This window comes from Pipra filicauda, unplaced genomic scaffold, assembly GCF_003945595.2.
Source record: "Pipra filicauda isolate LSUMZ 115617 unplaced genomic scaffold, ASM394559v2 scaffold197_size1571708_pilon, whole genome shotgun sequence".
Taxonomy (NCBI): Eukaryota; Metazoa; Chordata; class Aves; order Passeriformes; family Pipridae; genus Pipra; species Pipra filicauda.
The window spans coordinates 266,882-324,227 of NW_024104306.1; the positions used below are offsets into that span (position 1 = coordinate 266,882).

The window sequence follows — 57,346 nt, forward strand, 5'->3', positions numbered from 1 at the left end:
ACCTTATCGCTGGCTAGAATTGTTTAGCAAATGAGTTCATTTGCAGGAGTCACAGCTAGTCACAACTCCAGCCTGAGAGTATCCATGTCCTCAACCAGACTGTAATCAATGTGTGTGAACTGTAAATGGCCACAGATTTACTTCTCCACTTAATCATTTCACCATTAGGGCATAAATTCAGAATTTAAAATGCAGTGTCATCTTTGGGTAATAGTTTTTATGTTTTACTGGTGATATACCATGCCAATGATACAAACAGTTAAATTATGCAAAATATGGCAGAGGAGTCCAAAGTCCATCTGGCAAAACTCTTCAGATTTATGATAAAAAAGGTCTGATTAGGAATAAAACAGGAATAAACTGGTATTATTTCATGCAGCACAGACAACTGCAGTGAGTTAATGTTGACTGGCTGCCATATGCCCACCCAGCCACTTTCGCAACAGTGCAGGAGAGGAGAGAAAATATCCTGGATCAAGATGAAGATGGGGAGGTCGCTCACTGATTACCATCACAGGTAAAACACACTTAGCTTGGGGAAAAGTAATTTAATTTATTGCCACCCCCAAGTGTTGCAGGGGGATGGGGACTGGGGGTTGTGGTCAGTCCACAACAGCTTATCTGTCACTCCCTCCTTTTCACATTCTTCCCCTGCTCCAGCTTGGGTACTGTTATTGCATAACTCTGACATGTACAACTGAGCTATTTAGAGGCATCCTGAACCTGTGTGATAGGTTCAATATCCAGAAAAGTATAGAAACTTAAACCCCTTGTAATGAAGATTATTAAAATTATTGCTGAAAACTCAGTTAGAGACACTACTGTGCCACAGTTCAGCAGCCTTCAGCACACAAATTTAATCCACTCATAAGTATACATATATATCTACACACACACATTTATATTATATATATGTGTGTGTGTCATACACAATATATACAAAAGCAATTCTTACCCTATGTCACCTGATGACTCAAAGATCTCATCCATTTGCAGGATACAGACTGGGGATACAGAGCTCTTGCTCTGAAAGGGCAATATGATTTAGCTGCCCTGAATTTGGTTTTAAAAACTTTGAGTTTAAGTCAGTCATCTTTTATTTTTAGTAATGGGAAATATTACCATATTTCTTTCATTGTGTTACGATAATAAACTAAATTAAGATCCTACTGTCAGGTCAAGATCTTGATTGTGGTTTAGAATGCTTTAAATCCAATCAGTTGTGTTGCAGATCCTTTCAAATACCCCAGTTCTCTAAGACTAGGAAGAGAACTGCTATGTCATCTCAGATGACATAATTTCAAGACTTTCTAATTTCTTCCTAATTTATATTATCTCCATTTCTGTCAATTTACAGATAGATAGAGCTTCTTTCTTCCAAAGATTGACTTAGACAAATTTCCCTCTTCATTGGCAGGCAGGAATATGGCTGGTTTGCTCAAATTCTCAAGTACGAAAAGGAGAGCTGAAGAAATTTGCATCGTAAGTCTGGACTTAAGACCTCTGATCTGGAGCCAACATCAGTAGCTCACAGAGCACAAAACATAAAATCAGTATGACTTTATTTTTCTGGAGCTCAAAAGTTTTGATAGATTAAAGTTATAACCAAATGTTTTGGACTGGTTGGTACACTACCTATTTAATTTAATATTGCTTTATTAAAGATGCAACACTGGCCATCCACAATGCTCTAACTTTATTGAGGACTTGCATCCCATGGCACATTTATGCCTGGCAAGAAAAACACAAAGCAAGCATGCATTTCATAATGTCTTCTCTGGTTAGCTCTCCAGTTAAATGATCAAAGAACCATGCCTTACACAGATTAAATTTGTGCTGCTGAATTACTATTCAGTGCTGAACATGTTGCTGAACTATGGCACATTACTAAACAACTCATTTCCCAGCATTTCCTATATAAATAAAATTACTTTTAAAGGAACTTTTTAACCAGAATAAGGAAAGATACGGCTTTCACTGTTGTCCTCATAATTGCACTTGTGAAGAATTAAGAAAAACAACCTGTATAAGCAGTAAATCTGACAGCAATATTTTATATTGTGTCTTAAAAATATCAAATGACAAGAAATAGTGCAAATCCAGTGACTGACCTTACACTTCTATGGTTTTGCCTGTTCTTTATCTGAGACATAATCTTCAATGCTTTCTTTCTGAAGGGATTTTTTTTTTTCCTTCCTATGTACTTATCTTGTGCACGAATATAACTGCTTGGGAAAGCTGTAATAACGTATGTCAACAAAGTTTTATGGTGTAATTAATTTATGACCGTGTCCTATAAATATCTGTTTATATTGTGGACCTGTTCAGTGTGGATCACTACCCTCCTTTTCAGGCTGTGTCTTTTGTCAGTCCTTAATTCACGCAAGTTTCAAGACAGAAATGAAGCAGAAAAAATCATCTGATAAGAAATATGTTCCTGTTAATAACTATGAGATTTTGTTTGCTTCTCTGATTGCAGTTTTTTTGTGTGTTTCTGTTGGACTGCTTGTACTTTCTTGGTTATCAGTCCAGGAGTTGGAACAGGGTGAGTAGCCAACCTTTAGCTAATTACCTTCAGGAGTTCTTCAGTAGATGTTCAAACTGTGAAGCCAGTGGTGTTTCCATTGTAGTTGTATTTCTTATTTTGTGTTATGCTTTTAATGCTGGTGAGGGAGAAGTGGTGTTTTATGGGGTTTATGTGTGTTTTCCTCCTCTCCTCCCCTGAAAACTGATGTCAACAAAATAGGGGGAAAAAAACAACCACTTGAATCATGTTCTGAAGTCATAGAAAATAATTTTCATGGTTCAGGCTTTGGGAGAAGTCCCTGAAATGCAACCCAAGCTATAAAACTTTGATAATTCAACCATCTTTATGAACTAGAGAAGATAATATAGAAAACTGTAAATATTTAGGTTTTTTCTCCATGTATGAAGTTTGAATCAGGAGACACTGATAATCCACTGAAGTCCTTAATGTTCCCTATCTCTTGGAATTGTTTCATTTTTATTTTTAAAAAATATATATTTTAAAGTAATGTATTGGTGTGAGAGAGATCCTGCAGTAGTCAGTCAGCTGTCAGCCTTATGTATAATTAACATAAAGTCGTTTTTAATCTTCAACTAATTCTCAAAATGTGATGGAATAAAGTTACAGATACTCAAAGTAAACTAAATTAAAATGTTGATGTAGGAGGATTTTCAAATGGAACTGAAATTTTGTTTAAGAGATATTGTGGATATATATTAACTGTGCCCTGGTAAGGCCACACTTGTAGTAGCGTGTCCAGTTCAGGGCTCCACAGTACAGAAGAGATAGGGAGCTCCTGGAGAGAGTATCACAGTGACCTTTGTAGATGAAAAAATATACTAAAGCCCATGAGGACTAAATTTTTAAGTGTGTTAAAAAAACCCCAAAACATCTCTTTTGTAGAATATCATGTTCATTTCTCTAGTTGCTATTGTTCTTCTTTACAGATTTTAAAAGTTGTTCCCTCTACTGACTTTCTTACCCTCTCACCAGAATGCTATCAAATTCCAGTAGTACAAAATGGTGTATTATTACATCCAGAGACAGGTTTTAAATTACTGGCTTTGGTTTTAGAAGATGAATAGGCCAGAATTTGTTCACGTACAAATAATAATTATAAAACACTTTTTTAAAAAATATATTTGACATATATAATAAAAAGGGCCTTTACTATTTAGAAACATTTGCTAAACAGATTTGCAATTGTTGTAAGGATAAATGGCTTTCAAAGAAGCTCAAAGTAGTCTGCTGTTGTTAGTTGATATTAAATTGGTGTCACTGAGCTGTGTTTCCAACAAAAGCTGTTAATTGTAGTATTTATTGCTTATCTGCTTGTGTCTTAAAATTTGTTTGGGGTGTTAATGCCTTCAAGCAACCTAAAAATACCATTGGAATTGTAACTGGTGAGCAAAACGCATTTCCTATCAGTCAACCACATTAATACAAGTCTTTTCTGAAAATTTCCAGTGTTTCACACAGGGAGGAAATATTTTTAATGTATAATAAATTGTTTTATGGATACCTCATATGCTGTAACATATTAAAATCTAGATCAAATTTGCAGTAAGGACCAGTTATCTAGTTTCCTTATAAATCCTCCCAGAATTTCCTGTATGTGCTGGTAAGAAAGTTTGGATCAAAAATGGTTTAGCTGGTCTGACACTGGTGTTACTGGTGTTTCCAGTACTGTCATCAAAAACACATATAAAAAGTGTACAGTGCTAATACTGAAAATGTGAGGTAGTAATTCATAATATTTTTTAATTCAGAACACATCAAAACCTCATAATTCACTATTATTCTCCCCACATATCTTTGTTGCTTTTGTTAGACATAACTGGGCATACCAGTCCCTTTCATCCATTCACAGTGTTGCTGGAGAACAGCATTTAAAACAGAATTTAAAGTAATGAGAACCAAAGACAAATAGTATTTCCAAAAATAAGTTTACAGTTTTAACTATTGTAAACATTGAAAAATGTTCTTACTTTTTTGAAACCAGCACTAGGAAAAACATCTCTGATTGCAAAGTAAAATGAAAATCTGGAAGTCATTGTACTGGCTATCTGTGTGGAATAAAATCTAATGCAATTTTTTCAATTTATTTCCATATAATTCAAAATACTGAATTTTATTTTTCATTATCTAGCTGAGGCAGATCTGAATACTCATGGCTACATAGGAATATTTAAAATAATCTCTGGAACATCATTCATTCCTGCTTTGCAAAACAGTTCATCAGCTGATTTCAAAGTCCTTGCCTTTGATGTTGAACAATTGGTAAGAACCTATCAGTCTCAATTTAATTCAAGAGTATCTGTAGGTACATTAATTCCCTAACATGAGCTGCTGTTGATGGCTTTTTCTTCTCTCCTAGAAGAGTTATTTCAGGTCCTAAGCCTGGTCAGAACTCAATATATTCCTTATCTGTGAAAATCAGTGAATCATCAGAAAAAAACTTTGCTTCTCTAGTATAGAAAAAAATGATTTAGTACTAAAACCATAAATATAGTATTTGACTGGGTGTATTTTTAAATGATGTATTGGTTCAAGATTTCTTCTTTTCCTATAGGTAGAAAAGGTCTTTCAAGAAAGTGATCTGAAGAACACATTTGAGAGATGTGAAATTTCCCAGTTCAAGTAGGTACAGCTTAACTAAACTTTGAAAATAAATTACTAAAGTCCTCACTTTAGCTGTTTCTCTCAGGAGAAACTTACCAACACCTTGCTTTTCAAGACATCCTTGGAAACATTCTATATTATTCTTTCCCTATCTTCCATCTTCCAAGTGCTACTCTGGTAAGTTTGACAGCAATGTGCTTAGTTAGGCAAACTTCCCTCTCAGACTCCTGTGTGTCTGTGCCTTGACCAAACCAGTAAGGCTGAGCCCTAAGATCAACTCAAAAAATTCTATATCTTAAAGAACTGCTAAATTATTTTTTCCCAAGCTGCTGTGTTTGCAGGGTTCCTGGTCCTTGCCATCCAGAAGAAATTTCAGGTTAGAGATCTTCTGGTATAAGCTGAAATGTATGGAAGTAGACTCATGTGTCCCTATGGACATGGATCCACGTGTCTCATATCCCTTAGGTTGTTAGCAAGTGAGACTGTCATTTGGCACCAGGCAAAGCTGCACCCTGTGTGTCCTAAAGATTCCATAAAATATGTACAGGAAGACCTGTTTCATTTAGTAAAGCTTGTTTGATCTCATTTTCAATCTCCTATTATGTTGATTGTCCTACTGAAGGCCAACTGACAAAAAAGTCCCTCATTACAGTGAGTTCTGCAATGTTAATTCCATCTGCACTATTCTTAATAAGGTCCTGATTCAGCAAAACACATGTAATACTGTCTTCCATTATTAAACAATTTCAGAACATGCTTTCATCCTATCCACACTATAAAATCAAGGGGAAACATGCTGTATTTTGGGGTTTTTTTATTGTTGCTTTTTTTTTCTACAGGAAGTCTGAAGATGGCCTGAAAAGATTTGAGAAGTCAGAGACTGGGTAATTGCATATGACAAAGTTTACTTAAAATATGGGTAGGAGACAATGACACTATTGATTTAGACAGTTCTTCTGTGGACAGCGAATAGATGAAAAAAACCCCATCTTTACAGATTGTGTGAGGATCTCTAAAAAGAATGAAGCTTCAAGACACATATTTCCTTCAAAACATCCTCTAGGATTAGAAGTGGAAAAAAAAAAAAGTAATAGTCCCTGGAACTGTTGATTTAGAAAGAGAAATGGAAAAGTCACAGTCAAGTAGATAAGAAACTATCTGGAAGGGAAAGGATATCATTTTGTGCTGAGCTTGCTTGTGGAATGCTTCTTTAACTGGGGGGCAGATCTCATGTTACTGCTACTAACTCAAGTTTTAAATAGAGAAATGTCCGATGACACACTGATTAAGGACAAAAGATTAAGACACAATAGAACTGAAAGATCTTGAAAAATGAATGATATCATTAGGTGTCTCATAGGTAAGACCACAAAGTCAAAGTGCAGATTACATGACAACAGGTGATGCAGTTCTGTGATAACAGGCGTGCTTGTGGTATCAGTGTTTGCTGTTAATATATAAAGTTGATAAATATGTAGAGAAGATAGTTTATTTGAATGACCACGCTTAAATAAGAAAAAAGTGGTTTAGGATATTAACCAACCGTGAATACCTGTAAGTAATAGGAATTCCATTTTAATTAGAACAATCTTTTGATTGGAATAGTGAGGATATAATCCTAATTAGGTGGAGTATGATCACTTCATGGAGAATTTTATAGCTTTAAGGGAATGGAGTACGCAGTAGGAGGCCACTTCCAGGTTTTTGTCCTTGTGAAGGTAGATCCAGTCAGCACAAATTAGTTTCTGCACATAGAAAGGGGCTATTCTCATCAAAATTTGGGCATCAGAGATGAAGACATCTCTGAGCTGGTTGCTCAAGATTGTCTTTGTAAGTGATGGGTTTTTAGTTTTCTCACCTGGTCAATTTAGATGCCTTTTTTAGGAGACCAGTTATGCTAAAGAACAGCTTATTTCTTTCCATCTATGGAAATCTAGGTGTCTGTGTGGTAAATAGTTGTATTTGGCAATAACAATTCCACTCCTGTATCTTGACACAAAAATTACAGAAGTCACAGAAAATTTGATGTTAGTGAAAGTTGGATCTGGCTTTTAATACATCAGTAAGGATCTGCCTTCTTTTCTGCTTTGAATAGTACTTTGTCTCAGAAATTATTTTCTTCTCATTTAAAAAGTGTTTACCCCTTTAGGCAATCTACTTGTTATGTCACCCTTGAAACTCTGCTGAGTCACAAGGATAGCAATAAAAGCTTTTGTTTGCTCAGCATGGCCTAGAGGTTATCAGAAATATGCAAGAAGGGGAGTTTTTCCACATGTTACAAACTACAAACTACGCTCAGCAAAATGGCAGGATTAATCACTCCTTACAAAGAGCACTACTGAGTCACTTGCAAATGGGTAGTATAAGTGCTTAAGAATAAAAAAGTTTGCACCTAAGTTTAAGTGAAAGGAGAAAAACTTTGGCAAGTATCATACTTTGGCATTACCTTATTCTAGCTACAGATATAAAACTTCATAATAGTGTCCAGAATGGATGGGAGGCAGCAAACAGAAAACACTCTGGATAAAACTCAGGCCCTCTAGAAGTTAAATGCAGTATAACCATGATTTCAAAATATCTCTCTTTTCAACCATTACTGTTTCCTCATGAGAATCCAGGCAATTGCACAGGAGATCCTCAGAAATGCGGAGCCCACAGATGGTCTGTGCTTTATAGAAGGGATCACTTTTGTGACATGAATATATTATACTATTTTCATAACACTTCAAGGTCACCATCAATATTTTAGGGCTGAAACTAGGAAACTTGTTGAATGACAATAAACCTACTTCTTTAGTTTTCTTCAAATTCAGTTCTGGTGCAGCAATTGATATAAACTTTTTTTTTAGGTTTTTTCCCCAGTGAAAATATGTGCAGATAAAGAAAGAACAAAGTTTCTCCAAAATTCAAGCCTACCAGATAATTAAGAGGTGTTTCTTTGTGTGTCATCTTTGCAAGTCAACACTTAAAGACAATCTGACTTTACAAATGGAACCAATGTTAGAATTAAATATTGTCTAGATGATATCATGTAGCAGATTTATTTCATTAGCTAGAATAACTAATGAACCTCTTTATTTTGTATTGCTAGTGTTGTTGTGATCTTCAAACTTTATTTTACCCAGATGGTAACAGCTGAGAAAGTAAAAAATGAGCTGGTTTTGGGTGTCAACACAAGTAACCCTAATCCTACCCAGACTTTGAAAATTGATGTGAACAGCATTCAAGTCACAGGTAACATCAGTAAGTTTTTTTTTTTTTTAACTCCATAAATCCTTGAGGACTACAAGTAACATGAATGAATACTTTGGCTCCCAAACAGCAGAAGGATTCTTACTTTTGCTCTTGGGTGCCCTCCTTCCCTGTTACAGATCTTTCAGGAACAGCTCAGAGAATCATTTACAGCCTTGTCTACTAGAAGTATGTGCCAGCATTGTGTACCTTTACTAAGGCAGGAGTAGAGGGCAAAGCAGTGATTTCCCAGTGAAAACCACTCCATTTCATTTCTTTTATGCAGCAGAACATTTGCAATTTTTTTAGCTCTCAAATTAAAGCAATTGAGCCCCGACTATGTTGTTTCATAAATAAATGCAGTTATAGTTTTGCTTTGTGAAAGAATAAGGAAAGGGCTCAGACTCAGAGAGGGTGAAGACCCATTTATTGAAAAGATGTCAGTAAGAACAACAAACTAATACTGAACATGGCTTCTGGAAAAGTGCACCCAGGGAACTTGCTTCATATTCCTGTAAAGCTTAGGTAAAGTGCAGGTGAGAAAAAAAAGGAATAGGACTTAAAAGACTAGGTAGTTTTAAATTCTGCACATATACAAGTATAGTTATTTTATGTAAGTACTAGAAAATTTATCAAAGCCTAAGTGGAAGCCCATTAAGATCAATGGAAACCTTCATTTTTACCTCAATAAAGTTTCAAAACAGACTTTTACTGAGGATGAGGATAAAAAACAATTTGAATTCTTTGAAGTGGAAGTTGATTAGCTGACATTTTAAGACCTGCTGGAGTTACTATTAAGTAGCAACTGAGTGTTTTAAGAGTTTGAATCTGGTGTACCATGTCTCTATTCTAAAAGATGTATTTTTTGCTAAGTACTTCAGCTATTCAAAGGCTAAATTCAGAGTCTTGGAATCTTTAATTCTCTTTACTATTGCACCACATATAAGAAGTTATTCTAAATAACTGCACAAAACTGTGGAAAGTGATTGCTCATTATACTTCAAAAATGTCAGCAAAGAAAATAATGAAGAGCTTTTTAAAAGATTCTATATCCATTGATGAACTTTGAAGTAGTCAAACTTTTACTGCTGTGGATCATTAAAATGCCTCTTTTCACATGTGATGTCGTCTGCCCATTCCATCAGGAGTGCTTCAATAAAATAATTGTAACTAATTAATAATAATAATCATATATGGCAGTTTTGCATCATGTATCTCAATATGTTCTGCAAGAGAAATATTATTCCTATTTCAGAGAGGGAGAGAACTACAACACAGGTGTGGCTTGCTTTAAATAAGTTTTCACAGTGATTAAAAGCAACTTTCTCTCTTATAAATTATCCCAGGTTAATTTTAACTCATTTATCTATTCTAAATGCTGTTCTGTAAGATACAGGTGCTTTGAAAATCTCTATACAATATGAAGTCTCAAGACAAAGATTTCCCAGATGAAGACATTCTATATGCAATACAATGAATAGGGATTGAGGATTCAAAGGAATTGCAGTGCCCATGAAACCTCGTAACCTCAACTCACTTTCAGGACATTTCCTCCTTAGGAAGGTTGTGGAGTTTGAGCAAAGACTGGGAACAGGTTGAGACAGGCAAAAGGAGGAAAGCTGGACACTGCTAGTGATCCAGTGAGAAATAGTCATGATGATTTTTTTTTTTACCTTTATTTCTGTCATATAAAACTAGAAACCCTACTATAATAGAAGTTTAAAATGAACTTGTTTTCTTCCAATAGCTGATGAAAATCTTACCACAGCGACGCCTTTACCTTCATCAGGTCAGTATCTTTCATAAAACAGGAACTATTTTTTGTTGCCAATACAACATGAAGGAACATAAGACTTGCTGTTCAGCCAGTATTACTTAATAAAGCTTCCTTGGATGTTGGGGCTTGACTGCCAGGGTCCATCCAGTGCTAATTAGCTGCCTTCACTGTTTCTGACAATTTGAGAAAGCAGTGACTGATCTGAAGTCTGTACAGAAGCTCTAAGAGCTTAATTAGTGGATCAATTCAAAAGCTGAATCTCCTTCAACCAGCTGAGTTACAAGTTGAAGTTTTCTCAGATTTCGACAGGTAGGCGACACTGTCATGCTGTGGTTACTGATTTACTGAGCAATGTTGACTGACAGACTTTCACTATCACTGGACATCTTATGATGATAAGGTGTGAAGCAGACGAAACTCCTTAGTCTCACAAATTCAGTGAGCACAAACCTGCCAAAAGTCAACCAGACGGCCGAATAATACAGGAAGTGCTTTGTAGCACTGGGGGCAGGTAGAGGTGTCACATACAAACTGCATACAAATTATCACATAGAAATTCTCCATGGCAGGGTACCAGACCAGGAGCTTCCTGCAGTGTATATGAGCTAAAGAAATGCATCTATGAATATAGGAGACAAGTATTTATTGATAGTCTAATTACATAGCAATGAAACAATTATTAGTCTAGTTACAGGCCTACTAACGTGTATAGTCCAAAGTGTACAATTACTACAGCTTATTCCCAAAGATACAGTTAAAACTGCTAACATATGATTTTTTCCTATCTGTCCCTTCCTCTGGTACATTATCTCAATGCTTCCCTCTGTCCTAAGTTCAACATCCTCATGAAGAAATTAGGAGATGAGGGAAGGTGCCAGAGGAAGGGGGAAGGGAGCTGGGAGTTGTCAGCACACCAGGCTGGAATGGCAGTAATACTCCTGGTGTGAATTTCTTCCCTCTTTTTCTTGTGTCTGCTTGAGGTTGTTTTGTCAATATTGTCTGCTCCCTTGTTCTTTCTGTTTTAGTCCAAATGCCATAATATACTCAGGTTTTATCATATGTGGTACATTTACATCTGATGGATGTTTGGATTATGTCTCCGTTGACCCTAAAACCATCCTTGTCCATCTCACATGCTACTTTAGTGACATTTTGTAGCAACAGATCATTTGTAATTTGTGCTTATACCACTGAAGCTTCTGTCACTGTCCAGTGTTTTCTTTTATGGTGTCTGCTGTCAACCTGTGAATGCATTTTTGGAAATGTTTGTACAACTCCAATTTTTTTTCAACACTCTTCAAGTCATAGATTCCTGATAATTGTTTTATTAGAACTTCTTGCTCAGGCATGCATCCATGTTTTAGGTCCTTGAATATTTAATTCCTTTCAAAACAGTTATCCTATAGTAAATGTATAGGCAGATATATATGTGCATAACACTTTGGAAACTACTGTGTAGGTATGAATTAAGCTTCCTTCTCTGAACATACCTGTGTGAGAACAGTCCATCCAGCTGCACCCTCCCTGTTCTCCTCTCTCTGCCATTTGTGTCCTCAAATTTGCTGACACAGAATACTCCATAATCCACTTAACACAGAATGGCCCAGCTTAGCTCAATAGAGTTTGCTAAATTAGCATGTTTTGATAGAAAATTGGTGGGGAATCCTCACACAAATTTGTATACTAATAGGTCTGGGAGAGCAGGAATATCTGACAAAATTGAATCTGTGATGGCCAACACTCAACAACTTCTCCCCACAAAACTGATGGATGATGATCTATAGAGAAGGCCTTAGTACATCTCTCACTTTATTCCTTCTGGCCTTTCATTTTATAAACTGAGGTACAGGGTCAATTAACTGTGGTGACATGGGGATTGTTTTCAGCTGAAGGCATTGACATCCTACTCGCATATTTGAGTCTTAATTTAGAAAGTAAAAATAGTAAACAGGATAGCTCATGCAAATTCAAAGAGAAGAAAATAAGACCATTTGGGAGATGGACATACCAAGTGTATCCCAATGATTATTATTTACAGCACTGTTTGAAGTTCTGTTGGAGCAATCACAAACATGCATTCCATTTTTCCAGACTATTTTGCAGTTTCCTATCACTAATACAAATCTACTTAGTACCTAGGCTTTTGTTTGTGTGTGAATATGTGCACACAGAAGCACGTATGTATGCCTATATGTAAGTAGACAGATAGATTTCAGGCTCGCAATTGATTTGTTGATCAGTGCTATTTGTAAGAAAATGCACATACACATTTTAACTAATGTTAAAGTTGCCATAACTTGTTTTGTTTCAACAGATCCCACGAGTCCAATTACAAGTTCCTTGACACCAACTTCAGGTAAGAACTTTTACATACCAGGGAAAGGCAAGAAAGCATTGCTCTTATTTTAATGGGGGAGAAAAAAAAGTCTTTTGAAGTTATTGAAAAACACGTGACTAGAGATAAAAGAATGAGATTTAAAATACACTTTTAAATCTCATAAACATATTTTTTTTCTTATGTTTATTGTGACACTTGACCTTCAGGACCAAGCCACTCAATCAGGTGTTACTGTATCATCACCTCAGATGGGGTTTGGGGATATAGCAAATAATGCAGATATAAATTCAGATTAACTGCTGCTTAGTTCTGCCCAAGAAACTGCAGAGGTGTTTCCAGAGAGCAAGTAGAGTTCTAACCTGAGGCTGTGTTTGTCCAGGTTCAGCACAACTCACCACAAGCAAGACCTCAACAACTGTTGGTAAGTAACTGTGTACAGCCTCTTGTCACACCGTTCAGTCTTCACATCCCATTCCTCCAAATGCAGGATGTGCAGGTTTACCTTTGATTAAGGAGGGCTCTTCAAAGGGAGGGGACTTCTAAGGTTCTGCATTCTATTAAAAAATACCACATATTTTGTGTATGTTGATGTATATGTTGACACTCATACTGGCTGCACTTTTTTCTCTTTCCTATTATTTCTTTACCTTTTTGATGAGGGAAAAAAAAAAAACAAAACCTTAGCAAACTCTCACATGACTACCAATGGACAGAAAGCCAAAGACATTTGAATCTTTGGAAAGGTCCTCTAGCCTTACTATATGGTGAAATGTATATGACATCTATAAGCAGTCTTATGTTTTTACTGCCCTTATTTAGTTAAGTATGGTAACCACATTGCAATAAATTGTAATTCCATTAAAAAAGAAGTCAAAATGTTTTAGTAGGAAACGCTGATTTCTTTCAATCCAGGAGGTGGCACTGCTGTTTAGTTTTCTGAGTTGAATAAACCCAGAATTGATCATGACATATGTAAACAATGTTTTCTTGAGTGTTAGGCTTGTGCAAAACATATTCCTACGTTATTGGTTGGATTTTTTTTTGTTCTGGGTCTAGAATGCACAGTTTTGTCTCTGCTCATCTGTGAAAATTCATTCGTTGGCACTGTGTCACTTCCAACACCTGACTGAAGTTTGTTTGGTTTGTTTTAATTATCAAATGGATGCAAAATGGCAATATTTTTGGCTTTATAGCATTTGCATTGCTAACACTGAGAGTGTCTTTGTAAAACATTTAGTGTTTTGTAGTGCTACAATACATCCAAACCAATTTCATTCTCTGTCATTTACACTGACATACGAGACAATATCATACAGGCATTTACTTAATCTGATTACAGAACTAACAGTTCTGATTACAGAACTAACAGTTTTATGAGAAAAATAAATCCAGCAATAATGGTTAGAGGCTGCAAAAGCAATTTTACAAATTACTATTTTTCCTTCTGGCGTCGGAAATTTTTACTTTTTCCTGTAAGCATTTACTGAACTAAAGAAAGAGACAGTGTGAGTAGCTCTAGATAAATAGTTTACATATAATTTATTAAAATTTTAATAATTCTGAAATTAGTAGTTATCCAAAGGTTATTTTAGCTGCATTTCTGTTCATGTTAGGACCCACTTGAATTCGACAGATGTTTAAGACCAAACTATTCAAAGACTAAAAAAGCATGTTTGAGGCAGATGAACATTTATGTTCTAGGAAAACACTATTAGTGAAATCCACAATTTTAAGGATCTGCCTATATTTTGTTGTTGGGTGGGTTTTTTTTTTTTTTCAGAAACTTGCTCTTATAAATTCAATTTGCAAATCTGAAAAGAATAGGATTTCTGATAATTCTGGTATTTCAAAATCTAGTCTTAAAGGCTCTTGTTTTTAAGACATGATGGTTAAAAAGCAAGAGCCTTTAGCATGATGAAGTGAAACATTGTGATATGTTGAAGAAATTAAATTGTATTTAACTAAATCCAGAGATTTTTCACTGTTATTTAAACCAAAATACAGTTTTCTCACATTATTCAAACATAAGAAATTGGAAAATTTAATTTATTGTATTGCATAAAATAGTTTGTGTAGAAGAAGGAGATGGGAATTAATGGAAATTTTCTTCCAGCCTTACTTCAAGCTTAGTTTCAAAAAATATTTCACTTTCAAGAACTTCCTCCATTCTCTGCCAAATTTATCTCTTTAGTATGTGACATTTTATTTCAGTCTTCTAAAAATGCAGTTTTGTGAAACACAATAGAGTGGTTGATTAGATTTGTGGTAAAGCAACCAGAGGTAAGTCAATTTTCCTTTGTAGCAAAACTGCATTACTGCTGTGCTGTTATTGCTCTCATCTTTGTTATTCCAGCTGTGTGTTTGCCATATGCTGAACCCTGTGATGACAATGTAACCTGCATTAACCAAGATTTCTTTTGTGATGGAGTCTTGAACTGCCCGGATGGATCAGATGAATCTGAAAAAAGATGTGGTAAGAATGTAAACCCCTGCAAATCAGTCTCTTTAAACATACTTAAAACTGTCATTAGTTTGCAAATAGTTCATGGGCAATAAACTGCACGGTGAAGTCCAAATCAATTCTACTAAAAATAGTAACGAGTGATTGTTATAATCTTTATCTTGTGAATGGAGACAATTTTCTTTAAAATCCTCATTAATAAACAATATGTGTAATAAATAATGAAATATTACAATCTGGTTATATAGACATAAAATTATAGAATTTGTTGTTTACTACATAAATATTAATAGCATAAATAAACACTATGTAAATTATAAAATAATATAGAAATTTTATATGAAGTTGTGCACCAGTAAAATCAAATAATGTTCTTTCCAAGTAAATTAAAGTTATGACCCTGCACAGATATAAATTCACATTACCTCATGTCAGAAACCACCTGATGGCATCTCGGAGTCAGAAGAAAAGTTTATCCTTTGATTCCAGGATTGAGAACATCATTATAGAAAATGCTATGAACAGCTTTTCCAGGGTTACTGTGTACCCTCAGATGCATTGATCTGTGCATGCAGACTCCAGATGGGGCAGGGGGTGTGAAGTGGGCAGTGGCAGTGTTTTGCAGCCAGACCAGGTGAGTGTGGATGGAGTCCTGGCAGGAGCCCAAACTTGTTTGTTGGCCTCCCACCTGCATCTCACTACCCTGAGTGCTAGGGAATGGGAGTGTCTGCATGGGAGTGTCTGTATGACTCTGATGCAAATGTTTGAGTTGTTGGCACCATAGTGAAAAATGTGAAAACCTGAGTCACTGGTTTTAAGTGTCCCTAGTTGAGCGAGGGGTTGGACCAGGTGGTACCATTAAACCTCTAACCTTCTGTGATTCTATGAAACTCGTACAAACCTGAAACCCCATGGTTTTTAATGTCAAGAGATTATATCCTTCAGCGTCAGTCATTTTGTTTGCCTTTATCTTATCTTCGAGTGCTGTGTCCAGTTCTGGGCCCCTCACTACAAGAAGGAATTTAAAGTGCTGGAGTGTTTCCAGAGAAGAGCAAGTGAGCTGGGGAAGGGTCTTGAGCACAAGTCATGTGAAGAGAGACTGAGAGAACTGAGGGTATTTAACCTGGAGGAAAGGAGGCTCAACGGGGACCTTATTGCTCCCTACAACTGCCCGAAAGGAGGTTGTAACCAGGTGGGGATCGGTCTCTTCTCCAAGGCAACCAGTGACAGGATGTGAGGAAATGGCCTCAGGTTGCACCAGGAGAGGTTTAGGTTGAATATTAGGAGGAATTTCTTCGCATAAAGGGTTAAACATTGGAATGGACTGCCCAGGGAGGTGGTGGAGTCACTATCTCTGGAGGTGTTTAGGGAACGACTGGAAGTGGCACTCAGTGTTCTGGTCTAGTTGACAAGGTGGGGATCAGTCAAAGATTGGACTTGATGACCTTGGAAGTCTCTTCTAAACTAAATGATTCTATGTTTCTATTCTACAATCCATCTGACTGCCTACTTTCCCCGAGCACCCTTTTGTGCAGAGCAGGCACTGATCTGTGTAGATTGTAGGAAGGAGTCTGACTGTGTTTCTGTTTGCCAAAGGGCTGTGCAGCATTTTGGTGGGAACGCGTGTGTTAATGCTGTCTGCATTGCCCTTCACAGCCCCAGCTCTCAGTTAAAAGTCTGTCAAGTTTTCTTGCAAGGAGAACATTGCAAATGTTCTAGGAGAGTCTGGAGCCATTAACTCCCTGAGAGTTTTGTTTGCTTGTTTGTTGTTTAAATATAGACTTTGGTATTAGAAATCCGGAATGCTTCTTTCCACTCTGCTGTGAGAAGAGCCCTCTGAGCTTTCCTGAGAAAAACAGTGGGGGAAGTCTGCTCTGAGCTTTCAGAAACGTAAAATGCTGGGCTCTGAAACATACAAGCAAGTAAAAGACAAATTTACTTTGTAAAGAACTGCAAGCTTGACTGTGAAGGCTGGTGACATGTTGACGCCTTCTGTCAGAAGTATGATTGTTTGTTTGTTTGTTTTGTTTTTAAGAAAAAAACCCCGAAGCAAAACAAACACACACACAAAAAAACAACCAAAAAGGTGAATTACAGCCCTGCCCATCACCTGTGTTTTTCCTTAGTGCAGTCAACTCAGAAGGGAGGCTTAGCTGAACATTTTGGAGGAAATATACATCAAAATAGTCCAGTAGGATGTCCACTACAATCCAGCAAAATTAACAGATCCATCTAGTTGGATCATAACAATGGTGAGCTCTGAGCAGGTCCCTCCACAGGTGAGGAAATCAGAAGATCCTAAAGCAGCCTCAGCTAGACCTTTGTTCCACTGCAAGCATTAAGGTAGCACAACCCCGAAGAGTCAGTCAGTCATTCATTTCTACCATCATACGTTTGTTTTGAGACATGTATTTTTGGGGGTCATTTTATTTTATTATTTTTATTTCAGATATAGCTGAACAAAAATTGTTCAGATCCCTATAGTTATGAAGTAGTATTATCTCATAAAATGAATGCTTTTCACTTACTGTTATAGTATGGCCCAGCTTGGAAGGGACCTTAAAGATCCGCTAGTTCCAACTCCTGTGCCATGGGTAGGGACACCTTCCACTAGACCAGGTTACTCAGAGCTCCATCCAACCTGGCCTTGAACGCTTCCTGGTATGTGACTTCCGCAACTTCTCTGAGAAACCTGTTCCAGAGCCTCACCACCCTCACAGGAAAGAATTTCTTCCTAATATCTAATCTAAAGCTGCTCTCATTTTGAAGCCATTCCCCCTTGTCCTGTCACTCCAGGCCCTTGTAAATAGTCTTTCTTCATCTTTCTTGTAGAGACCCTTTAGGGAAGGGACACAATTAGGTTCCCCTGAAGGCTTCTCCTCTCCAGGCTGAACAATCCCAATTCTCTCACTTTCCTCATAGATGTGCTCCATCCCTCTAATCAACTCAGTGACCTCCTCTAAACTTGCTACAACAGGTCAATGTCCTTACTAGGTCTGTGTACAAGCTTCATTCACATTTTATTAAGATATTACAGTCAGACCTGTTATATAGGATAGAATTTAATTGGTATTCATAAATTGGCAGATACAGACAAAAATAACCTCAAATACTTGCAATCAAAGCTGTGTAGTAATGACTCAGCTGTGCCCTGGAGGCTAAACAGTGGTTTAAGTTATGAATTGTGCTTGAGTTTTGCAGCTGATGCGTAGACTCTTATGCACATGGCTTTTGGATCTGATTTATATATCTCCCTGAATATCTACCAAATATAAGTTGTGAATTCCCTGCTCCTTTGTAACTGAGGATATTATTCTTTATTCATCGTGTTAACAGTCACTAATGAATGCACAAAACTGAGCTGAAACTTTCAGGAATCTGAAAAAATAGACAGAATGTCATAAGGAAACTCGCTACGGTTACAGTCCACTTCAGGGAGCTGGATGGTTTTCCCTCGTTCATCTTCGCTGATGCCTGGTATTTCCAAGCAATTCGTTCAGTTACCATTATTGTAGCAGTTTCAGCTCATAACCTTAAAGAAATACAATTCTGACTGGAGGACAAAATATTGCTCCATGTCTCTCATGTTACATTTTCAGCCTTTTCCATCCAAAGTGTCATAGCTTTTCTAAATTTGTATATTTAGGTTTCTTAGCAGACCTTGCGAAAACAGTGGAATGAGTATTGAGAAGTTAGATGCATGTTCGGGGCAACTGCCTCTTTGATTTTTTATTTCCCCACCCCTAGAGAAACTTAATATGGTCATATAAAAGTTAAAATTGTCTAGATTTTCAGAAGTACCTCTGAGTTTTACAATGAGATTTACAGCCAATTCATAATGCGTGCTACAAGTGCTCTTGCACACAGAAGAGCTGCTGTCCTTTAAATAACTTGTTTTTTTCATCTTGATTGCTATTCCCCATAGTATTTCAGACTTTAGAATACATTAATGGTTTAAAAATATAGGATAAAAAGTGAATTTTAGTAGTCTCTTCCTACATTAGACAGAATTCAGTAAAATCTCAGCAGAGATTCAGGCAACTGAACAACCGTTTTTTGTTTGTTTTATTGATTAAAATTATCTTGAAAGGTTTCTTTCTGGCTCTGCAATGCAGTACAGTAACAAAAGGCATCACAAAAGTGCAGCTAGCAATTTCAGTGAAAGGGTCTCTAGAGAAATGTGAAGTCTGAACAGCATCTACTAATAATGACGGGCACTGCTGTAAAGCAGCTGTGGAGAATGTAGGTGTAAGGAAAGGGAGACTGGAGGCTCATCCCAGGAGGTGTTTCTGCAGCCTCTCTTTGCAGTTATTTCACGTCTGTAATTTTGTGATTACCCACCTCAGAGCATCACTACAGGGCTGAGAGAGATCAATCATATGTAAGACAGGAAGCAGTGAGCTGCCCTTGGCAGAGAAAGGTCCTGTCAAAGTGAAATATGTGAGCTTGATCTGATCAGTTTGGGGAGCTTCTCCCTGAAGTTCTAGGGTAACAGGACTAAGCCCCGTTAATGTACCCTGTACATTCAGCACCCTAAGTAAATAGAAATGGACAGCAAGATGCATGTTGGGGAAGTAATGGAACTGATTCCTACAAAAGATGACTCCCGTCTCATTAGGGGAACAACTGAGGCTTTTCTGAGGGCTCCAGGAGGAGGCAGAAATATAATGACTCCTGTGCCCCTGCCCACCTTTGACCACAGCTGCCTCCTCCCTGCAAGGAGAAAGCACTGGGAAGTTCTTCAGAGAAATAGGACTAGTCCTTGTTCTCTTCCTGCTCATTCCTGAGACACTAAGCACTTTTGCCAGGCTGTAGATGAGCAGCCTAAGAACCTTTTTCTGCATTGTTCTGTCTTATTTCAATTTTCTCACTGTCTCCTGAAAGGTAAGAAGAAACAAGTAAAAGCAAACAATACGAAAAAATAAGAGAAGAACAATAAGAATAATAGGGGATGGGGTCATCTCTCCTATGAGGAAAGGCTGAGGGAGCTGGGCCTGTTCAGCCTCAAGAAGAGACAATTGAAAGGGGACCTCAACAATGTCTGTCAGTGTCTGCAGGGAGGTGTCAGGGGATGGACCAGGCTCTGCTCAGTGGTGCTGAGCAATGGGACAAGAGGCAAAAACTGATGCCCAGGAAGTTCCACCTGGATATGAGGAAGAACTTCTTTCCTGTGCAGTGACCACACACTGGAATAGATCACCCAGCGAGAGTGTGGAATGTTCCCTCCCTCACTGGAGATATTCTGGAACCATCTGGAAATAATCCTGTGCCATGTACTCTGGGATGACCCTGCTGGAGCAGGGAGGTTGGACCAGATGACACCCTGTGGTCCCCTCCAACCTGACCCGTTCTGTGATTCTAACAGAAATTAATGAGCAAATATTTGTCATTGATTTTATTAGAACAGTGTCTATATCTCTTTTTATTACTGCCAGTGGTATGAAATTCTTTTTAGATCAGAATATTTCTTGCTTGTTAACAGTACCTTTTTTTTTCTCTTTGTTAATAACTAACTGGGCACTTTCCTTCTTCTTACACTGATTTTATTATTCGCCTTGGGAAGGACAGGAAACACATGTATTAAAGTGAACAGAAAAAGTATTTGCATACCAATTCCCAACTCTAATGCTGTAACCTATTATGATAAAAAGGTCATATAGCAACCCTCAATCATGGACCTTTTCCCTCTGTGTATTTAAAATCTCATGTGTTCTGTTTTCCTCTCAAAGATTGCAAAAGCGAATATGATTCTATTCCAGCTCATGCATTAGATTTGTTGGCGAAGTTCATTCTGCACAATCTTTATTAACAAGTTTACCTGAGCCTGAATGAAACAAAGCTTAATTTTCATGTTGTGTTTGCTACAGTGGTAGTCAGAAATAATTTTACATTTATAAAATGAACAGACCAGGAGCCCCGATTTATCATTTTATATATCATTTCCTAGAGGAAGACTATGCTCAATAAAATTTCAATATGATTGATAATTCATAATTTGGGCAGTGGTTATAGGTACAATTTCATTTCTGATGTTAATGAAAAACTCTATCTAACTTCTGATCATCTGCCTTGAATTGGTGAACTTGTCCTTACATCTTCAGAAAATCATGTGTGGTGCTGATTTTATCCTTATTTGAAAGCTCTATGATTCTTTCTGAACAACTGAAAAAAAAACATCATTAAGCAGGTTCCTAGGATAATTAATGTTGAAGAGATGCAGCCAAAGCTTCAACAGTACTTCAGTGTCTGCTGAAATAAAATAACTCTACATGAATTACCATTTCTAATCTTGCTGAGGTTTAAAAAGACATTTATTTTTTTTAGTATCTGTTTTCTTAAACTCAAGAACTTTCATAGAATGGAATAGCAGCACCAAGAGAACAAAACTAATAAAAGATTTTTGAAAAAATAGATGATGATGGATGACATTTACCTCACATGAATGAACTCAATAGCTGGCAGGAAACTTGGGAGATCCACTTATCTCTTGGAGTACTCAGTAATACATAAGGCAAGGAACCAGGAAGCTCATAAAAGTAGAGATAACAATAGTCAACCATATCCATTCTTGCTTTTATTCACATGACATCGAATCATTTCTGGTAGTGCAAACACAGTTTTCTGATTTAAAGTGGCTGTAGATAAGAACTGTTAAGGGAAGATCATGTTTCCTTATAAATAAAAAGAAAGAAAGAATTGGATTAGTTAAATCCATGTGTTAGATTTTAATTATTTGGATTGGTTTAGACTAGTTTGGATTAGTTGGGTTATCTCTAATTTAAAAATAAATCTTCTGTACCACTTTTCTTCCTATACAGTACTTTGAGATCAAAAAGTCATAGGAATTAGAAATAGGAATAAGTTAATAGTGTGTTTTACTTTGTCTTCCCACTGTTGTTTACGAAGCATTTCCAAGGTAACCCATGTAAACCAGTATTCAAGGTCGCCCTCATTTTGGCACCAATTCTGTTTTTCAAGTGTCATTTTGACAAATGATCTTCATTATATCTTTACAGCTTCAGTTTGTGATGGAAAATTCATGTTGACTGATTCCTCTGGGTTTTTTCACTCTATGAATTACCCAAAGCCATATGATGCAGATATCATTTGCCAATGGATAATACTGTAAGTCATTTTCCAATAATTTTGTACCTAATATTTTTTTGATTATGAGGTGATATTGTTTCCTGCACAACAGCCTTATGCCATTTGTTTGGATTATACTCCAAATACTCCGGCATGGAAAATATGTAATATTACTTTTTTCCTTTGTATTTATGTAACTTTTTTTTTAAAACTTGCGTGCCTAAATCCCATAACTATATCAATAATTTGCCCACTTACCAAAATTCTCAGGTATGACGTTGAGAAATTTTGTGGGTTATATGCATACACAGTAACCTAAGTGTAAGCTCAAAATAAATCACATAACTCAAAATAATTGCAAGGGGTTTTCTTTTCAAAGTATTGCATTAAATAGTAGTCTTCAGGTAATGGTTTTATATGATATAACTGTTATTAACAGATGGAATTTTCAAGAATTCCCTTGTCATTTAGGGGTACAGATTTCTTCTGGGAGTTAAGAGTACCTGTGCTCCTAAGTAATTGAGTAATATGTTTTAAAATTGCATGATATAATAGCACCAAATGCCTTTTCAGCCCTAGGTACAAGAAGTGGAATTTTTTATCAAGGATACGCGCCCACAGCTGGGAGAGATCTATTTGACTTTGACTCTCTAGATCCACTTCATAGACCAGGGAGAAAAAAATTGAAAGGCAGTAATTCTTATTATGGCTTTGTAATAATGGCTGTTCTTTGATTCTGAGAAATATTAGTATGGTAGAAGAGTTTCAAAGGAGATTAAGGAATTGCCTTTAAAATTGGAAAAGTTTCGGTCTTCGCATTGCAAAGGCTCTTTGAAAGTCCTTTGATTTTGTTAAGGACATTTGTTTCTTCTCGTCTTCAGCAGTACTATTCATCAATAACTTCTGGTTACACAGGAGTTTAGAATCTAGATGTGTCCCAGGAAAAGCTCAAGATTTTGTCCTTCCAAATATAAGTCTGACTTGTTCCTCATTTCGTGCTGTTGCAGAATTTGAGCACAGTAAATAAATGTGACTCAAGTGCACAATTTCCTTCTAAGCTGTTAATTTTGCTTCAAGTGCTGCTATAGCTGCAAGAAGCATTGTATTAGGTAGATATCTATACCAGGTATGAGGCTAATAAAAGCTTCATTTTGGAAAGAATCATTAGTAATTGCAAATAATATAGTAGAGGTTCTGCAGATCTGTGTAATTACAGATTGATCAATGGCAAAACCAACTGTCTGGATTTATCTTCCACTTATCTGCTTCAAAAAAATCTGGCAACACTAACAGGCCTGGGAAATTTAATGTGGCACTCAAATTTTGTCTTCCTTTAGAACAGAATTGTTTCTAAGAGGGAACCTTTTGGGTTTTTCAGTAAACAACGAGAGACACTTCTCTATTGTTTTTATTATCCCTATAAAAATGTGTTACAAGTCACCCTCTAATACATCTGAGATTGGATTTCTCTTCTGCCTGCCTTTGTTTAGAAAGATTTCCCCATTACCTTTAGGAAAAGCTTTTACGTTTTCACCCCATTTAACTCCAAATGAAGATACAATTTCCTCTCCTTCTAAAAAACCAGTACGCTCAATATATGCCTGAAACTTTAGCTTTCTGAAAGACTACATTTCAACTATATCTTTTATTCTTTTCAAACCAAGGATATTTTTTCCCTCTGGAGAAATATACAACAATAATAATAAAAAAAAAAAGGCAAAGATTTAAATGTGTACTTCACACTTCTCTACCCATCATTACTGATAAACACCAGCAGATTGCTGTTGAAAAGCTATTTTCACTGGGTATTTCAATTCTAGAAAACAACAAATAGGGGTAAAGGAAGCTAAGTTGATTGTGATAGTAGTGTTTTAGAATTTGTACTACCATATATGTTTTGCAGAAAGGAAGTGGGATAGTGAGTTAGATATAGATTACTGAGAGAACATAACTGCACCAAAATAACTTTAAGTGACTTTTGTTGTTAAACTTACTGTGTGATGGTTAGGGTGTATAACAAGTTCCCAAACAGAGGGTTTGAGATCATCAAATCTTCATGAAAATCCTGTTTTGGTCATAAGAAACATTGTTTTGGACTTTCAGAAGAGAGATTTTGATATTTTGCTATTCATATTGGTACCACAATACTATTCTTCTGGCCTTAGGAAGTCTACCTGAGTAGTAAGATGATATCTAATAGCAACATGCATGAAAAGGTAATTGTAATTCAATGAGAAGCAGAGGACAATCAGAAACAACCAAAAACCCTGCAGAACTGATTATCACATCCTAGAGTTCAGAACATTCAGTTTCTAGAATATACTTAACTCCAGCAAGTAAAGGAGAATTTGTACTGTCACAAAAGGTTTATGGCCTATTCTTTTGGTAATATTACAAGGTAGAAGTTAGACAAATAGGTCATCAATTAATATAATTTCCTGTTGCTTCTGAACTTAAAATCATTCAAGCACTCAATGAATTTACTACAGTCAAAAAGAGATTTTCGGTTTTGAGGTTTATTTTTCTCTTGCTACTTTAGAGTTCCTGAAGGTTTGTCCATTAAACTGAACTTCACTTCCTTTGAAACACAACAATATGCAGACACATTGGATATTTTTGAAGGTGTAGGACAAAACAAGATTTTAAAAGGTAAGTTTATTTTTCAGATAATATTACTTTTCCATTCATAAAATCTGAATGGTAAATTATACATTTTGAGGTGAAAAAAGTTGCATGCATATTTTTGAGAGGAAGACTGGAGCTGGGTAAAATTACGCTGTTAGACAGTTATCTCAATATACGTATCTGCTCTTAAAAGTTGCTTTTCTTATATACTAAGAAATATCTACTTGGTTTTTAAGCTCTTATTTAAACAATCTTGATAACTTGACCAGAGTCATAGTCTTGTGGGGTCCATGTTTCATTGGAAATATGTTGTCAGAAGATCCTGTAACATCACACACAAAAACATAAAATAAAAGTATCTAAACTGGACTGTTGGGAGAAGTACTATGATACTCTCTGAAAATCATTATAAACATGGCATTGGTTTCCTTGAAATACTGATGATACCTTTTCTCTGTCTCTATATTCTACTCTGGAAAACTGAGATTTTGCCCATTTTTTACAAGACTCAGTCTATACAGCTGAATCCTACCAGAGGTGGAAAACAGATATAAATATATAAAGAAAGTATTATTATTTATCCCTATTTTTGGAAACAAGTAGAGAATGGGAATGTGAAATAGTAAAAGACTAGTTGATAGTAGTCTTCCATAGTCTTCACCAGTAGTCATCCATGTTGCTGAATATGAGAGATGGGGTATGCAGAATATTCATATGGCAGCCAAACAGCTAAATTCACCAGGGGTTTGAAGCTATTGTAACAGAATCACAGTACAAGAGGGAAAGCATTCCTTAAGACTCAGTGAACTAATCCACTGCATTTTTGTGACAGCACTGGAGATTTTAATGTGCATGGGATTATTTTCTCTCTGACTATATTATTCTTTATTTGCTTTCAGCTTCTCTGTCAGGGACAAATACTGAAACAATTTACATTTTTTCTCATGAGGCTACAGTACAGTTCACAACAGATTATGATGAAAATTACAGTGGCTTTAATGCAACATACACTACATTTAATGCAAGTGAACTAAACAGTAAGTGTTCTGTGTGTGTGTGTGTGTTTGTTTGTTACCCCAGAAGTTTGATGTATCCATGTTTTCAATCTGACAATATGTAAAAGGGAAGCAGTATTTTCTGGCCTCAGTCCACTAACTAGACCTTGTTTGGAAAATTTCATACTGCTTTAAAGATCAAATGATTGATTTCAATAAGATCATCCTGTTTGCTTGTGTCTAGCAGTAGGGTGATGTCTTACAAAGCTCATCAAAGTGAAACTGTGCCCATACCTTCATCAGATTCCTCTCAGCCAGTTTGTTCAGTAATGAACACTGTGGAACCACTGACAACAATCATGCAGATAGGCACTGGGGAAAGTTCAGAATGCAGTAAATCTACAGTGACAACAAAATGCAGCAATATGACTCATGCTTTGGGATTCCTTGGTAATTGGAAAAATGGTGGCTTTTTCAGCTGCTAAATTTTGAACAGGATGTGAATAGGGGATCTGACAGGGAAGGAATATACTGCAGGAAGCATCCAGAGTACCAGCAAACTCCTGTCATGTGGAAGCCCCTGCTGACCTGCACTTAAAGGGAAAGACATGGAAATATCATGGGAAGAAAAGTGGTGAGGATGCTGCAGCAAATGTATGTGAGCAAAGAAGGAGCAAAGGAGCAAATGAGGAGAGGAAAGGGGCATCCCAGGTGCATAGAGCACAGCATCCAGCTCTGGTGGTGAGCCCTTTCAGCTGGAGCAATCCAGGACTTGGCAAAGAAAAAAGAGCAGGGTTGGCCTTTAGAGTTACCTCTGCAAGAGGTTCTCTCTTATTCCCCCACCACGTTACTGGTGAAGGATCAGAAATGAAGACTGGTGAGTGCAAGAGTATTTAGGGCCCCCCTTCAGTGATAATGTCTTGTTAACAAGTACAAATGACACATTTATTTGAGTAATTATGTTGCATTGCATAGAGGAGGAAATTGAGTTGCCACAGGCTCCAGTTTACAATCATAACTAAAAGTTTATATTTTTCGTCTCTCTTTCTTACCTAATTCTGAGAAAATGCTCAACATCTCTGTCATTTTTATTTACTAGAGGTTCTTATTCACAGATTATGAGAAAATCAATTGCACTTTTGAAGAGGGCTTTTGTTACTGGATACAAAATTTAGATGCTGCTTCAGTGTGGGAAAGACTTCAGGGTCCTACCTTTCCCGTGATGAGTGGTCCTGAGTTTGATCACACATTTGGCAACATCTCAGGTAAGATAAAAAGAAAATTTGCTTGCAGATTTAAGGAAAAACTTGATTTAGCTTATGTTATATCACTGTACAATGGATACTTCATAGTGGTGTTACTAGGATATCATTTTATTATACCATAAAAATGAGTCAGGGCTACCAGGTAAAACATTTTATGTCACTGATTGGATCTTATGGAAACAGAGCAAAACTGGAGGAAGAAATAAAGGAATATGTAAAGTGGATAAAGTGTGAGGTACTGAAAAGTTTCAATGCTATTGTTATGCAAAGAGCCGTATCTAAGAAATTTCTATCATCCAAGAGTGTTATAGATCAAAACCCCTCATGTTTACCTTAATGGAAAAAAAAGTATAATTACATTTTAGGGAAATCACTTCTATTTCATTTGTATCTAATGCTGGTATCCTCATGGTTGTCACGGAATAATTTTGATTTCACATAAAGTCAGCCTGCAGTGTACAAGGGGCATCTATATCCCGAATTACCTCACACCAATCACAATAATTGCCAGAACTTGTGCCAAACACACAAACACTCCAGGAACTGTTACAGTTAAATAACTTAATCGAGTGATCATATCAAAAGTGGAGTTTAATTTGAGATAATACTGATAGAAATCGGATTTTGAGTGTCTATCATGGATGCTTATCCTAGAATTAGACTCCAAAAGTGGGTTTTTTTCTCTTTCAACAGTAAAACCAAACAATCCCTTCCTCTGTTGATTTGTTACTCCAGCTAAAACTAAGAGACTTTTGATTTTGCAATGGTTATATATATTCTATGTGAGACATATAAAACTCATTCATTGGCAAGTGACTGGGAAAATAGCAAATTGTTCTGGAAGTTACTTCTGGGAAAAGAAAAATAGTATTTTCCATTTTATTGAGTAGAAATTATTCACCACTCTCTCTGAGTAAATGCACATTTTCTAAACAATCTTCAGAACACTGTTTTATCTTCCCACTTGACTCCTAGAATACAAATCAGATGAAAGAATGTAAAATTTGTTTAATAAAACCCTTGACAGTGATTTCTAACTCTCTTGAAAATTATAATTTATTTTAGGTGCTCTCTGTTTCTCTGTGCAAAATCTAAGCTGACACATGTAATATTCCCATATGTAATGCTGCTATTATATTACATATTTAAATTTCTATGACCTGTATTTGGAGTAAAAATGTGAGTTTCATCATTTCATACACTGAGAGAAACTCTATTTTTGGATTTCTGCTTTTGAAAAGCAAAGAACTTAACACTCAACAATTGATTGCGAATGCCAAGAGAATTGATGAAAAAAAGACACGGGACTGTCACTTTGACTATATGAAGACCTTTTTCTTAAAGCTAGACACCATATCTATTGTAATTCATGCTTTCTGAGTCAACACAGGAAATGAAAGGCCTAGTTCAGATTTCAGACTAATTTTCAGGCATTTTAACCTCCCACATGAAAAAACCTAGGTAATCTAGAATTATAGATAGCAGAACAGTGTATAATTTAAATTATATAATTGTAATTATATTTATTTGTAGATTCTTTGAATATAATATTTGCATATATATGTGTTAGATAGACAAATAGATAGATTTTAAAAACTTAAGCAAGAATTTTATTTTAGAATTGCCAAAGTTTGCTTTTCTCATGACAAATCACAGTGTTTCTGTGGACTGGCCTCATATGGCAAAAAGAGGTCCAAATTCCCAGCTACAGTGAATTAACTCAGAAGAAGCTACAAACTGAATTCCACAAATAACTTTTACTTGGTTTTTTGTTTATAATGCTTCACCTTGCTATAAAATATTCACGTAGTCATTCTCTCACCGTCTCAAAATACAATCCATGTTTCTCATTGTTATGTGGATAAAAATTGTGAAAATGTTAGGAAATTCTCCTGCAAAATCACAAGCCATATCAAACAGGAAGACATTTTATAAGTCAAGTAGAATTGCTGCCTTCAGTAGATATAAGGCAGAGTTCCCACTGACTTGAAAAGAACTAGTTTCCCATTTCTTCTCTGATTCTGGGGAATATCCAACAAGCTTAAAGGCCCACTTTAATATGTCATTGACTGATGAATGACTTGGGAGAATCATTCACATTTACTGTGTCAGGAATCTTCCAAATCATGCAACACTATCTGTGCTTGATATCATTTTAAATTTAAAAACACTAATAGCTAAGAAAAAAATTCTGTACTGGCTAAAATGTGCTCATTCCCTTGCAGGATTTTATATCTCAACACCCGTTGGAATGGGATATTTTGAAGACCAAGTCCGGATTATTAGTTTGCCTTTGGTCTCTTCAGATATATATTGCCTAAGCTTTTGGTACTGTTATGTAATTCCTAAACCTATACTTTGTTTAAGAACATAACTAAAGAGTTTTTGTTTATATAGAATATTAATCCACGTTGGTGTGCCAGCAATACAAACCTGCTTCTGCTTGATTTTCCACAATCAGCCTCAACTCCAGGCCTGAAACTTTAACTCTTGTAACTCTGATTCTTGCAGTTAGCTTTAATGTATTTTCTTTTTCACCCTGTATCCAATATTTATATCTATACAAAAGTGACATTAAGTATCCCTGAAACATTTTTTTGTCATGAAGCTTACCTAGGCTTCTGCAGAAAATATAACAAAGCACCAAGGAAATTCCTAGCGCAATTTAAATATAATTTATTTTCATGCTAGCTGTAAATTACTCCTAATTCCATAAAACTGGCTATAAAATAAAAAGACTGACATTTTTTCAGTTTAATTTTTTTTCTGATAATAACAAAATTGCTTTTCCCTCTCCAGGTATTTCATGTATAGTCCTAATGTCTATCGTTTGAGAGTCAGCATAAGCAATGAGGATGATTTGGAAAAGGTCATTTTCGAGAAAGAAGGAAACTATGGAGACAAATGGAATTATGGACAAGTAACTTTAAATGAAACATCCAATTTTAAGGTTTGTTACTCTGCCAGTTCTTCTAAAAATTTGTTTTAGCTAAACTGATATCAGAGTTTCCTGTGAAATGAACCCAATGATCCACAGCTGCAAAAATATTATCTAGCATTATTTACTAATGCATGTCATCAAATAAATATTTAGCATGTGGAATCATAGAATTACAGACTGTTTTGGGTTGGAAGGGACCTTAAAGATCACCTACTTCCAACCTCCCTGTTTGGGAAGGAACATCTTGCACTAGACCAGCGTGTTTAGAGCCCCTTAGCCATGAGGACATGTGAATTAAATAACTTCAGATTCCAAATCAGTATTTTCACTAATTAATTACAGAGGAATACACTGAAAGTGTGTTGCAAATGAAAGTGTTTTTTGGCACCACATGGTTAACCTATCTTATCTGTAAACACAAAGAGGAGATTTGTTCTAGACAATTCCTTCAGCACCTCTCTTTTGAAAACAGTTCCCCTTTTTTAGGTATTTGGAATAGTTTGCCATGCTATAGCAGTTTTGATTGATGCAAAAACTCTACCAGAAAAATGCATGTACCATCTGATGCATTTGTGACCTGGCTGCATCAGATTTCCAGCAAATGTGTGATTTACAAATTCAGCAAGATTACTATACCTAATTGTATTTCACCAGCACTAATTCCTTGGTTGCAGGATTACTTTAAATATCTGGATATTAAAGGAAAATAATGAGCAAATTAAATTAATTTCAGTTTTTCATGCAGGTATGCCATTAGCTCAGAAGAAGTTTTGGCCTGATGAGCAATACAGAATTTGTTTTAAATATTGCACGGATTTATATATAAAAAACAAAGGCATTGAATATTTTTAAATCATGTTCATCATTTGTATGGAGAAGTTGCTGCATTCCTTAGAATGATCCCCTCAGTTTGCACAGTGTTATTTTGTTTTGCCAGGAATTCTGTCCCATCCCTGACGTCCTCAGTGGAGTGCAGCACCAGTGTAGGTTACAGTGGAAATAAGAGCATTCAAGAAAGAAAGCAGAATAATACAGCATGGGAAGCTGAAAAAATAGTTCATTAAATTTTAAAATCCCATTTTTTTTGTCCCCCCTGAACTTCAGGTTATTTTCGATGCCTTTAAAAAGCCTAGCCCCAGTGACATTGCCGTGGATGACATTGGCCTGACAAAGGGAAAGTGCGATGACAGCGGTTACGTAGAGCCAACTGCGATGCCAACTACCACTTCTGCCCCTTCAGTTCCTAGTAAGTAAACACTAAATTGCAGTTGATTTCCTGTTACTCTATTTGGGCATGAGAGATTCAGAATTTTCACAGTTCAGTTTTATAAAAAGCTCTCTTCAGCTCCATAAAATTACCTTCAGGATAACACACTATGGATCAAGTTCCCTGCCCGTGACTCCACTGACAGCAACACGTAGAATCACATCTTAAGCTATCACTACAGTATCTTCCAAAACTCGAAGAGTGGAGGATAATTAAAAAATTTAGAATTTACCTCAAAAAGTTTTAATTAGTAAAGCTTCCAGAACACCAGGGAAAGAAGAAGAAAGAGAAGGAAGATTACCTCTATATTTGAAATTATAAGCGATGCAGCAGGGGAATAAGAGAATGAGCAAAATCATGTAATAGTATCACTAGAGGTCTCAACAGTGAAAAGTCTGAGAGCACACGTGCACTGAAAACTTCCATATTTAAGTAAATGAATTTATAATAGTTCCAGAATGGTTTAAGAGTGGAGCACAAACTATGTGAATGTCTGATACCCAAAATAGAGGTATTATCCAAAACAAGGTTCATAATTAAATAGTTCTTTCCAATATGCATTTAGTTGTATTGTTAGTACTACTATATATGATTACATTAAAAAGGGAAAAGGCAACATTTGCTTTGAGAAAATAAAAATAAATGGAAAATGTATATAAAACAATGAAGAAAGGTTGCATATGATGTTAACCAAGTCCAAGCACATTTCAAACAAAAACTAATACAATTATAAACAGATTTTGTGGAAAAAAATCATTAAAATATCTGATAGAGCTTTATAATTTATTGTGAAAGGAGATGAAAATTTGTAAAAAAAAAATAAGATATTTCTACAAAAGACCTATTCACAGATGGCTGCAAATCATTAAAACAAACAGTGAGACTGTTCCAGGACTGCCTCTTATTAGATCAACTGTCACTTGCAAAGCAGAACTAGTTGTTCTCTTGACAAGATATAGTACATGAAAATCATCTAAAGTTAAAATAATAGAAAAAGACTGCATTGTATTCACGTTGAAACACTATGTACTAATATTGTCATTGTATCAAATCTGTCACCTAAAAATCTACTGCATCAGGACAGGTAAGAAAACAAAATCTTCTAAATATAAGAGGAAAATGCAGTTTTGGAGCTCCATCATAAGACGCAGAGAGGTAAAGCTCAATAAGATTTCTCTGTCAGCAAAATTAAATTTTAATAGAGGTAGTCATTTCAGTTATAATTTACCAAAATGAGTTTTGGAATTTTAATTGCAGTTTTTATTAAAGCAATTCTGTGGAGAGATGCTGATGTCTGTCACCTCCAGCCATCTTTCAGGTAAACACACCTCACAAGTTAGCATCAATTTAACAATTAGTGGTAGAACAACTCTGTGGTAAATAGGAGCTGAGTGCTGCTGTCAAAACACTAAACAAATGTTGTTCAACCTATAGATCTCTACCTAAAATATGGTAATAAAATTTTAATATTCAAAAAAAGGATGTCATCATATGGCACCTACTTCCTTAGGAAAGAGATTAGAGAGGATCCACACTGTCCTTCAATATGATACAAAAGCTGTTGCTGGGGAAAAAACTATCTTGTTCTCATAACTTTGTGGAGACATGCTATGTACATGCTATCTCTAATCTGATGAAAAAACTAATATTATCAATCATCTTCAAAGAATTATGAAATTCCTTTGATGGGTGTGGTGCAAATTTCTTAGTACTAATGGTTTCACTACAAATGTCATGTCTGTAAACAAGAGATAAAAGAATTTGAGCTGAGTCAATTACTTTTACTAGAATTAGAGCTTCAATGAGAGTCACTGGCATCATTGACAGTGCCAAAAAAGCTCATTGAAACATGAAAAAATATTTTTGGTGGTGGAATAGGGAAACTGGATTTGCTTTTGTCTTTTGCACAAAACTGTCAGCTTACACTTTCATCTAAAACAAAGATTGCTTTCATCTGCATGTTCATTTATGACCTGTCTTTTAACACGAACAACAGTGTGGAAATTACAGTGTAGATTCCACACTTAAAATGTGTGTGTCAATATAAATTGAAGTTTTGGCCAAAGCACAGAGGAATTTTTGAATAGGTCACATATAATTTTCTAAGGTTTTGAGAAAATTGTCTGTTATGCTCAATGAAAGGACCAAGATTGTTGATACTGATTATTATTTGGTTCCCTAATGAGTAACAACTGTATGAATTACTCCATATGAATTTCTATTTAAGATCACTGGAAATTTTTTAAATATTTTTTCCAGACATCAGTAACTTCAATTACTTTTTTCATTTTTCCATGCAAAGAAAGAAGATTATTATTAGTGTGCCTTACGTGTAGTCAACACCAGATCAGATTGCATCATAAGTTGCCCCTGTTCTGCTATTAAAAGTTATTTTTGCTCTGCTCAAATTATCATATGATACTGGCTAAGAATCATATATTCTTCAAGCAGCTTTACAAGGTGTGTCTGTTTGCACATGCAGTAATGTTCCATAAAGAAGCTAATGTAATCTATATCTGTTGTTCAAGCTATTTATAGAAAATAATCCTCATTGTGAGCCATAGGGTTGAAACATAATATATTTTTTAGTTGGCGTGTGGTTGTTAAGAGTTCCTTTTCCTTTCACAGAGTTTGGCTTTTCTTTCCAGGAGTGATTTAGTGGAATAGAAAGTCCTATAAGGCATCTGTGAGGAAGCTCAAAGCTTTCTGGTATTTAGTAGAGCCTTCTTCCAGTGGGATTCAATCATCAGACTTAGTAGGACTTGTAGATTATGCAGTCCCCAAACAAGTGGGTCAGAGTATGATACACACTGACAGACATCAAGAAATGCAAAGTTTGAGCCATAAGGGGTGGGGAGGAGAGAGTTAGAACTTAGCCAAAATCTGAAAGTTAAAAAACGTCAACATTAATTCAAAGAATAAAACAACAGCAAAACAAAATAAAAAAGGTAGGGCTGTTCTGCCTTAACTACGATTTTCTGAAACAAGTGAAGGAGAACTGTTCATTTTTTTAATAAATTAATTGCAAACAACGCAAGTGGGAAAACACTAAAGTTCATTCTAATGGTTCATTCAGCCATTCTGATGACTGGAATGAAAATAAATAGTATTTCTGAGAATAAAAAAAGCTTTGGAACATGAAGCTGACTTTTTGGATGTAAACCATTACCTAAACTACATATTTAAATAGAATATTGAGTATATGAAGTACAGTTAGCTATGTCCATGTGTGTGAGTGCATGTATGTGTGTATATAAACATTTCTACAGTATTTGCTTTTAAATAATTTTTTTTTAATTTTTACATGTAAGTGCATATACATGTGTATAATAAAGACCTTCCTTATTAGAACAGTTGTTTCAAGGAAAAAGCAAATGGCTGTTTTTACCACATACAAGATCTACCTGTAAAAGTTTTTAGGGTCTTGATGAAAACAAAATAACACCATAATGATTTTTTTAGTTTGGTTTGGTTTTGCCATAAGTTTACTGGCTAGATGACAAAATGAGCTTTTTACTTGAACATCTCGCTGATGCTGTAAGAATAATTTCTTCACTGAAAGTGTGGTCAGTCATTCTAACAGGGAATTCCTTACACACCTTATTTCTTCAATGTTCAATGTGTCCTTATCAGGGTGTTGGCTTCTCACAACCCATTGTTCAAGCTTTGTACCAATGGCACCATAACTTAATCCTTACAGCGATGAAGTTAGTTTGAATGCTCTCTGAATAAAATTACTTTTAAAAATGATTGTTGTTACAGCAAATTGAAAAAGTAACACAACAAGCTAACTATGTTTTTGAAATGTTTTCTTTTTCAGCTGACTGTGGAGGGCCAGTTGAACTCTGGGAGCCAAACAGTACATTCAGCTCTGAAAACTTCCCAAACAATTACCCTAATCGAGCTACTTGTAAGTCACTCTTTTCCAAATCTTCGGGAGAAGTTTAGCCATATGAAAATAGAGATACAAAATCTGCTTTTCCAAGTCAGTTGCTGTCAAACAAAAAAAGATATAAGCTGCATACAGTGGGATCTTTTAACTAAATTCTACATGGCACTTATCAGAAGCTAAGCAAACATGTGCCGGTTGATTAAAAAGTGATGAAGATGGGCATAACTCCATGGAAGGGGTTCAGACAGGCCAATCCCATCATGCCTATTATGTCAAATGCATTTCTGTCGATGTAACAACACAATAGGTGTAGAAAGACCCCATTTTACCATTACACCTCCATGTATTTGCCAAGTTAACATCAGTTCTTCTGTTAAATAGCTGAAGTCTTTTAGAGGCAAAGAATGTGTGCATGTATTTTGCAAGGAATCCTCTCTTTATTGATTGTTTCTTAACATACTAGTGAAAAGACATTGCTGTCCTACTGATGTTATTTAGTTTAGATTAAGCTACAGCTGGCAGAAGTGAAAGCTTCAAGGTGGTCCCCTATGTGCTGTTGATAGATAAAGCAAGGAAGAGAACCTTGTCATTGCTTCTTAATGAAATTTTAATTATTTATTACTTCACCTTTAACTGGGGAATTGTGTTGGGACGGTAATCATAAGAGTTGTCATTTTGTGTTTCTGTTTGCTGAGAAATGGCTTGCATTTCCAGCATTCATTTCACAAGTTCCCAAATGAAATTCCTACCAGCGAGAAAATACTTTTCATTCTATGAAAATATTTTAAGAGGGTTGCTTTTTTTTCTTTCTACTTTCTTTTCAAGATTTCCATAGTATTCACACTTAGATTAAATATGCTAAACACAAGCAAAAAGCTATCTAACTTGAAAGACAGGCTTCTGTGACTGATTATAAAAATTATCTTACTATCAAATAAGACTAAAGTGACAAAACTAATTGTCACATTGTCACAGTCAGAAAAGAGTGAGTTTTACTACTTTAGGGAAACTCAGAGTTGACATGAATGATTAAAAATACATGTGTGTATGTCATAGAAGCCTAAAATTAGTTTACAAAAGTGTTTTAAAAATGAGAGTCTATGGAATTTTAGATCTTTAAATTTTAAAAATAAAATTTAGACTTGTAAGTCTCTTGGGTGATTCTTAATAGTTTAGCAGAGAATTATTTTTCCCAAAGCCCTTCAACATGAAAATGACACTGTAAAGGTAACTACTGAAAAGGTGATTTGTGTTTGTGTTACTATTTTCTAGGTGTGTGGTACTTAAATGCCGAAAGTGGAAAAAACATTCAACTTCACTTTCAGGTTTTTGATCTGGATAGTGTTGATGATGTGGTTGAAATCAGAGACGGCAGAGGACCAGATTCCTTACTTTTGGGCAAGTTGCAGTACTGGGTACAAAAATGAATTTAATCAGACAGCTGGAGCAAATACATGATTGATATAAATATTAAGGAAATTAAAGCTCTCTCATTTCATTCTACATTTATTTACCTATTTTGTGTCTCAGAAATTAGGAGGAAAATTTGAGAAAGCATACTCTATGGGACATCACATTGCCAAAATGTTTGCACACACTCAACTTTCCTGCAATCTCTATGAAATCAACTTCTCAATAAATCAAACTGTTCATATGTGGACAAGCAGAAGCATAATCTCTTAGTTGAACCTTATTTTTCTATACTGATAAGTTAGATTTGGGGTTGGGCTTCGACCGCTGGAGTCTGATAGTGCTTTGGTTTGGGGGATTAACTGCACTCATGGGGTGGCAGTGTTTGCTTTCGAACCCAAAATATTCTGAGATACACGTGAACAAAACAGCTGAAATGTGTCCCTGTTCTCCTGGTGAACAGCTGTCTACACAGAACGAGACCTGTTGCCAGATGTCTTCTCCACAAGAAACGAGATGACAGTGATCCTCCGCACGGACGAGTCTGGAGCAAGGAAGGGATTTCTTGCAAACTTTACTACTGGCTACAATCTAAGTAAGCAGCTGAACCTTTATATTTAAGAGGTTATACCACTGGCCAAATACCTTTGAGAAAAAGTGGAGAGTGGAAGGTGACTGTCAGCCCCTGCTCAATAGAAATATGCAAAAGTTAAAGAGGGAAAGCCTAGTGGGTACTCATCTGGACTTTATGTTTTCTAGCATGAAAAGTGTTGGGTTTGTTTCTTTAGTGTAATTGTCTGTATCACCTGCAACTCACTGAGCTAGTGTTTTGACCAAAATCTATTCAAGCATAGAGGGCAAATACTAACTATTCCCTATACAAGCCCCAGAAAAGAGCATCACTTTGTGACTCATTTGAGGGTGTCATTAATGTGTGTTTAAATGCATTTGTAAAGTGTTTATCATTGATCATATCCACTTGATGAGAAAATTTTATATGGTAACTCTGATCAATATTTGTAATATGGTCCTTCTTGTATCTTTAAAAAAAATGTCTCTAGCATGTGAATAATCTGGGAAGAGCTGGTTTATTGAATATTTGGACAGCAGCATTCCTGGTCCCAGCCAGTCCCCTTCTGAAAGACCCTTGATTTTGTTGGGGACCGCAATTAGATTTGTCACTCATAATTCAGCAATCAACTCTCCAAAATCATGCAAAATGGAGCCAAATGCAAATTATATGGAACAGCAATATGCTTACCAGGACAAATAATTACACTAACTCTAGGCCAAATCTTGACAGAATTATTTAGAGGCTTTGTATTACTTCTGTGGCAGTCTGACAGAATAAAAACAGAGAAATAAAAAGCAATAGGTATTGAGGGATGCGTGAAGGACTGTTCGTTTACATGGACAGAAAGTCAACAACAATCTACACTCTTTTTCTTGCTTTAAATATCAGAAAAGGCAAATGTGTCCCAGCATGTATAGATAGCTGCAGATTTTTTACAGATTGAGTAATAATAATTCTATAATTTTCTTAATATTTTAAAGTCTTCACTATTGATTTACATTTGTAAAAGTAACTCAATTTCGTCCCATTGTGCAAGACTGAGAGGCTGATTTATATGTACTTAGGTCCATTTTGCTGCTTCTTATTCTGCCTTCTCTATCACATTTGTTCAGTCCAACAACACTTTTTTTTTTAGCTGGTTCAGCACCTTTGCTGAGCCAGCTTTGCCCACTTTTTTTGTAAAATAAAAATTAAGCTTAGCAAGGCAGAGTTCTCTGAATGGCCATTGCCAGTTCTTGTTAAATATATTAAAAAGGTTCCATTTGGAAAAGAATTATGCTTATTCATGTTCTTCACAGCCAGAGGATGGAGAGTAATATCATTAGCATGGAGGCCTAAGGATAAAAGGATGGTCAGCAAATAAATTAATTTTAGAAGAAAATAGATTTTTCTTTGTATTTTATTTTTCCATGAAATATTAGGGGTTTGAAAAGGAAGCATAATTTGAACAGAAATGTTTTTCACAGTATGCAATATAATAAAAAAGTCTACATAAGTGAGAACTAAGTTCTAAGAAATATCTATCATTAGTTATGGACGTTGAATGTGTGAAAATCTGGCTCAGGCCTTTTATGAAACATTCTTTTGCTTCCATTTGGTACAGGCCATGCTGATAGATGAATAAATCATTTTATAAAAATATTAAAAAATTCAGAAACAAAGCAATTATCTTGCCTTAAATAAGGCTTCTAAATAATTACATATTTCAGTCATTAAGACCAAGAAGGTAAAATAAAGAAAATAAACAATTTTTCAATAAAATTTGACTGCATATTTCCTGTAAATATATTGAATGGAGCCATTAAAAACACACTTTGGCTGTAGAGAGGATTATAACTTTATATTTACTCTCTGTCTCATCTGCTTTTATTGTATATCTGATACTGAAGTAGCTTAATGTTACTTTTGTGCATGCTTTCCTCATTCATTTCTGCTACTTTTGCCCCTTCCATTTCCTCACAAACAGGTTTCAGAAGGTGACTCTTTGTTCTCAGTGCCTCTTTGCTTGTATGATTGGCTTGACATACTTTAAGGCCTCTAAACTTTTTTAAAAGTGATGAACATTTGAAACTTAAATTCATTAGTCACTTTTGACAGGATTTGACTTTTCACTCCAAGAATTATTCCACATAATAGAACATTAGTAACTGAGCAATGCTAACTATAGCAGAAACTACAAGGTATGATACCATAGATTTTATTCTTAATTAGTATGTATTTATCTAAAAATTATCTTTATTTTGAAAGAGAGGCAGATGAAAATGGAAAGAAAAGGAAATCAAAGGTTCTGCATGCTATGCCCTCAATTTTTCTTTCAGGTGAACCATTAAGATCTCCAGCAAACATCAACCTTCCTCATAATTAGGGACTAATTTTCCTCTCTTTCCTTTAGGAGCTTGCACGGTTGATGAGCATCAGTGTGGTAATGGGAAATGTATACCACTGAGTAACCTTTGTGACAATGTACCTGACTGTGAAGATGGCTCGGACGAAGCAAAGTGCAGTAAGGTTTCCTTTGTACAAAGAATAATAGAATTGTTTAGATTGGAAAAGACCCTTGAGATCATCGAGTCCAATCATTAATTCAGCACTGCCAAGGCCCCCACTAAACCACGTCCCTAAGTGCCACATCTACACGTCCTTTAAATACCTCCAGGGATGGTGACTCCACCACTTCCCTAGGCAGCCTCTTCCAGTGCTCGACAACCCTTTTGGTGAAGAAGTTTTTCCTAGTATCCAATATAAGCCATGCACACTTGGAAGGAATTGCCTAGGAAAACAGATACCAAATCTCAGCAAATGCAGAATACTGCAGATGCATGCAGGCCATGCCAGTTTACACAGCAGTGTCTCATTCAGTTTGTCAGGGCAAGAAAATCAAAGTCACTTTTCTGAGATAATATATCTAATATGGTGAAGATCTCTGGAAAAGGTAGGAAGCTCCTCTGTGATGAAAATTATAGCTACTTACAATGTCCACAAAATTAGATGAAAACTCAATATATCCATTTCTTCTGTATCCATTTTGTATTACTGAATTCTACGAGGTTTTGCTGTAATTAATTTGAGTTTCACAGCAGTACAAAATCTGTAGTGCAGGATAGAGAATAAGAGTCTTCTTGATGGAAATTCCCAAATAGTTTTGTGGCTGTGAAGCCAAATCGTAACACATGGCACCCTCCAGCCCACCTGGACTCTGTTTTGTGGATGCATTGCTATAGGGTGAAGGGATGGCACAGCTTCAGCATCCATAGTTCACAATGAATGTACTTTTTCCTACAAAAAGTAGACCAATAGATGATATTTCTTAGTCCTCTGGTAAAGTGGCTCTTTCCAAAATGTAGGTGTACAGTATACTAATTCATTTCACAAAATAAGGAAACAACATTCTCTAAACAATAACTCAAATGTGAAATTAACATTAAAATCATGTTGGGCCTAGCACAGAAGTTAAACTGCTCTTTCTGATGAAGTGCTATTCTGACAATCTACTATGGAGCACTAATGCAAGTTTTAAAAGTGGTCTTTAAAATTTAGGACAACATCATCTTCCTTTGTTTTAAAGATCAGATACATCCTAGGATGTGTGCTGACAGTCTTCATTGATTTCAACATCTTTTACATGTGTATATACATATATATTTTTGTATATATGGCATATATAAATACATGTGTATATACATATATATATGTCTGAAGACACAGATTCCCTCTTTGGATTGGTGTAATTAGCTATTTCATTGCAAATATATTCTTCTTTTAAAATGTATGGAGTAAAATTCACTTCAGTTTCTTCTTAAACAAAGAGTACTTGACTGGGTTTTTCCAGTCACTGCTAAAAAAGATCTGAACAAGGCAACTATCATCTACAGTAACATGATGTACGTTTTCCAAAAGATTTATTTTGCCACCAATTGTCTGCTACTTTGTAACAAATTGGCTTACATGAAAAGACTGGGAGAATTGTTTCCAAAAATCCATTTAATCCAAACTTTGGCTGAATCAATCTACATCTTAAAACAAAATGAAAATTCAATTAGAAATCCTCACATTGAGCCTTTTCAGTGTCTAAAAGCCTTTTCATTTTCCTGAAACCAATTTCAATTTATTATCAGAAGTGGCAATTCGAACTAGACAAACTGTCTTTTCAAATACCCCAACCTTTGAAACTTCCCAGGGACTGCAAAGAAAAGGCAGAATTCTAAAATATATAATATTTGAATTAATCAGTTGTTGAATGCTCAATTACTGTCTTATTCCTTACCAGCAATTTGGAGAAGAACGTGGATCAGATGAGGAGGGAGGAAAAGGAATTATAGTTCAAGTAGAAGAGAGGTGTCAAAAGTAAATTGGAGAAATCTTGCAGTACGTGCAATTATGAAATTTTTCAAGACTGCTCAGAAATTTCTCATCACTAAGATTTACAATTAATTAATAGTTGCATATCACTTCTTTCATTTATGTACTCTGGGTGTCAGAGGCATTCCTAAATATCTATTTTTTTTATTTACTAGAGTGGGTACTCTTTGTGAAAGGATTTTGGTGCAAAAAGGTTTTCTGCACAATTAAGATTTTTTAAAAAAATTTAGTAATCAGTAAATTTCAATGCATTGCATGCTTTTCACTACTTCATGATGGCAATAACTATCATCTACCTGAAATGCAGCTGTAGCTCCTAAGGCATATATGAGATTCTGTTGACCTCCTTATAATACATATTTTATTCTTTTTAATGTTATATATTAATATTCTTATTTTATACGTTTGTATACATATATGAGATTCCCTTGGCCTTATTGTCCAACTGCCTTGGCACTGCACCCATAGTGTGAGATTTTTCACCAAAAACTTTTGTTCCAAATATTTTGTTTTGGGAAAAGTTTTGACAGAAAGACTGGCTTTCGGTGAGCTTTTATTATTTGTATGAGTGTTTTAACTGAAACTGCAATGAAAACAGAGAAAACTCATAGCAAGTGGAACTGGAAAGCCCATTTTTTTCTGTCAACTCTCATTTTAACCTTATTTCCAACCAGTGTTACTGAGCATCATGAATTCACACGCTATTTGGAAATTATATAATGCTGCTTAAGGAAAAAAAATCTGGTTAAAGTTGATGGAAAATGTACTGTTTATTGCCTATTTCTGAGACATTTGCACAACACTGAGTATTCTCCTGTGGCAGAAATATAAAAGGAGATAACAACAACATTTCCTTCCTGTGGGAACACAACATCCTGGAGATGCTGGGTTTATTACCTCTGTAATGCATTTTAACTTTTGTTGTGTTCTTTGTTGGCAGTAATAAATCTGTTTATATTACATTTCTGTCTGCTTGGCAGGGGGGAGGAACATGGTTTACCACCTATCTAAAACGCTTCTGTCCACGTTTTTCTACAGTGAGATTACTTAATGGCTCCCTAATCACCGAAGGACTGGTACAGGCCAGGATTGGGAAGATGTGGCACCTGGCATGTGCAGATGATTGGAATGAAGAGATTTCAGACAGTGTTTGCCAGCTGTTGGGGTTCGGGTGAGTTAGAAATATTCATTGTCACTTGTTCACAGATTTGTTGAGTGTATATTGGCGCCTTCCCTCTCATTTTACTGTGCCTTTATTCTCCAAAAAAATGTATCTTCCTCTGTCAAGCGAAGGGGCTTGGTGTGCCAATGTATTTGTAAGTGTCGCAAACTCTGTTTTGATGGCATTCTCCACAGGACTGGTGAATCTGAATATGGCAGATTGGGTATGAGGACATATGTTGGAGAACATTAGGAGAATGATGCGGAGGCATTAGTCTTTTATCATTTTATGTCATCATTTGTGCCAGTCATTCACTTTTATAAGGATGACTGAAGAGCAAAGCTGGAGCAAACAGCAGCCTTGGTTTTATCCTGCTGCTGTTCATTTCAAGTAAATTCAAGATAATCCCTTGGATATTCTGCTACTGGGTTCCCAACGCATTTCATACCTATCATTAGATCTGAGCTGTTGGGAGCAGAAACTGCATTTCTCTTGAGGTGTATTTAGAGTAGAGAGGGAGGAGGGAAGTATATGACTGAAAAATAGATTTGGCTTCAGTCACTGTTCAGAAGAATTTTCCAGGAAAGGTGGGGAGGGTTGAGCACAGGGGTGTTGCATTTTTCAATCTGTGGTAAAATTCATGGCCTAAACTCTGGCCCTACTTACATTGCAAGAAACTTCACTGCCATCCACTGAATAATAACTAGCTTTCGTGCAGTGCTGAAGTTTTTAGGCAATGTCACTCATCCAAGTAATAACTAAATTAAATTCTAAGCTTACAGTTCATTATTTTAGTCTCTGACCACAGAAAGATGCCTGCAAATGCCCTTCTGATAAATTAATTGTAGCAATCACAGAGTTAGAAGGATTTAGAAAAATATCCAAGTGTTGTCTCAAAAATACTTTTAATCACTGGATGAATGTTTGTTGGATTCTTTACTTTTTCCCTTTGAGTAGGTACTGCATTTACATAAATATCTGATAGTTACACACACAAATGCTGATTGTAATTTAGGTATGTAGTTACCTCTTAAGCATGCATATAAGAACAAACAAACCATGTTTAAATATATTTCTAGGCAAATACCACCCTCTTTAGAGTGGCCAGTAGCCTTCTTTCTCTGATTTTTTTCTCCCCCTCCCTTGCCTCTTTTCCCTCTGCAACTTCTGGAAAGGAGTAATTTTGTGGTCTACTGATTTAAATTACATTTTTATATTTGATAGGCTTCAATGAAATTTGTCTTCCATGGTGCTTTCTATTACCTTTTAAAAATTACTTATGTTTTTGCCCCCATAACGTTCTGTGGCAGTATGTTTCAGGTTCTCTATAAACTAGTCAGAAGCACTGCTAAAAAATTTCCTTTTAAGTTTCCTAGTTATTTCTTTTTAATTCCAAATCTGTCTATTAAATATTCCCATTGTCAAGAAAAATTATTTTTAAACATAAATCGTATCACATTTTTTGTAACCTGGGGGCTGCTGTTACTGATGCTACAGAATAGGATAAAATTCTCACATGTGTATATATATATATATATATATGTGTGTGTGTGTGTGGTGTGTGTGTGTATATATGTGTATATAAATATATATATATATAGAGAGAGAGATAATACATATATATATATAACACGCTATTTCTGCCTTTCCTGAATCCCACTGAAGCAGCATATTTGTTAATAAATCTCACCATATTTGTTGCTAAATTAATGTTTGTAATAACAGGTCCTGAGTAGGCTATAGCTCATGCTGCTGTACTGAATTACAACCTAGAATCATGCTTTATTGGAGAAAGAAGGCTAAGGTTCATCTAGGACAATTTGTCTTTACTGTTAATTGATAATTTGCTAATCTCATTTGCTGTTTAATTTATCAAAAGGACTGAAATGATAGAAGTCTTATAGCATATACTTATTATTCATGTAGCTGGGCTAGAAAATGACATGTTCCACACAGATTCTAATAAACCACACGTGTGGATCCTTTTGTCTCCATTTTTCAAATATATGACTGTTGTACTTGTAATATGTGCCAAACAGGAAGCAAATCTGGAGGCATGTCTGTATGTTCATCTACAAAACACAACTTAGGCAAATCATTTACAAATATTCTTAATGATCCTGGGATAGAAGTTGAACAAACTGATGCTCTTGGGACATCTGAAAATGTTCCTTTGCTCAGCTTGTGCTTGTAACTGTATGCATCTGACAACACAGTTAAATTCTGAGTATTATCAGCATCATATTTCCTGGAATGAAGAAAATCATGCATTGAACTTTTCACCATTCCACTGGTCTGGTGTGAAACATGCTTGTTTCTCTGGGACAAGAGCCAGCCGGGTCTTTACTGAACTGTAAAATTCTCAGAAAAGTCTTGAGCAGAAATTTATTTCACTGGAATACGATGTCTTGTCTGAGATTTCCAGGTCAATGAGGTTTTCATCCTCACCATTTCCAAATGTCATCCATCAAAGAGTCATGGGCTCAGAGAAAATGTAGTTCTCAGGTGTGTTTAGACTGTGTTTGCAGCATTGATGACCAGAATTAGGACAGTCTTCATAATTTGGTGATAGACTTAATTTCATGTCAGTTGTCAACAACTAATAATGTGTTCTTTGACCTTAAAGGTGTAGGAGGAATGTCAATGATTTTTTGGGATTTGTAGGCCCACAGCTTCATTTAGGATCAGATATTAGGAAGCTTGGCTTAAACCAATTGCTTAGGAACCTTCATTTCAGATACAAAAAGTATAGAGAGGTTAGTTTTATTTATAGTTTTAAAATTTTCATATTAAATATTGCGTGAATGCAAGAAGTTAGAAAATAACAGCTCTTCATATGAGTCCATATGTAAACACAGGGGTTTTTTTTAGGCCTACCTGGGTTGGCACTTTACTATTTTCCCAGACTGTCTAAAAGGTCAAGTCACTGTTCTGGGGTAATCTCTGAAGTACATATTAGTGTACTAATGTTTACACTAGAAAAATTCTGTACACTAGACTAGAGTGTACAGACATTCTTCATATATTTAGAGAGAAAGAGACAAAATTAAGTGGATTTTGCCACTTCCAGGCTGAGAAATGTGGCAGTAGTGACTTTTCCAGCAGGTGGGTCATACAGCTCTCCTAGTGGCACAGCAGGGCTGTTGAACACCTCCCTTCCCTTGTACCTAGTCTTAGTCTCCATACACAGCAGAATTGCAGGCAGAGTCTAAACTTCATGCTTCCCTGCACTTGAAGAGGAGAGATGATACTTCTTTCATACACAGTTTGCTCCTTGTGTGTCAAAGCTGCACAAGCAGTTCTCCTCTTGCTCCTGAGATATGTATGGCTAAAGGGTCAGATGGGACTAGGCTGTCATCCCCCCAAAAGTTATGTAGTTTAGCCACAGCTATCTTTTTTCCCCATATTTCCTCAAGTGAAACAAATATGACTCATGGGTATATGTTCCAAGCTGGTCATATGAAGTATCACAAGGTACATGATGCAGAATGAGCTATAAAGTAAATCTGGATATGGTTTAGAAACATCAAAACAATTTATCTTTACACAGAATTCTTAGTGTTCAAAAAGCCATTGCTGCAAAAGAATAAGTAGGCTGAGGAACAGACTAATTGGTGACCTTTAAACTGATTAGATGACTTTTAAAGGTCCCTTCCAACCCAAATTATTCCATGATTCTATGACTATACCCCACTTCAGAGGAACTATCGTGATCAATAGCAAACACAACAGCCTTGAGGTACTCCACAGTTATTTTGATATCAACAGATCTGCAAGGCGAAACTTGACTTTTAAGGAAGGTAACATTTATTGCATTACATTCTTCATGATATAAAATACAGTTTCAGTTCTTTTCTAGACAGTATTGTATCAATGTAATTATACTCCCCCGAAAAAGCAAGACTGTGATACTCCAAAGCTCAGCGCTATTACTGCTCTGTTTTGCATACTAAGTTTTAGCTCTTTATATTTAAGAATTGGTATTGCAAACCCTTCATTGTGGCACAGAAAAGAAAAAAAATTATATTTACTGCTGTTAAAACAATTAATTTCTGTCTCTTTCAATATTACTGTAGCATTAGAAATCTTGGAGTAAGATGTAAGAGTGGAAGTAAGTGAGTCACATTTTAATCCATATGAGTTTCAAGCCTCAAGAATCCCCTGCTAAATAGTCATTATTTCAGGGGGAAAAATAAAACCAGTCATGCTGTTTATTCCACTAGCATAATCATTTCCCAAATATTACTCTACCAGTGGAACAGGGTAAATATCTAAAAATATACGCATCTTTTCCTCCCAGGAATGCAAATATGTCATCAACTGTATTATTCACTGGAAATGGCCCATTTGTCAACATCACCGAAGGAGTGAACCACAGCCTAATATTTACAAAAAGGTGGGTAGAGTGAGGTTTCTTCCTCATACAAATGATAACTTGAAAGTATGGTGGTGATCATTTATACACTAATTTCTAGCTCAAATTTATCTGAGAGGTAACAAGATTCTGTATATTGTCTGGACTATAAATATATCCAGGTTTTATTCTCTGTCTACTGATGGGTTCTGGGTAACACTGGGTAACTCTTCCCCTTCTATTCTCCTCCATCTATTGTAAATTAAAAGGGAAAAAGATGCTTGCTACATTTTTAGGTAGCATTCAGTAAAATCTTAAGTGAAGTCTTTATCCATTTACTGGGAACAATAAATACTGCTATTTTAGCAAAACATTTCTTATCTAGAAATCTCTAAATTATGAATATATGATATAGTAGAATTTAGATGGAGTGACGTTCACCCATAATTATAATTCATCATCAATTTTTAAAAAAATATATATAATGACTTCAATTGCTGTTTTTCTGCTTATAAGAGGGTTTAATGCACATTTTTCTGGAATCTTACCAAAAGCATTGAGGCAGAAAATTACTGTCTAATTGCTAAAATGTTGAAATCGTGTTGAGGACGGCAAGAGTCCATGTTCTTTCAGTTTTCCTTTCTAAACATACCACATAGTAATAAAGCAGGAGAGAATTATTATTTTTCTATGCTCTATTTTATCTCCGGGGAAAAAAAATAAACCATACATTTTATGTCCTAATTATACTCCCAAACATTTATTTATTATTCTTACTGGTGGTGAAAGTATCTTAAACTAATGGAATGTCACTGCAAGCTATTTTTCTTTTTTTCTTGAATGGAAACCAGAATTGCCACAAGACATCTTGAAGAGCAGTAATGATTTAAAGATTTCTTCTGTTAATATCAATTAAACACTAAAAGTGACTAATGCAGGAGGAAATGGAATAAATTCATTTATCTTAGTTGTATTTCTGTTGCAGAAATAGGTGTCTCCTACCATGTTTCACATGGACAGCTGATAGGAATCATTTTACCGGGTGACACCATTACAGATTGACACACTATTTTTGTACATATCATGAATGATAGAAAGATCACACAGACTAGATAATTCAAACAACCGAATTCATTAACTGGTAATCTAATTACAAAATGTATTTCTCACATTGCCTTTGGTCTTTACTCAAGTGCATCCACCACTGAAACAAAGGAGGGCACACATAATAGGACTTGAAAGCTGCAGTGACAGAGACAGTAAAAGTGTTTCTGATGCCCTTAGGTAATGTGATTTTTGGCAGGATAGCTTTGTAACAGTGCAGAATCCTGCCTGGTAGATATATGTGAGCAGATTCCACAGGGATAATTGCTTTTGCCAGTTCTAAGTGCGGATCATGCTCACAGATATCTCCAACCACTCCAGATGTCTGCCTGGCATGCTGTTTGGTAGCTGACACTCAGGGAGGCACAGGGGTTGGGTATTCAGCACACCCAATGCCTCTCTTGCCTTTTGGCCTCTCCTGTGCTGACCAAGAGGCAGCTGGGGACTGCTGGGCTGAAGTGCAGGCAAGGAAGTGCTTTTCCTGCTGGGAGAAAGCTTCAGAAAGAAGAAAAAGCAGAGGTCCATGAAGTAATTTCTGCTAAAGCAACCAGTAGGTACTGGTGAGGGGACAAAGACCCTCGGTACATGTGACTCCTTGCTTTTATGTAAAATTATAGGGACAAATCTGACATGTTGGGCATTCATTTGGCTGGTTTATTCATCTACCTATAAGAAAGCATAGGACCAGATAAATAAAGGAGCTAATATACAACCCCACTGATCACCCTTTTAAAGCCTATGGAGGGAGCTTGGTCAAGAGTATCTAGTTGCTATGTCTATGCAGAAGATGGTCTTGGTTTCCAGTGGGTTTGTGCATTTCTGGTTGTTCTCCTTGATGTTCGCCTCGCTAGAAAGGGACGCCCTTATGAAGTCAATATAGATTTGAATACAAATTACAGAATTTGGTTTCCAACTTTTAAATTACAGCTTTAAAAGATGGTGATGGGAGACTGTTCAGAGGTGAAGGGATATCTTGTTCTTACCCTTCTGTAGTGAAGGTTTAACTAAGCAGGTGCTGGGTGGTTACAGTTCCCGCTTTCCTCCTTGTACCACTATGCCATCAGGAAAATGTCATGTCAGGCAATATTTCCCCCACAAGAGACATCAGATTTTAGAGCAAACATAGTGAGGGATACATCATATGTTTAAAGTAACCTTCCCTTTTTCTATTTAAAAATTATGTGGAAATGTACACTGTAAACAAACCATTGGCAGACTTTTTTTTTTCTCTCTCTCTGATGTATTTCTGTGTGTATCAGATAGAAATTGCTAGCACACATACTGTCTCAAGTGTTTCAGATTCATTACAAGCTATGAACACAATCTTAAAACCTCTGGGTGTCAGAAATGCTTGAGTAGTTTTGATCTGTTATCTTGTGCTCCTCAGCCTCCGGCTTTATATCTCTGCTAAATAATTTCTAACCTTGCAGATGCAGCTTTGTATTTTACAGTGCATTATTATCTTAGTAAAATGATACAGCGGTATCAAACTATCCTTTTAAATTCTTTGGTCACACTGATCTCTAGTGGTAAGGTATTGAAAACATCTCAAAAGATAAGAAAAAAATGCCATAGGCAGTTACAATTTTACTGAGAGTCTGTCACAGACAGATGACTCATTTCCCTAAAACACAAGGATGTCTACATTTATTTCCATAACATAAACCAATTAAGTGTTCACTGGAGGGGAATATGTAAATTTAATCTTATATATTGTTTAATGTTGTGTATTTATAGCTAAAAATAATTTAAGCATGTGGGATAAATTATTTTATTTAACAGCTGGATACTGATAAACAGATAGACTAGTGTACATATATGTATGATTATATACATTTACGTATGTGTGTATGTTTATGTATTTGACAGTCATTTAGACCTATCTGTTGTGCAGATACTTGTGATTTAATTGCACTTTCCTTCTAGAGAACACTGTTTGAACAACCTGGTGGTTCATCTGCAATGTAACATTCAATGTAAGTACTTCAGGAATATTTCCCAGGGAGATCAAATTGTTCAGACCATAAAACCTAATGTTTACAGCTTGAATGGAAAGGTTAGGGATTGGACTATAAAAGCTGTAGTCATAATGATATAAGCACAGGAAAATTTACAGTCTTCACTTGTTTTCAGTATTAAGTATTCACTAGAGATGGATCTATAACAAAAACATATATAAAAAATCCAGAAGGTCTAAGGAAAGAAAACATCTAAATCCAAGTTATACAGTTGCATCTTGATTTCAGCTATAAAACACCAAGCTTTTTTCTACCATTTTTGAATAGCAGTTCAGATTCTACAAAGCCTATCTTTTCCAAGAATATTGACTAGTCTAATAAAATTCAATATATCCCCTTAATCTTTTTTTTTTCCTTTATTTTAGCTTGTGGAAAACACCTGGTAACTCAGAACAACGCCACAAGGATTGTAGGTGGAAGTTACGCCAGAAGAGAGGCTTGGCCTTGGATAGTTTCACTCCATTTTAATTTACTACCTGTTTGTGGAGCTTCCCTTGTCAGTGACGAGTGGCTGGTGACAGCAGCACATTGTGTATATGGGTAAAGTTCATGGCACTCAGAACTAACACATTCTGACACCCTCCCAACATCAACTACCCAAACAGTGGGTAGTCACCACTAAAACTCTGTTAAGTATGACCTGAGAGATTTATCAGTCCTGTACAGAGCAAAACACACTTTCAAAAGATCCTACTGAAATCCCTGGGAAGCAGCACTTTTTAGAGTGCTTTCAGATGTTGACTTTAGAATAAATTAGAAAATTTATTTTCAAAAAAATTTACTTTAGAATAAATTCACAAGTGCCTCTTTCTCTCCTCTGGCTCCAGGGCATCTTTCCAACTAGCTGAAGTGGCCATATGACATACATGCCACATCTTTTTTATTTTAAAGATAGTGGAACACTTGTTTCATGTGCAAGTTCACTAAGGAGGTATCAGACTACGATTAAATTGTGACACTGATATAAAAAATTAACAACAAGCTCACTGTTTAATGACTGTGCTTTGAATCACTTGTGGGCTCAGCTAAAAGCTCCTTTACTTTCTGGTAAATCCTCAGTCCTTTAGTGCAGAGAATCATGGAAACTAAGCAGCATTTTCTGCACAATAAAGAATTGCACTTTAAATATATGGTATCAATTCTGAGCATTGGTACTTAATCAGTAATTAATGTGGGCCTCCATAAATTAGTTGAATCCCTGCCAGTGGTATAAAGGATGACATCATACCCCATAAAGGTAAACTCAACGTTGCCTGCTCCTACTGTATACTATCATAGATTGATTAAGATTTACTGTGCATTACTAGAATGAATCTTGATTTATGTGCATTGATTAGGCAATATTGGATATCCTCTAGATGGTGTTACTTGTATCATTCAAATAAGTGATGTATATTTAAACATTTTCTAGGGTTTGTTTTCACCTATAATAAAAACAAATGTAGAAGACACTTAGGAACTGCAATGGTAAAAAAAGAAGAAATATTAATATTGAAAATTGCAGTAGAATTTTCATTATAAATAGCTAAATAGTAAGGCAGTGGAGACTGTGCCAAAATATTAATGTTGCCTCATTGCACGGCAGGAGCTGCATCCCACACAAAGACACTGAAATGAGAAGGATCAAATCCTCTTAGTTTCCACACAATAAACCTACAACTGCCTTAATACTTCCTTTTCGCTTGAATCACCCTTTTATTTTCACTTAAATTTAATTTTACCATCTTGACTTTGCTAGAATTTTCCTAAATCAGAGCTTGCCATTTCACACCTGAATTCTGAACATTTACTTAAGTGCTCCTGGTTTAGAACAAAATAAGCCCTTGATGTCAAAACAAAAGATCAGTAGAAACCAATTCAGTACAACAACTAGGCTGAAAACATATTTTTGAAACTATAAACTGGTTGATTAAAAAATAGCAAATAATTAAGTTCTCTGACGAATACAGCCTCAAAACAGTATGTGTAGCTCAGGGGAAAAAAAATGTAGATTATTATTTTGTCTTAACATATCTATTTAGATTTTTAAAAAAAGAGAACAATTTTCTGAGTCTATGAGCTGCAGCGTTTTCAATGACATCTTAGACCTATTATTCTTTAGATATTCCATTCCAATTTTCTAACTGGGACCAATATTAATTGCCTGGTGGACAGTCAGCAGTATCCTTCACAGTGTTTAAGAAACCATAGTAATTTAGTTAATGTATTTTCCTCCCCTGAGCCACTGTCTGATTAATTCATTATAAATAATGCATTATAAGCTTACCATAAAAAAATCAACAACACATATCTGCAGTGTGGATGTTTAAGATAGTATTACTATCACAAAATTGTGAGCACACCTATTTATTTTGACAAAATGTAAAAATGCTACGAATTACCATGAGGCTACACATCAGCCTTTTATCTAACACATATTTTTCAAAACTTTCATTAATCATTCGTAACTGTGAGTACTCCTTGCAACTTCTAGGAGGCAATTAAAACCATCTCGATGGCAAGCAGTCCTTGGCCTCTATGCTCAATCAGATCTGACTCAGCCTTCAACAGCAGTTCGAAACATCGATCGAATAATTATGAATCCTCATTACACGAAGCAAACAAAGGATAGTGATATTGCTCTATTGCACCTACAGCACAAAGTGCAATATACAGGTGAGCTGTTATTCTCCCATAAAGCAGATTTACTCTGTTATGCAAAACTGTGCTAAGTGTGAGGGTGGTTGGGTGGCTGTACATTTTTTACATCCTGGAGTCAGCCCAGTGCTTCCTGGATATCTTGCCCAAAAAGTGGGTTTGAATTAATGCACATCTTCCTATGAGACTTCACAAAAACCTGAACACGGGGAGGAGGTTGAAATTCATTGTTTGTTTCTCATTCACAGATTACATACAACCTATCTGCTTACCAGAAGAAAACCAACAGTTTTTACCAGGAATTAACTGCTCCATTGCTGGCTGGGGTAACATTGAGAACACAGGTGGGTCATCTGCTTGGAAAATTACGACAGGCATGCAGCTGTGAGGGAAAACTTGTTTCTCACTCCACAGGAGTTGCTAAGGTCAAATAGTTTAGAGTTACTCCTCCATAAGAAAATTTGGGAACTATCCCACTCCACCATTCCTTCTCTAAAGCAAAGTGACAGAGTGTTAACATGTTTATTGGAAAAAACATACATATCTAAGATCATTAAACTATGAAGTAACCTTATTACATCCCCTTAGAAGTTATGATGACTATTTTCTCAACATGAAATATGTACATCTTGTATCCAGACATTGGGTGGGGGAGGGGGAAGATTAGTCTTTCTGACAATGTGAAAATTATTTTCCCTAGAAGTCAAGCAAACTGACTGCAGTGTGAAATGTATGTGCTGTTTGTATGTCAAATGCTCCAGATTTGGAGTCTCTATGAAACAATAAACATGCCATTTCACTTCTGCAGTTGCTTGGATGCACTGCCTTCTACATTTCAGAATAAAATTTCATTTAAAATTTTGGGTAGGAATTAGTAAAATAATCTTTTATTAAAACTGCAAATATTCAATCGAAGTTGCACAATGAATAGTGAGGAAACACTCCATTACCCAAGCTCCCTTAGATCTCCACGCAGTGAGTTTCTACTCATTGATTTTAGTCATCTTTATTTAATTATAACCAAATTCAGTCCCATTACACAAATGAAAGATAGGATTCAGGTAACAAGCACCTTTTAATCAGTGCCTGTGTTACAGGGGCATAAGCCTGAATGGTACAGCAGAGAACTAGAGATTCCTGCTGCTTGGGAGCATGCCTAGCATGCTGGAAAAGGAACAAAACCATCAGTGTTCCAAGCAGGATGTGCATATTTATTGCTGCAGGTAAAGGTAATTTGTATTTTCATCAGGTCCCACTTCGGATATATTGCGAGAAGCAGAGGTGCCCCTCATTTCAAATGAGAAATGCCAAGAATGGATGCCAGAATACAGTATCACTGAGAATATGCTCTGTGCAGGATATGACATGGGAGGAATAGATTCCTGTCAGGTAAATACAAGCAACTCACTTCCACTGCTAACATATACTAAATCTAGTTACTGAATAAAATGCTCCCTGATCCTCCAGTCAATAAAACTAGGACAATCACTGTCCATGAATGTAATTTCTACCCACAGCATTCTGCCCATTTAATACCTTGTCAGGATACAAGTTGAAAAAATAATTTTTTTTTTCATGTCATCTTGGCATAAACATGGAGGGAGTTAAATAAGACTGGAAATTTTCTGCACTTAGCTTTGAATAATTACTACTGAGTAATTCTATGAAGGAGAGACGGATATGTTTAGGGAAAAGCAGAGAACAGAGAAATAAACGCCAAATAGATTGAAGTCTCAGGAATGCTTCATGAAGGGAAAGGGAGAAACTGTAGACTTTGGAGACCTTTGGTCAGTGGATGCCATAGTATTTCAGAAAGGCTGCCTTTCTGCATTGATCTCATATGTTGCTTCCTAGGAGGGTTAGTTTTTATCCATTCCAGCTCTGCTTATAAAGACACTGCTTCTCTTTGAGGATGTACTCAGAACTGGCTGTCACATAATTTTTTGTCCAGCAATATGGAGTCTATGGCATGGAGACTGGCTGGTTCTCCTCAAGCCTGATAAGGAGCACACTCACACAACTGCTCCTACCTAGCTCTCCCAATCTAAGCCTTCACCAGGTGCAGCAACTTTGGTTAGTTTAGTCCAGAAGGAGGAGTGTGTGCAAGCATAATGCCCCTTCCTTCTGTGGTCTTTCTTTATCCTTTTTGTTTTCTGAATCTCATACTGGAGGGGAAAAAAAAAAAAAAAAAAAGAGAGAGAGAAAAAAAGTTCAGCACCACAGGCTGATACAGAGCACAAGTGACCAGTGCTGTGATCATGACCATTCAGCCATAAGCAAAGATGAACAAGTGAGTCCTGTGAGCACTTCCCCCTTTAGGCTGCTGTCACAGCCTTTGAACATTCTGGGATGCCCTAGAGTTATGGGCAGAAGTATTTTAATGGTGAACTCCTTGCAGAACTCTCCAGTAAAGATCTATTCACAGGGCCATGAGAAGAACCAACTAACTGGTTCAACTAACTGGATAGACAATGAAAAATAGTCATTGTTTTCTTTCTCATCAAAACAAGACACTCATGTCTGACTCATCCCCCAGTCAGCCTGTGGGATGAATTAAATTCCGTCCCTATTGCAATGCTACATCTGCTAAACTATTGAGAAGGAGGTGTGAGAAAAGGACACCTTCTCTTTTGGAAATCTTGTCGCCTTCTCTAAATTTGAAACTGAAGAAACTCTGAGGTGACTGAAAATAGAACTGTGTTTTCGTTGAATATATTCAACAACAAAAAAAAATCTACACATTTACCCAGACTTTGTGAAAGATGAAGGGCTGAAGGTAAATGTAATAAGCAAAAAGAAAATAACTTGAAACTCAGTTCCGTACTGAAAGACTGGTAAGAGTTGAAGATCATGTCATTAAAAAAAAAGGAAGAAAAAAAGGAAATCTATAATTTCAAGAATTTTTTTCACATGGAAATATTCATATTGATATCACTTCTTGGTGCCCAAGTCATATAGGGATGCAACATCTATTATTAAAGCATCAAAACAAAACATCATAAGCAGGTTCTTCTTCAGAGATGAACAGTTCACTTTTAACTTTTGAATTTCTTATTGCAGGGAGATTCAGGTGGTCCTCTGACATTTGAAGATGGGGACAAGTGGTTTTTGGTTGGTGTAACATCATTCGGCTACAAGTGTGCACTTCCTGAACGACCAGGAGTGTATGTTCGAGTCACCAAGTTTGTGGACTGGATCAAAAATGTCATCTACTAGCTGGGTATTTTTTAATTATAGAGATATAATTGAAATGTTGAAAGTAAGCCAGACTGGCATGTTAATCTCACAGAAAAACTGAATATTTAAATTTTGAGGAGGAAAATATTAGTAACTGAAAACTCCATTTCCAATTGAGAGCAATATTTCAAAATAGATGTTGTGGGTTTATTAATAAATAGTTTTATCATTTTACTTTTTTTTTTTATATGAGGGTGTGGGAAAACAGTTTCTTTGAACACCAGTGCATTAAATGCACAGTGGAGGGTTTTACAAAGCATGGGCAGTAAAAAAGAAAAATATAAAAAGTTTCCAAACTGCAAATGCTTTAGTGAAAAAGAATCAAAATTATTAATATGAGGTGAAAAAAACACCTGGTTTTATGTTTTTATACTGTGTTTTTCAATGTGCATTTTGATTTAATGCATAGTCAACTCTTTCCCAGTGATCTGTCTGAATATCAAAATAAAGGTTTGTTTAAACTGGGCTCATGGGAGTCCCTTGGCATTGTCTATTACAAAAAGCTCTGGAATGAGGTTTATGGATTGTGCATAGGGGCTGATCATGTATCATGCTCCTTTCTAATGAATAAACTGAATGTTAGCTGAAAGTTCTCTCTTGTGTAATTCATTTGGAATTAATAGAGTTAAATAAAGATTGAATATAGCTTTTTAGTTTTCTTTCCAGGCAAGTGTTTTGGCAATTATTCAAGCAATTATCGATATGGGCTTGTGCACACCCAAGCACAGACTCACAATACTGCAACTTCCTCTCATAAAAAGTTATGTTTTTTTAAAAGCATCTTACAGTAATGAGTACCTACTTTTCCTGGTGAATAAAAAGTAATAGGGTTCCTATATTACATGCTTTTTCTGTACTTTTTTAGTACAGATTTTGTGCTTGGTATAAAAACTATCAGGATATCCCATTACACTATTCTAAAGGGAAAGAATATGAAGAACAAAAAAGGGGAGGGTGTATCTTCTTGAGCTCTTTTAGAAATAGGTTTCTATTAAAATATGTTGCAATGCCTTAAATTCTATGGTTCCTTAATGTTAGTGTAAAATGATGAACTTCTTTCTTTCTGTTTTCAGCCTAGTGTAGGAATTTAATGTATTTTTAATTCCACAGTGCCAAAAGTACAAACTGCCTTTTCATTTACTGTGTATGTGTATCTTCACATATACATACCAATGTACGGTTCTGTAAGAAGCTCACAGACTTGATGCTTACAATGCTAAATGCAGATATGAAGTGCTAAAAATACAAGGCTCATTTGCAAACACAGGCTGGTGGTCACTGATAAAAAAAAGCATCAAGTCGCAAACTGCTTTCAGGTCTTCATAAGCATTTGAGAACTATGTCCAGAACAAAATATGTATCACTATCAAGACACCTGTGACCACAAGGAACACATACAAATGTAATTAAGCCAGAGAGAAGGTATGAAGGTGTATTAGACACATTCCCTCATATAAAACACAC

At 35.9% G+C, this 57,346-nt stretch overlaps 1 protein-coding gene across 1 annotated transcript; it reads left to right on the forward strand.

Moving 5' to 3' along the window:
- Positions 1 to 2,400: 2,400 nt before the first annotated feature.
- On the forward strand, positions 2,401 to 56,197 carry TMPRSS15 (transmembrane serine protease 15). Its single transcript, XM_027715634.2, has 28 exons — positions 2,401 to 2,545; positions 4,677 to 4,807; positions 5,100 to 5,167; positions 5,989 to 6,033; positions 8,241 to 8,383; positions 10,128 to 10,169; positions 12,472 to 12,513; positions 12,881 to 12,916; positions 14,849 to 14,968; positions 21,973 to 22,081; positions 24,582 to 24,691; positions 25,567 to 25,704; positions 26,778 to 26,927; positions 29,153 to 29,255; positions 29,727 to 29,877; positions 30,973 to 31,114; positions 34,956 to 35,045; positions 36,300 to 36,425; positions 36,901 to 37,032; positions 39,404 to 39,514; positions 42,409 to 42,541; positions 46,833 to 46,928; positions 49,917 to 49,966; positions 50,374 to 50,548; positions 52,482 to 52,663; positions 52,894 to 52,989; positions 53,895 to 54,034; positions 55,706 to 56,197. Exons 1-28 carry the CDS (start codon positions 2,401 to 2,403, stop codon positions 55,859 to 55,861), a joined length of 3,162 nt encoding a protein of 1,053 aa, XP_027571435.2. The 3' UTR covers positions 55,862 to 56,197.
- Positions 56,198 to 57,346: the final 1,149 nt, after the last annotated feature.

Bases quoted from the DNA above. Each gene is read 5' to 3' on its own strand.
- TMPRSS15 (XM_027715634.2), top strand. From the start codon at position 2,401: ATGAAGCAGAAAAAATCATCTGATAAGAAATATGTTCCTGTTAATAAC. The intron at 29,878-30,972 runs GTTTGTTACTCT...CCTGAACTTCAG, and splicing joins ATGAAACATCCAATTTTAAG to GTTATTTTCGATGCCTTTAA. The intron at 49,967-50,373 runs GTAAGTACTTCA...CCTTTATTTTAG, and splicing joins TCTGCAATGTAACATTCAAT to CTTGTGGAAAACACCTGGTA.